The sequence below is a fragment of the Rhinolophus hipposideros genome, assembly GCF_964194185.1.
Source record: "Rhinolophus hipposideros genome assembly, chromosome: 23".
In the NCBI taxonomy this organism is placed as follows: Eukaryota; Metazoa; Chordata; class Mammalia; order Chiroptera; family Rhinolophidae; genus Rhinolophus; species Rhinolophus hipposideros.
In genome coordinates, this window is record NC_138069.1 from 30,286,808 (window position 1) to 30,347,755 (window position 60,948).

At 45.5% G+C, this 60,948-nt stretch overlaps 1 protein-coding gene across 1 annotated transcript; it reads left to right on the forward strand.

The window, feature by feature from the left end:
• The first annotated feature begins 12,163 nt into the window (after positions 1-12,163).
• ADRA1B (adrenoceptor alpha 1B) lies at positions 12,164-54,256 on the forward strand. Its single transcript, XM_081034872.1, has 2 exons — positions 12,164-13,481; positions 53,402-54,256. Exons 1-2 carry the CDS (start codon positions 12,533-12,535, stop codon positions 54,004-54,006), a joined length of 1,554 nt encoding a protein of 517 aa, XP_080890998.1. The 5' UTR covers positions 12,164-12,532; the 3' UTR covers positions 54,007-54,256.
• Positions 54,257-60,948: the final 6,692 nt, after the last annotated feature.

The following is a 60,948-nucleotide window of genomic DNA, read 5'->3' on the forward strand; positions in this document are numbered from 1 at the left end:
CTTTGGCTAAGAAAGTGATGGGTTTAGTTTAAATGAAAGGGGTGGAGGAGAGGCAAAGGATGATGTCATTATCCCTTGTTGGCAGAAAGCGGTCACTTTGAAGAGTTGTCCTAACACTCACAGGGCCTTCAGGAAACATTTGACTGGTGGATTTTGACCAGGAACAGGAGGTTAGAAAAGGTCAGATTTAGGGGTGGCTGGAGCCAACATGAGGGCATTGGGACCTTGGGAAGGGGCTAGAGAGGAAGAGAGGGTTGCATAGAAGAGAATGGACCCCCAACATATAATTCACTGCAAAATAGACTAAAGAAATAGAGTCAAACAGACAAACAGAAAAATCAAAGAGGCAGACCTCTTCCTACACAATTTTGCCTGCAGGAAGCTCTAGTTTCAGGAATGGAATGGGTAGTTGGGGTCAAATGGTCCGGGCCAAAAACAATATAATATTATATATTATATTATATATATATATATATATATATATATATATATATATATATATATATATATATATATATATAAAATATATGTTTATATATATAAAAAGAAATCTCAAATGTTGCACAAATTTTGCTTTATTTTGACTTTCATTTAAGGCTGAAATCAACTGCCCTTTTCATTCATTCATTTATTCACTTACTATCTAATAAATATTTGTTGAGCACCTACTGTCTATCCATCAGACACTGTGCTAGGCCCTTGGAAGAGCAAAAAGAAACGCTGCCCCTGCTCTCATTGACCCTGAAGTCTAGGGAGGGAAACATATACTGATCCAATAATCCCCTGGGAGTATGTACCTACAAACCAGGGTGAATGCTGTGAAGGAGAGGGGTGTGGTTTTCTGAGAGCAGAGTACACAGGAACTTCACCTATACCGGGGTGGGGAGGGACAAGATAGTCTTCCCTGAGGAAGTGACCCCTAATTTGAAGAACAGGTAGGCCCCTCGCAAAGAATAAGCCACAGCAAGCGAAGGCCAAAGTCATTTTTAGTGGGTCCAGCTGAGGCAAGACCACCAGGATTAGTTATCAGAAGACCCGGGTTTAAGACTTAGACCCCGCAAGGACCTTCTCTATGAGATACTCAGCCAGGTGGTTTGCACTTTCTGGCCTTCTGTAAAATGGGGATGGATGATGGACTAAAACAATGTGTCTCAGAATGTGGCCTGTTGGTTTTCTGCACAGAACCATTCGGGCGACTTGTGAAAACGATACATTCCTAGACCTCACTTCAGATACTGGATCAAAATATCGGGCTGGGACCCAGGAATCTTCATTTTAAGGCCCCCTGTAGGTGACTCAAGCCCAGAGAAGTTGGGGCATCTCTGGCTGTGTCGGCAAACCTTTGCCTGCTCAATATTTCCTCCTTAGGAAATTCCTAGGCTCCCAAGGAAGCAACACCAAGAAGGGGTATAGTGGGCAGTTCCCCAGATTGAGCGAAGGAATATTCTAAAGTTTTCAGGTGACACCCACTCTCACACCTGGAGCTGGTTCAGGTCTTTTCCGGACAAGTTCCCTGGCTGGACTTGAGAGAAAACACTTCCAGACTAAATACGTTTTTTCTTTTTACTTCTCCCCCCAGTCCCTGGAATTTAATTGACAATCGGTATATTCACTGGAGTCTGTTCCAGGCCCTCTTCCCTCCTTCTCAGCTTCCACTTCTCATGAATCTGGACCTCTCTGCAGCATCGGATTATCGGGGGCAGGCGGAGGTGCTCCTGTGCCCCCCTTCCTTCCCTGCCTTTCTAGGGCATGAATGGGTGGCCTCTGATGCCAAGGTTTATAGCCTGTGAGCTTCTCATTGGCCTGATTCACAAGGAAAATTCCTGGTGACACTAATTGCACCCGTGGCCAAGAATTATAGGCTGAGAGCCTGCCGCCTGCCTGCCTGCTGGACCAAGCTGTTTCCCTTTGTCTCTGCACAGCGAGCTCGCAGGGCCCACTGCCCACCACGCCCCACTCCCCAAGCCCACCAACACCCACTCTGGCTTAGTCTCCAACCTCACTAGGCATTCTCTGCGTGAATATTTCCAGCAAGCCCTGGACTCTCTGGGCGTAGTAGAGTCAGTTTCAGAAGTTGTATCTCAAAGGCCAGATATAATACTCCTTCTTGCCTGCATGATAGGATGCTTGCGTTAAAATAAGATGCTTGTGTTAAAATAAGACACTATCTCATTTGGAAAGCCCATAGCACAAGCCTAGCACCCAGTACACTCTCCACAAATGTTAGCTATTGTTTTTCGTATCGTTGTCATTTTTCCAGCCACTGTTTGTGTAGGGCTATTTATATCAGAAAAAAGAAAGGACTCAGTTACATCAATTGGCAAGTTAAGGGCTAGAAGATTCACTGAGATTCACTAGGAAAATCTGGACCTTAATACTCCAGATACTGAGAGATCTGTTATATGTTTCTGTGATTATACAAAATATCAACAACATATTTATTGAGAGCTTTCTAAGTGCCAAATTCCCATATAATCCTGACAACAACTCAATGGGGTAAATATTGTTAAAATATTCGTTTTGTAGATAAACAGACAGGAGCTTAAATAAATGAAGTGACTTGCGCAAGGTCACAAAGCTAGAAAGTGCCAAGACCTAGAATTGGATCTGATGTTTACCGAGCTGCTTCCTGCGGCTGACTGGCACCTCTCAGCTCTCTTTGGACTCTTTATCTGCTCTCTGCCTCTCCCTCTGTTTCTCTCTCTGAGATAGACAACAGTCGGTTACCATCGTGGGATCAATAACTTTTGCATCTTTTAGGACAATTATCAAATCAGGTTTCCCATTCTTCTTGGAAGGGTTGAGACTGAGGCTGAAGCCCCTGATCTCACTTGAGATTCCCAGGGAGGGGTTAGGAGGAGAGATGAAATCCTCTGACCCCACCCCAGAGAAGGGTCCATGTTTGCACTGTGCTCTAGCCCAGGGCCCAAAACAGCTTCTGCCTCTCCAGTCCTCTTCCCTGGCCTGCTGAGGTTTGCCAAGACATTCCTATAGTTTTCTTTAGCAGCAAGGTCAGCCTGCAGCCAAATGTGAGTTTGGGAGTTGAAAAGTATCAGTTTTGAGTCAAACTGCCTCTGCTCTAATCCCATCTCTGGGTAATCTTGGGCAAGTTAATTAATCTCTGTTATCCTCAGTTTTCTCATCTGCAAGTTGGAGCCAAGGATGTCCTCCACGAAAGTATTGTTTGGAGGATTAAGTGAGATTATGCCTGTGAATTAGTTTACCACAATACGTGGTGCCTCAGTCGTAGTTAATTAAATGGCACCATAGGAAAAGGGCAGTACCTATCTCTCAATGGATAGCACTTCAAAGGAGAGGGGAGATATTTGGAGGCCTCTCCAGGAACTTGTACTTCACACCATGCAGCTAACTGCCATTATACCAGGTTGCTCCTGTCTAGAAGTTTGCACAAAACCTTCTCCTTACCCCACCCCCAAGCACTTACCAGGACAGTCCCACAAGAGGCAGAAAAACCAAGGCTCCTCCTCCTTCTCCCTTCATCTCTTCAGGACTCCCAAAGCAACCTTCCAAATCCTCAGCTGAGATACGCTGGGCATTTCCCGTTCCAGCATTCCTCAGTCCACAGTGGAGATGGGCAAAGAAAACTACTTCCTTCTCTCCCTCCTCCCTCCTTTGTCATGCCCGTGGGCCCCAAAGTGATGCCACACACCATTTTCCAAGCATGCCCACCCCATCCCAGGGTCCTACCCTGTCACCTCTGCCAGAGAATGAGATGAAAGGCAGAAATCACCCTCTGACATCACTTCCTTGCCTTACTCCCCAGAGGCCTGGTCTGTCCTCTCCAAAGCTGGGCTCTAACACTTTATCCAGATATAATTTTTAGATGCCCCCAAGGGAAAGGGTTCCCACCACTTCCTTTAGACCTTTCTGAACTTGGTGGCCACCACCAGTGAAAATCCCCCCGAAAGGTCAACTGGTTTGGTTCAGAGAGCACAAGAGAGGAAGAAGAAGGATGGAGAAATTTGAGACCTATGTCATGGACTTATTTGTTTCCCTCTTTAACTCCTATCCCTGCTCATTGTCAGACACAATTCTCTGAGCATCCTCAGACGCACGTTCCCGTTATTCATCTTAGACCACAAACTCCAGGGGGACAGGAAAGACCAGTGTTCGTTCACTTTATTCTGTTCAAGTTCTGCTCCATGATGAATGGGGAAACACTGCAATTGTTGTTTATTTTTGTTTGATTGTTGCCCGAGACTGAAAGAATTTATATGAGATGGAGTTAGCAAGAGACAGGCCCAGCAAACAAAAACAAGAAGTAACGGAGTGAAGATCAACTCAAGGGGCCCTGCCAGGAACTTGGCACTGAGGAAGCCCCTGTAAGGAATTCAGGAAAAGGGTGGAGGAAAGCAACGCATCCACAGCTTTCAGTAGGTTCTCAACAAGTTCTAGGACTCAAAGAGTTAAAGAAAAACTGGTGAGGGGTGGCCCTTTCCCTGATGAAATTCGGAGTGGGAGAGAGAAGATTAATGCATGCAAAATTGCGGAGGACATCAATATAATAATAGTAGCTGTTTGGGGTTGTGTGTTTTATGAGCCAGGGTCCAGCCCAAGCAGTACAGCCAATATAGCTCCTTTAATTCTCACAACCACCTAGTATGTGCATTATCTCAAGAAACTAAAAGCATGATCCCCAGGTCTCAGAAGAAAAAAATGGAGTCTGAAAGAGTTTATGTAACTTGCCCAAGGTCACACATCTGGTCAACAAGAGCTGGGATTCAAACTCAGAGCCTGCACCAGGCTGCAAAAACAGATGACAGCAATGGCACACAAAAAAAAAAGTTATAGGGGTGGAATCACATCTCCAGGCTACCGACTCTGGCTGTGCCTTAGGCAAATCCCCTCCCTTTTCTGGCCCTTTGTGTCCCCATCTGTAAAATAAAAGGGATGGACTAAATCAAAAGTCAACAAAGGGTTTCTAGAAAGGATCAGAGATCAAATGTTTTAGGCTTTGCAGGGCACAGGTCTCTGTTGCAGCTACTCCACTCTGCCATTAAAGCATGAAAGCATCCATAGACAATGAGTAAGCAAATGGCTATGGCTGTGTTCCAATAAAACTTTATTTACAAAAATGAGCACAAGACTGGATTTATTCCATAGGCTATAGTTTGCTGACCCCTGGACTACATGCTCTCTAGGGTCTTTCTGATTCTAACATGTCATAAGGGCAAGATCCTAACTATAGCAGAGTAGCCTTGAAGTGTCAGCTGTAAGGAGCCTATGGCCATACGTTTTGTTTCATTATGTTTTGCTTTAACCTGTAATGGTTTCAAAAAATGTGATTAGAAAGTAAATTCTGGCAGTGGCAACACAAAGGCAGCTTGGGAGGGCTTTAGCGCCAGTAAAATCTCCATCAGCTCCCTGCCCCCAGTCTTTGATGGGGACAATGACATCTGTCTTGCAGAGAGCACAGTGCAAACACAGCTGCACACCCACCTCAAACCAGATCGCAGTCTAGAGACCCTTTCTAGATAAATTTTGGGGTCACCACAGTTTTCTGGGCAAAGCCCACAGACAGAAAGGGACAGCCAGAGTCATGCAAGAAAATGACATGTGCCCCACCCCCCAACTCCACAGCTCCAGTTGGTGTTGGCAACCTGTCTTCCTTGTCCCACCAGAGGAGCTGCTGGGGCCTAAAGGAGAATGGACCCATTCTCCAGCTCCAGAGTCAGTAGGTTTCTCCCCTTCCACATACCCATGTCCTGTGCCCATGCCTCTCACAGCCCAGCCCCCAATTCAGGACTCTTCCCAAACATGTGATATTGAATTCAGCTCCTGGATGACTTGGCAATTAATCTTCGCCAGCCTCCTGCAAAGGGCTGCTCCTGAGTTCTCTACCTCGCCGGGAAATGCTGTGCTCCAGGAATGTCTGGATTGGGGGAATCTGTGCTCAGCAAAGATTGATAAACTGTAATTAACAGAGAGAAAAGCAAGTTTGCCCAGAGGGAGCTGAAATCCCTCACTCCATGGAGCCTCCGACCCGCTGCCTTTGGAGGCAGAGGAAATGCCTCTGCTGAAGCTAGCTTCTGCTGCCCATAAGAAAGGGTACCTCTCATGGCCCCCATGAGCTACCACAGGGGCAAAACTCCTTTAAGTCCCCGGAAACCCCAGAGCAGGGCATGAAGTAGATGCCGCCTACCTCCAATTCTGTTTTTCATTTTTAGCCTCTCATCACGTGCTTTGTATTCCAGCTGTGCCAGCGGCTAGCTCTGTGGCCTTGGGCAACCACTCTGAGACTCGGTTTCCTCATCTAAAAAATGTCAGTAATAATAGCATCCACCTCATAATATTATTACCAGGATTAAATCAGATACTGTCCATCAGCCATTTGGGTCACAAGGCCCAACACCTAGTCAGCACTTCATCGCTAACTCTTAGCTGACTGTATTCCGATTACTCTGTGCTAGGTACTTTACACACACGATTGCATTTAGTCCTCACCTCAGCCCTGTGAGGCAGTGACTATTATTATGATCTTCATTTGACAGATGAGAAAACTGGGGCTCAGAGTGGTTAGGTGACTTGCCCAAGGACACACAGCTAATAAATTAGTGGAACTGGGGCATAAACCCAGGTCTGTTTGATGCCAGAGCTCAGGCTCTTAATCGCTTTACTGTTCTGTGCAAGGTCACATTAGTAGTAGCTATTAAATGAGGTAAGCGGGATTAGAATGCAAGTCGGCTCTCAAATCCTCAGCAGACAGGGTGCTGGCCTGGGAGGCCAGGAAGCCTGACCTGAGGAGATCCTCTGCAGGACCTCCTCGCCCAGAAAGCTCTGCCTTGCCGTGCCCTCCCTGACCTCTGCCTCGCTCAGGAACCTGATCACATTCTGTCTTCTGCTGTAATTTTGTAATTTCCTTCAGGGCGAACATTGAATCTTCTGCCACCTTTTTTTTTTTTTTTTTTTTTTTTTTTTGTTAAATCTCAGTCTGGTGTAGAGAGAAGGATGCAAGCTTTTGGAGCCAAACAACAATGCTTTGAATACCAATGTTACTTACTCACTGAATGGGCTTGGCCATGTCACAGAACCTCTCTGAGCCTCAGTTTCCTCATATGTAAAATGGGGATAATTCCTACCTTGCATTGTTGTGAAGACTTGCGTAAATGCACACAGAGTACTGAGCACACTGCCTGGCACATACTAAGTACTCTCTGAATGGTGCTCTCCCATCCTCATCCTGGCCCGCAGTGCCTAGCTCAGTGCTAAGTTATTGTTTGCTTGATTTAATTCATCTTTGATTCTCCCACAGCACCTAGCATGGTGCCTTACACAGAGTACCGTGTTTCCCCAAAAATAAGACCTAGCCGGACCATCAGCTCTAATGCGTCTTTTGGAGCAAACATTAATATAAGACCCAGTCTTATTTTACTATAATATAAGACCAGGTCTTATATAATAATATAATATAATATAATATAATATAATATAAATATAAATATAAATATAATATAATACTGGGTCTTCTATTAATTTTTGCTCCAAAAGACACATTAGAGCTGATTGTCCAGCTGAGTCTTATTTTGGGGGAAACAGGGTAGATGCTCCTCTATATGGCTGAATTGAAAACTGGAGAGAGCTAGAGAGGGAAAGCCACAGAAAGCTGCATGATCACAAGGGAGCGCTCTCCTCCCATCGGCCCTCCAAGCAGATCTCTGAATCTCCCATTGCCTCGGTCTCCCCAGAAGTCAAACTCAGTGGCAGCTCCAGCTAGATAACACACAGAAATGGGAGTTTGCAACATCAGAGGGTTTCTAATGTAATCAGGTGGATAATGAAAAGGTTCTTTTTCCCCCAGCCTTGAATGAGTCAGAGTTCTGTGCTTGGCTTTGCCCCAGGGAGCACCGAGAAAGTCAAATATCATCTGTATCCTCAGGACACCTAAACAAATGGTCAATTCCATGGGTCAAATATCAGCCAGCGGTGTTAAGAAGCATTTCCAGTGAAGGACAGAGAGGAACAGTAAGGAAAGGACCATTAGCAAAGGTTGCTTAGTGGGGTCCTGGAACATGGCTGCCATCAAGGCTAATACCTGTTGGCCTTATACTGGGGTGTTTGTTTTGTCTTCGTGAAAGACACCGGTAAATGACAACATGTCTAAAATCTACAAGGATTTTGAAACTTGTGACTCAATAATCCCTTCCACCTGAATCAAGACATAAGTTTTCATCAAGGTAACAAACTATTCTCTCATAACAAGTATAAACCAACTCTGAATCTCAGACTTGCTCTTTTTATTTTCCTGGCATTTTGCCACCATAGAAAAAATGTCTGATAGGCTGAGTTTTCACACTGCAGCTGGTTACTGTGATTATGTAGAAACCGACTCCATAAATTCAATGGTGTGTTGCTGGCTGTTCCATAGCTGGTGAGATTAGTGCCCAGGGAAGTGGGAAATGGGTCTCCACAATCAAAATGTGGGCTCAGAACTTACTCTTCATTCTGTCCCACTTTTTCTCTCCCACATCCCTGCCTTTGTGTTAATCACCAGCTTTCTGACAACTTACTGGCATTCTCTTTCTCCTCCCACTTCCCCTTGGGAATAAACCAGTTCAAGAGAAGCATCATCACCCTAGACTTGAAGATACATGAGAATGGTGGGAACTGAATGTGTGACACTCCACTCCCCCCACCATGTGGACAGTGTTTGGGAGGAGGGACAGCAAATTGGACTTCAGGGGCCACTTTATCCAGCCAGAGAAGCTGACCACCTGGAACTAGAAGTCTTCAAAAGACCATCTGCCCAGCCCCTATCTCCAGACAGATTAGTGCATAAGCCACCCAGGACCAAGGACAATCTCCCATTTTCATAAGGATCCTTGGCAGAGGGCTGTCCGAGTTGTTTCCATCTCACACCCCACTTGTGTAAGTCATGAGTAGCTGACAGATGGGGCAGAGGCAGGAGTGCTGCTCTGTGGTCCAGGGAAACTCTTTGACAACCAGCTCTGCACGTGACTAGCTATGGGAACTTACGGATTCCCTCTACCTCCTGGACCACCTCCAAAATGGGGAGATGAGCAAGCGAGGGTTCTAATAGCTCTGGAAGAGCTAAATCACTATAAACCTGTGAATCTCTTATTTTAAAATCTTCAAAAACCACTTCAGCCCATTTAATTGAAATAGAAAAAAATATATATTTCAGAGATGTCTCTACCACAGGTATCTCAATGCCAGGGGACCTCTTGAAATTGTGTATTTTGTGCATTTTGGGGAGTCTGCGCATTTTGATGGAAGATTAAAGTCTTAGGTAGGTATGTGATAACCAACTGCCCCCGTAAAAAAATAAAAATAAAAAGGTTCAGAACCTTCCTCTAGGCCAGGGGTGTCCAAACTTTTTTCAATGTTTTTTACCAAGGGCCATATGCGGTAAAATACACAAACAGCCAGGCCACTCACTCGAGGTGAAGTACATATTGCCTCACCTGGTTTATTTAAGTAAACTAAATATATTTTTGGAATTTGCTGCGGGCCAACTAAAAATGGATTGTGGGCCGCAGTTGGCCCGCAGGCCGCAGTTTGGACACCTCTGCTCTAGGCTGAGGAGCTTAAGTGTAAATCACCCTGAGTGACTTCCTGGTTCCCCAGCCCTGAATCATAGTGATTACCGAGGGAAGGGGTAGGAAGCTCTAGATGCAGGCCTCTGGACAAGACTAGAAGAAGGCATTAGGCTTTACTTTTCCATTTCCAGCTGTCACTACCCATTGCTCTGCCACACGTCTACTAGCCATATGACTTCAAGAATATACATACACTTTCTGAATCATGGTTTTCTCATCTGCCAATGGAGAATGGTTATGCCTCTCTCAAACGGTTGTTGTGAAGAATAAAGCAAAATGAGTAAACGCTTAGCTCTCGGTAAGGAGCTCAAGTTAGTAGCTCAGGGTTCCAAAATTTACTACCTGGAAGACAGCTCCCCATCTATAATAATCAATCCGCCCCTTCCTCAAATTTAAATTGGTACAGTCACTATGGAAAACAATATAGAGGGTCCGCAAAAAGTTAAAAGTAGAACTACTATATCATCCAGAAATCCCACTTCTGGATATGCATCCAAAGCAAATGAAAATAAGATCTCAAAGGCGTAATTGCATTCCATGTTAATTGCAGCATTATTCACAATAACCAAGATATGAAAACAACCTAAGTGTCTATCAACCAATGGATGGATGAAGAAGATATTTTATATATATACATATATGTAGATATATGTATATATAATTATATATAATAGAATGTATATATTCTATCATATATAATAGAATATATATAGAACACATAAAAATAGAATATTACTCAGCCATGAGAAAAAAAGGAAATCCTGCCATTTGCAACAACTCGGATGAAACTTGAGGGCATTATAAGTGAGATAAGTCAGACAGAGAAAGACAAATACTGTGTGATCTCACTTGTATGTGGAATCTGAAAAAGTTAAACTCATAGAAACAGAGAGTTGAGTGGTGGTCACCAGGGTTTGGGGGAGTGGAATGGGGGGATGTTGGTCAAAGGGTACAAAACTTCCAGTTATTAGATGAGGAAGTTCTGGGGATCTAGCGTACAGCATGGTGATTATGGTTAATAATACTGTATTATGCACTTGACAGTTGCTAAGACAGTAGCTCTTAAAAGTTCTCACCACAAAAAAGAAACGGCAATCATGTGATGTGACGTGATGTGATGGAGGGTATTTGCGAATATTATCATGGTAATCATTTTACAATATGTAAGTGTATCAAATCAGTATTTTATCTACCTTAAACTTACACAATGTTATATGTCAAGTATATCTCAATAAATTTGGGGGAAAGAAGTTCATCCCCTATCTTGCTTCCGGGGCACAGGTGTGACACAGCAGCTAAGCGCTCAACTTTGGGTAGACCCACAGTTGGGTTCAATTCCCAGCTCCTCTCCTTGACGGCGGTGTGGACTTGGGCAAAGAGTTAAACTTCGCTGTACTTTGATGTTTCATCTACAAAATGGAAAGGATGATGTGAATAGTCCTTTCATAGGGTCATGAGAAAGTGCAGAGTACTTACTTAGCACACTGTCTGGGACATACCAAGTGTTGGATAAACGTTAACAAGATAAAGCTCTCCCTCAGCGTCTTTTGGCCCATATCATCTCTCCTAGGTACCATTCACCCACCTTTGGGAGTGTGTCCCTATAGATGAACATCCAACATAGATATCAGTCATAAGGGGGAGGGGAGTCAACAAATAATCTAGATTCCCCAAGTCTCTTCCCCCGATGTCTGGAGATCTTTTACCCCCACACTCTCACCACTGCCACCCTCACCTCCAGATAGCCCACTGGCTTGTTCCTCATTTCTTTCAAGGTCTTGATGTCACCTCAGTGACATCTCAAGCACCCATTTGAAATTTCAAATGTCCCCCCCACACACACACACCCCATTTCCCTCTCCTCCTAGCTTTATATTTCTGTTACACCCATAGACATAGGCTACACCTCAGAATTTGCTTACTTATTGTCTGTCTCCTCCCACTAGAATGTAAGCTCCTGGAAGGCAGGGATCTTTGTCCACTTGGTTCAATTGCTATCCCCACAGTGCCTAGAACAGAACCCAGGGCAGTTAGTGGGAACTCCATTCACAATCTGTTGAATAAATATGAATGAGTGTCCAAGTAAGTGAGTGAGAGAGTGAGTGAGTGAGTAGTGAGTGAATGAGTGAGTGAAGAGAAGCCTTACTTTTATTTTCACAGGGCAGTAAAGGATGAGGGTTGGTTTCAGATCCGACTCAAATCCTCTCACCTGCCTAACCTTGGAATTCTTTTTCTTTTAGGTGCCGCACAAGTTGCACATGCCCCTAAATCTGGGTGCTGATTCCGAACGATCCCCGCCATTAGAGGTAAGCACCCCCACCCCACTTTTGAAAATGAAGAGTGAATATAGGAGGGGTGGGGGACAGGGGAATCCCCATGCTCGGCTTGCTTTTCCTGCTGCCCCCCCCCACACACACACACGCAGGGCTTGCCCTGGGGGCGGGGGCGCGGCCGGCCTGTGGCTGACCAGGGTGGCGGCGTCGGGGCTGGTGGCGCCTTCGCTGGACCCGCAATGCCCCCTAGTGCCGCGCGCAGTCAGGGCGCCGGGCTCCCCCGCCTGATGTCACCACCGTGCCGTCAGCCCAGAGGCGGCTCATTGAAAGCAGACCCTCCTCGGCGCCTGGGCAGAGGCGCGGCCGTCCGCAGAGCTGCTGCGGGACGGGCTGAGCCCCGCGCCCCGCGCCCCCGCGAGCCGGGCCGAGCGCCTGACGTGGCCCGTTCCCTTGGAGCTGCCGCCTCGTCCCCTCTCCCCTCCTCCCTCTGACAGGCGAGCGAGCGGCGGCGCGGGAGGAGACGTGCTGCCGGCCGGGCTGCCGGAGGAGATGCCTCCTCTCGCGGCGGGCGCCTCGGGGAAGACCACCGCGGGGGAGGCAAAGTTTCAGGGCAGCTGAGGAGCCCCCGCTGCAGCCCTTCTCGCCCTGTCAACCCCCTGGCTATGGAGGGCAGACTCTAAAATGAATCCCGACCTGGACACCGGCCACAACACATCAACACCTGGCTACTGGGCAGAGTTGAAAAATGCCAACTTCACTGGCCCCAACCAGACCTCGAGCAACTTCAGCCTGCCCCAGCTGGACATCACCAGGGCCATCTCCGTGGGCCTGGTACTGGGTGCCTTCATCCTCTTTGCCATCGTGGGCAACATCTTGGTCATCTTGTCTGTGGCCTGCAACCGTCACCTGCGGACGCCCACCAACTACTTCATCGTCAACCTGGCCATCGCTGACCTGCTGCTGAGCTTCACTGTGCTGCCCTTCTCAGCTACCCTGGAGGTACTCGGCTACTGGGTGCTGGGCCGCATCTTCTGCGATATCTGGGCCGCCGTGGACGTCCTGTGCTGCACCGCCTCCATCCTGAGCCTGTGCGCCATCTCCATCGACCGCTACATCGGGGTGCGCTACTCTCTGCAGTACCCCACGCTCGTCACGCGGAGGAAGGCCATCTTGGCGCTCCTCAGCGTCTGGGTCTTGTCCACGGTCATCTCCATCGGGCCTCTGCTTGGGTGGAAGGAGCCGGCGCCCAACGACGACAAGGAATGCGGCGTCACCGAAGAACCCTTCTACGCCCTCTTCTCTTCGCTGGGCTCCTTCTACATCCCTCTGGCGGTCATTCTGGTCATGTACTGCCGCGTGTACATCGTGGCCAAGAGGACCACCAAGAACCTGGAGGCTGGGGTCATGAAGGAGATGTCCAACTCCAAGGAGCTGACGCTCAGGATCCACTCCAAGAACTTTCACGAGGACACCCTCAGCAGCACCAAGGCCAAGGGCCACAACCCCAGGAGCTCCATAGCTGTCAAACTTTTTAAGTTCTCCAGGGAAAAGAAAGCAGCCAAGACCTTGGGCATAGTGGTCGGTATGTTCATCTTGTGCTGGCTCCCCTTCTTCATTGCTCTGCCTCTCGGTAAGTCGGCGATGGGGGGGCCGGGGAGGCTGGGCGTTTTCCCATCTTGGGTCTACGGTGAGCTTACTGTAAAGTTTTTTTTTTTTTTTTGGTGGGTTTGGTTCTTTTTTTATGCGCTCTGTGTGTGTTTAGAGATTGGAAAAGATTGTTTGTTCTGCAAAGGTTTTGCAGATTGGGTAGGTGGCTAAGAACCAACTCAGGTGTTAGTGGAACAGACTAAGGTACTAGTCACTCAAAATAGAAGCACGGGAGGAAAATCTGGTATGCAGAAATGACTCATGCAACAGCCTGGGTTTAATCATTTCAAAGGCCACTGGACTTGAACATCACACCAGCGTTATTTCGGTAGTAATGATGTACCAGCTAAGGCAGCGTCACGAATGCAGCATACAAAGTAGTTTGTAGTTACCGCAGACGCGCAGCACTGGGGAAGCAGGGAGGCAGCTCGCACGCAGAAAGGCAGCTTTCATTCAGCATTTCCAGGGCGCTTGCAGAGGCTGCGTGCTTCCCCTCCTCCCTTCACCGCTTACCGTCCCCTCAGTGCAATCCCTTCATTTTAAGTGAACAAGTGCATTTTACAGCCACATTGCCCCAAGTAGCCTTTAAGTTATCCAGAGCCTGAGATGGGAAAGAGAGGGAAGATGACCAGAGGGTTACACATTCTCAGTTTTCACCCCAAAATGTGCCTACCTCTGGTGATTTATGAAACGCTCAGAATTAAATTACAGTTATCCCTCACCTTCAGCTGCCAGACCCCAGATCCTGCTAGGATGACACTGAGTCCTTCCCCTCCTATGAAAACATGTTTATTTTCTGGTGTAAGGTGCTCCTACCGAGTTGTTCAAAAGTCGACCTGACTGATTTCTTCCAAGGAAGAAGGGGTCTGGGTAGGAGGCAAACCTCGCGGAGGGTACTGTGATTGTGATATGCTGTCCACATGGCCTGGAAACACTTGTCCCTCTCCTCTGAGGCAGTGCTCTGCTTTGATGTCGTCTCCCATCCCTGGGGGACACTCCAGAAAATGAATGGAGGGAGATGATCACAGCACTGTCATGGGCCGTGACAACGCGAGGGGTAACAGCTGCTATGTGCACGGCCCACACAGCCTGCCTTCCCCCCCGGGGCTTAGTTAGACCGCAACCCCACCAAATTCCTCAAGTAACTACAATTCGGAAGACACACTGCTTTCAAGAGAAAGAGGCAAATGGGAAAAAAAAGCAAACTGATGTCAGGAGTTTCCGTTTCAAAAAGATGAAGACAAAAAAGGCTCTTTAACCTACTCACCATGTTGTCGTTTCTAAGGCAGGCTAATGCCTGTCAGAAATATTTTTAATGTGTTAAGTGGAAAGGGTTCGAAGCTCTGCCCCCAGGAGTGATCACTTCCCGTGGCAGAGCAGCTTTCTTTTCTTTCCCAAGGTCTCAGGGGCCTTTTGCAGGCTTGTTGGGTTAAAGTGGATGACAGTTCACACTGCATTACTTCATACAAAGATCATGGTTGTACGTGGAACTGATTTGGCCACTTATTAGCTAAATGACCTTGGGACATGACCGCTCCTGTGAGCCTCAGTTTCTTCGTCTGTAAAATAGGGCTAATTACTATTTGCTCCATGGGGTCCGTACTAATGCATGGAAAGGGCTTAATACAATGTCTGGTGCACAGCAAATGCTCAAGGAAAGTTAGCTGTTAGTACTACAAACCAAAGCCCTCGGCTAGAACTGTGTTTCCTCCTTTACTCATTTGCCAAGCCCTCACCTGTTACTAAAGGCTCAGAAGAGAACTGAGCCTTTCTGCCTCCTGCTGCTGCCCACTGGCCTGCAGAGGCTGTATGACTAAAGTATCCTCAGGAAGGAGAAGGCCCCAGCAAGAGGCAGGGAAGGATCAGAGGTGCAGGCTTTCACTTTAGGGGGCACGAGACACCACTCCAAATAGGTGAAGAGGCTGCCAGCATGTTGAAATGGAAACAGCACTGCTCTGGGAGTCAGGAGCAATCCTGGGTGAGCTTTGCCACCAGTTAGCCCTGTACCCTCAGGCTTGTTGCTTTACCTCCCTGGGCTTCAGCTCTCACTTCCAAGGAACCAGAGGATTGGGCCAGATCAAGGGCTCTCAAACTTTAATAAGGATCAGAATCATCTGTGGAACCAGAGAAACATTCAACTTCTTGGGCCTACCCCACAGAGAACCTGACTCAGTAGACCAGATGGGTCCCAGGTGATTCTGAAGAGATGGTGTGCGGACCAGGCTTTCAGAGTTAATGGTCAGAGGACCTCCCAGCTCCCCTCAGGCTCCAGCCTCCTGGGTGCCAAGGTTTTAATGCTGCAAAGCTTAGCCTTTCCCCAGTCACGCAGTGGTGCAGGATGATGTGGCTTCTCGCTGGGTCCTGCTCGTCAGGCCCACCCTCCGTTTCTTCTCACTCACACTCTCTCCACTTTTCCCCCTTTCTGTTTATGCCTCCCTGAGACCTCATCTCCCTAACAGCTCAGGGCCATGGCCTCCATGCCATAGAAAAGCAGACTTTCTTGCCACCATGATGCTATCAGAGCTTGTTTCTCCTCTCCTTGCCGTGAAAACTTTCTGATCATCCATGCTGTTATCTCCTGGAGCTCTCCCACTGTGCTCTCCCTGAGCCAACTCCACCCCTACCCTTCTCCCCTGGAAACCCCTGCCTTGGCTTCCAGGCCTTGGGTTGGGGATGGACTCCGAGACGTACAGAAGAGCTTCCAACCAAGAAGGTGCTTCATTAATGTGTTCTTAATAGTTTAGCAAAAGCATCCAAGCAAAACCAAGGTGTGGGTTTCTACTTCCTCTGAGTTCAAATAACACCCAAATACAAATAGCATGATGTAGAACAATAACTCCTTTGGAATCTGAAGAACATTCCAAATTCTAAATTTTCCATGAAAGACTTTTTGCTCACAAGGGGAGAAAGCAGATATGGGGGAGACAGTGGTTGGCGAACAGAAGTGCAGGTAAGAACAACTTCCAATTGGCGATGGACTTCCAGGGGCCTGGATGGCTGGAGATTTCCATTGCCCTGTTTGTCTTCCCTGTGGGAGAGAAGGGTTGGGATTCCTCCTAGGAAAGGAGGGAAAATAGCCGTGCCCCCTGCAGGGTCCTGCCAGGGGCTCCATTTGTTTACCTTCCTCCCTTATTTTTATTTTTGGGAGCAAGGTTGGGCAGCCCGCAGTGGGGGCCTCCGGTCTCCTGTGGAGCCCTCCCCACCTGTCATACCCTCCCTACATCCTCCCCACCCTTTCCCTGTGGCCTCAGACCAAGTTGGGCCAGGGACTAGCTCTCACTTACTCGGGAGCAAGGATGGACTCCACCAAACAAGGACCTCTTTATTCGGCCCCTGGAAGGAGGCCATGGAGGGACAGGAAATAATTGGAATATAGTATAGTGGTACTCCTACTCGATGGGCCATGTGCAAGATGTCCAAGGGCTCTTCAGCGGCCTGGCATTGTAATGAAGGCCAGCTCCCACCCGCCTGGGGAAGGCCTGGTCAGGGTCTCAAGAAGTGGCTGCTGGGCTATTGAAAGGGGTGCATTGCATTGCGGGGAAAGATGAGGGGGGCAGGATAGCAGGAAGTCCCGGGAAGCCAACTGGTAGCTGGGCTTAGTACGCTGTTTAGAAAACACTGGAACCTTGCCTCGTTCCAAATCTTTCCTCCGTCTTTTAAAATGCTGAAAGGCACCAGGAAGCCATTATTGAACTAACTGCTTTCCCCTCCAAATAAATGAAGGTCAATTTCAAAGAAACAGTTGTACTCACCATAGTACTGGAACCCAATAGGAATTCCTCTCACCCTTGATTTGGCTCTCCAGTCCTCTCATTCAGAGTGGGGCTAATGAATCCCCACCTTGCACAAGAGCACCAGGGAGAGGAAGGGTCTCAGAGCTGACTCAGGACAGAGCCACCCCACAGACACACACTAATTAGAGGTGTCAAAGCATAGGGATTTGAGTTGCTACAAGGAAAGCAGTTCGTCTGAGTGAGGGGAAATTATTTACACACAGAGAAGCCTTCCTGGAAGAGAAAAACCCTACACAAGGAAAATATATTTGATTATTGATGAAATCATTAATAAAGACTACTACTAGGTGCTAAAGTGCCTACTACGTACTAAGCACTATTAATGACTGGGTTGTTGGGCCAAAAACAAATATAGCTCCTGCCTGCAGGAAGCTTACAGCCTAGTGAGACTCTATTAACATGGAACACATCCTATGTGCCAGACATTCTGCTAGGCCCTCTACGGACATTATCTCATTAATCTTCACAGCTACCCATGACCGGGAACAGTAATTGCTCCCTCTCTACAGATGAATATACTGGAGCTCAGAGAGGTTAGTGTTCTTCCTCAGGTCACACAGCAAGTAAATGATAGAGCCAAGAGTTGAATCCAGAACTGTCAGAACAGGCATGTACCTCTTCCACTGCGCACCCAGGAGAGTCTGGCCTTTTTGCTCTCTAGTCCCAACCTACTCTTACAGCACATGTCCTCCAGGAACCCAGAGCCATCTCATCAAAAGCTGATTATTGTACTTCCATGACAAAGCCTAGCCCTCTTTCCACTCCCCATTCACCCCCGAAAAGAGCCACCCAAAAACCGTCAGGGAAGTTCATCCACATTTTAGCTCAGGGCTACATTTTCTCCACACCTTCAGCACTGTGTAAGATTGGGTCTCTCAAGGTGGGACCTTTCATCACACCAGCCAGAAGGAAAAAGTAGGCCCTTACCCTTCATCTAAGGTGCTAGCTCTGCATCTTTAAGCATTCCTTCATTCACTCGTTCACTGAATAATATGTGTTTATTGCATGTCTATTATGTCCAGGCGTTGTGCTGAAGCTATAGTGGTGAGCAGAACAGCTATGCACCATGTTCTCATAGGATTGAGTTCTAGTGGGGAGCACAGATAATCTGAAAAACATATGCATGCAAAAACACATAAACACACATTATGATAAGCGACTTGAAGGAAGGTGATGCTATTAGATGCTATTAGAAGTCTATAACCCGAATCAGTATATCACTGAGGATCCTGAGTGACGTTTAGACAGAACCCTGAACAGTTTGGAGAAGCTAATTCAGTAAACGTGGCAGGTAGCAGAAGAGGGGTCTGGGCAGACCCTGAGGCAGGAACTGGTGAGAAACTAAAAGAGCCTGGAGAATAGAAAGGAGGCAGGTGCCAGTCGCGGCCGGAAGTGTGGGCAGAGGCCAGGCTATGCAGGAACTTACAGGCCACAGGAAGGACTCCAGATTTTATCTTCAGTTGCATTGGTCACTACTGGAGGGTTTGAAGCTGAAGAGAGATAGAAGAGAGATAGAATCTGGCTGCCGTGTGAAACACACACCAGAGACAGGGCAGTTAGAAGGCCACAATCCCGCTGAGAGCTGGTGGTGACCTACACTAAACTGGTAGCTGTGGAGATGGAGAGAAGTAGACAGGTCCAAGGACTTGCAGATGGGTTTGTGATGATGTAGGATGGTTAGTGAGAGCAGGAAATGTGTTTGCAATAACCCTGAGGTTTCTGGGTGATGCAGGCACCGTTTGTTGAGATGAGGAAGATGGGGGAAGGGGCTATGAAACACATGGCCGAGAGAATCCATCCCAGGATCTTCCTTGGACCCCATTCATCAGGGCCCAAAACACAGCATACTAGGAATGATCTGCCAGAAGTTGAATAGGCAGAATGTCCCAACCCAAAAGCCAGGAGCCACAACCAACCGCTGACCTAGCTGCTCATCAGAAACTTCAGGCAGGGCACTATCTTAAAAAGGATAGATTCCTGGCGCCCACCACAGACCTATTGTATCAGAATCTCTTACGATGAGGCTGACATCTCGACTTTTAACAGGTTCCCCCAGGTGATTCTTATGCAGCCAGCATAGGTAGCGTCAGTCCTCCCCCTGCTGCCTGGGAACCCCTTGTGTCAACACCCCGTGGAGAGCCCAGAAAGCTTGATTAAGCTTCCCCCAGAGCACCCCAATCCTGCATGGTCTGCATGGAGGAAGGCAGGAAGGCTGGCAGGAGGGAAGGTGAATTCTTTCAACTAGAGCCTCCTGGAGGAGAGGAAGAAAACGAGCCCTGTGGAAGCAGCATCTTCAGTGGAGTGTGTGCACTGCTCAACACTGAACGCTCTGTATCACTCGTAATTCTCACAGTCCCTCTGCACAGCAAGCTTCGTCATCCCTGTGTTTATAGGTGAGGGGACAAGAGTTCAGAGAGGTTTGGTAACTTGCCCAAGGTCACACAGCTAGTAAATGGTGAAATCTATCAGACTCCACATTTGGCATTCAATAAGCCTTTATTATGTCGTTCCTGCTGTTATTACAGTGCTTCCCGAACATTTGTCTGAGGTCTGGTGCCCATGGCTGATAAAAATTTTACTGGCTCATAACAAAATGAGGAGGAAAAAAAAACAGGAAAATTCTGTGTTTTTCCAAACGTATTCACTATAAATGACTGTCCTTTTATTCTAAAGACTATGTCCTTTCTATTTTGGGGCACTGAAATAGCATTTTCTTTTTTTATGGAACGATGGTAATAAGTGGCAGTGATAGTCAGTGTGTGTGTGTGTGTGTGTGTGTGTGTGTGTGTGTGTGTGTGTTTAATGTCTTACTTGGCAAAATAAAAAGTTGGTAGCTCTAAGTCCTTCCAAAAAAAATTGGTTTGGAAATTTCACTGTGCACTGTGAGCCTCCTAACATTTTGGAATCATGGGAGACCCAACGGTAGTTGGACACAATAAATATTTGTGGGAGAAAGCAAGGAGAGAGGGAGGGATGGGATGGAAAGCAGAAAAGAAAGGAGGGAGGGAATGGATAAATATTAGCCTCAGATTTACAGTGAGATTCAGAGGACTGGGGCAGACTGGGGAGACGGGGAAAGGTGAAGTGCGGGGGCTCATGCTTGCAGGTATGACAGGGCCATTGTTGGAGGCCCCCAGTCCTGCTGGGGCGAAACAGGTCCCAGCAATGCCAGCGGGTGGGTGTGTAGCTGCAGTTAAGATGGGTAATGCAGGAGATACCTTTACCTGAGTATATGCGTGGCTCAAAAAAACAACTGATGCCCGCTAGGCCACACTGGAAAATTGCTTTCTCCCATGTCTCCCTGACCACGTCTGATAATAGTAATACTAACAGCTGTCATTTATTAGGTCTGGCTGTGGGCTGAGCTCACTGTGCTACAGCAGCCTGCTGGTGCTTTCTATGCATTTTTCTCATTCACTCCTCTCCAGAGGCTTATGAAGGGGGCACTCTTCTTGTCCCCATTTTATAGATGAGGAAACCAATGCCCAGAGAGACTGAGTGATTTGCCTCAGGCCACACAGCTGATTAGTGAAAGAATCTGGATTCAAATCCAGGCAACCTGATAATGCTACACAGTTCATAGGTATGGGGACTGAGCCCAGGGTGATGGGAGCCCAGGGTGCTGGAAGCCCAAGAAGAAATTGGAGACACCAGCTACTATTCTTAGAAGGAGGAAAGGAACAACAAGGGGATATCGAACACTCAACACCAAGGAGCATCGTATCCGAGTGAGCACTCCTGCAGACATGGGAGAAAGTTTCCAGTGTGGCCTGGTGGCCATCAGTTATTTTTCTGAGCCACGCATATACTCAGGTAAAGGTATCTCCTGCATTACCCATCTTAACTGCAGCTACACACCCACCCGCTGGCATTGCTGGGACCTGTTTCGCCCCAGCAGGACTGGGGGCCTCCACCAATGGCCCTGTCATACCTGCAAGCATGAGCCCCCGCACTTCACCTTTCCCCATCTCCCCAGTCTGCCCCAGTCCTCTGAATCTCACTGCAAAGCTGAGGCTAATATTTATCCATTCCCTCCCTCCTTTCTTTTCTGCTTTCCATCCCATCCCTCCCTCTCTCATTGCTTCTTAGTGAGAACATATAGAATATGAAAATAATTAGGTCTTCCCCTAGCAAGAGCACTCAAAATTTCTCCTCTATTACGGGCACTCTGGACTTTATTCACCTTTACAATGTATTATTGGTAATGTCACGCACATTTTTAAGATTTTTATCAAATTTGGGAAAACAACAAATTTGAAAGACTTTTTCACTAAAAGTGTAATTTCAGGCTGCATACATTTCAGACCTTGATTTGCCTTCAGCACCTACATCCGCGTGGTCCCAGCACCACAGGTTGCTCTCCTGTCAGGAACCAGGCTCTGCTCTTACCTCTCAGTGTCGCAAGGTTGGGGGAGTGGGTATCATGGACAAGAGAGTATTTCTAGAAGCTGTTTCTCCACCTTGCACTAACTCTGGCTGATGGTAACCTAGTTATACAGGAAGAATAGACTGTAAACCACATACATATATCCAACAGGACCCAAATAAAATGTATCTTAACTCTTAGCTAGTTCCCCAAAATGCCCATGACCCTTACACTAACACCCCTGTGAGGGGAAATATGACAGAGGGGAGTCAGAACCGAAATAGACAGTGATCCCAAACAATTGCAGTTAATAGAGCTTACGTATGGAAACTTTGCAAGATCATACAACCATGAGGAAACAGTGCTGGGGTCCCTCCCAGGGCCTTGGGGGGCGTCCCATGAAGAGAGGGGCCCTGAGGCTAACAGCGCAGGGATGGATCTCTCCAGCAACCTTGTGATTGCTGGACTTCCCTCTCTCCTTTCCAAGCAGTGGATTTCTCCTGAGTAGTGATTACATCTTTCTTCTCTGCCTAACACCGGTGCTCACAAAACCTAAACAAATAATGAATGCACAGCACTGTGCGTTCAGCAGAAGAATTAGGAGTGTACTGTAACTCAAGTAGAATTATTTGCCATTTTCCAAGTACACCTTGCATTTTCCTTCCCCGACGCCTGTTCATACTGTTCCCTCTGCCAGGAGTGCTCTTCCTGTACCCGCTGACTAACCAAATCCTGCCCACCTATAAAGCTTCCTTCTGTGGACTCCTCTCTCATGGTCTTTCCTGGTTCCGACCCCCTTTCCTGGCAGAGTTCACTCCCTTTGTACCTGATGGCGCTTGTCACATTTGTCCGTGGAGATCAGGACTGATATGCACATTTGTCACCGCGACCTGGCTGCAAACCTGGAGGGCAGGGTCCAGGTTTGACTCCAAAGACGTGTCCTCCCTGCCCAGACACTATGTACCTAATAGACTCAGTAAATATAGAAACTGCAGCTGTGATTCAGTGTGTGCCTGAGTTCATCTACCCTTTGAACCTTGCAATAGCCCGTCAGGTAGGTATTACTGTTTCGCTCATTTCATAAATGAGGAAAGGCCTTAGAGGGGTTAAGTGACCTGTCACATTCCTTGAAACCCCCACAAGCATGTTGAAAGGAGACTGAGATGGAGAGGACAGAGAATCTGGCACCCACAGCCTCAGTAGCCCACGGAAAGCGTAGAGACAGAATGAAGTGACTATCAATTTAAAGAGGAAAGGCGCAACTTCAGATGTGTGGTTTTTTGTGGGAAACAAGAATTGTTGTAAGTGTTGGTTTGAAATGTTTTCATCTTCCGTTAATTTACCCTGGCTACACGAGGGAGTGAGCTGGGATCTCAATCCATGGCTGGCTGACCCTATATACTTAGCAAATGAGTGAGTAAGTGAAGGAATGGATCCGTTTCAGCACAAGACAAATGGTGTGATCAGAATGATGAGTGTTGAGGAATATAGAGGAGACAGAAAGAGGAGTGGACTGAAACAAGGTTTTAGGGGAGGAGAAAGAAGTGAGCTGTGTCTTAAGGACTTGTAAGGCTGGAATAACTGTAGGGGGAGGGGCATATGCCGCCCTTCCTCACCCCTCCTGGCATGACAGAGTGTGAGTCAGCCCGGGGTACAGTCCTCACTGGCAAGCTTGTGTTCTTCAGACTCTGTCAACAGCACACTCGTGACCACACCTACCGGCTGGCAGCACATCTGAACCCCCTTTGGACACTCTAGTGTCCCTCTCTGGTGTGAGCCCATGAATTGTGCTATAAAAGTTGTACCAATGACCAGTTCGGGCCAAAATGTTCAGAAACAGAATGTTCTAGCGCACGCAAGTGTACCATTTCTCACAGAGCCCCATTTCACTTTTCCCGTGGTATCAGCCCACAGTGTCTTGTTCCCCCGAAGCTGGGATGCATTTGGGGCTTGGCTTTGCACGCTTTTTGAAATTCTTCTTTAAGTTAGAGTTTCCTATCAGGCTAACATGCATCGGTTAGAGGCTGAGCTCAGCACCCTGTCGGGGCCCCAAAAGGAGGTTAAAATGGGACTGAGGGCAAGCCGAGCTCACTGTCATTCCCAGGCATGGGCCCCAGGCATCTTAGCACCAACACGGGCCGGCCAGAGATGCGGGAGGCAGCTGGTGGGACCGGAGGACACGCTACCAACTGGAATGACAACAACAAATTACACCTCCAAATTATATATTCAGGTCATAAATCACCCCCTGGCATCAAGAGAAGGTGATAGGGCTCCTCTCCCTGCTTCTGGTACACCCTCACTGCGTCCCCAGCCCTTCAGAATTCATCTTAACGCAAGGGTTGCGTGGGCCCCTTTGGCAATCTGGTGAAGCCCCTGCGCACAGCAGACACGTAAAATACAAGACATAAGATTTCAAAGAAAACCAATTACATTGAAATAGTTATTATAAAGTTGAAAAAGTACCTTTATGGTAGGGTAAAAAAAATGTATTTTATTACTAACATATTAAATAAACAAGATGTAGCAGCAAGCTATCATTTTGAAGTAGTGACAAGTGGAAATATTTCTTCAAGATATCTGCAACAAATGTAGTGTGATATCATAAATCTGAGTTCCGTTGGTGAAAATTTCTGCTAATTCAACTATGGTGTGTTGCCTACATTCCTATTGAACGAAATAGTAACTTTTAGCCAAAGTTACTAGTATTTTTTTCAATAGTAACTTTTAGCCAAAGTTACTTAGTATTTTTTTCAAAAAAGTCATTTTTCCCACCCAAGTTTACGGACTCCCAAACCCCAAAATATGAACCCGGCCTCCCAACATTATATAGATGTAATTCAGGATGTGAGGTTTTTCTCTATTTTTTTTCTTTGCAAAAATACAGTCTTGGGACCACAGGGAGCTTGGCTTTGTGAGTATTTTGTGAGAATTTTTTAATCAGCTAGTTTCTTTATTAAAAAATAATGCATAGGCTTTTATTTAAATCAGAAAGGAAAAAAATTCTTCTGTCCTCATTAGACCCCAGGTCCACTGCCTTCTCACACCCTCAGTGTTTTTTTTTTCCTCCAGAAGAAAACAGTTACCAGATTATTTGTGTACACCTCCAGAAATATTCATTTGTAAGAATACATATGCATATATTTGAGTATCTCTGTGTGTGGAATATGTATATTTTCTATTTATTTTTACAAATGGTATTTTATAAACACTACAGGGAAGGTTACATTTTACACTCAACAGCATATCATGGACATTGTTCTATGTCACAAGGTATAGAGTTACTGCTTTCCTTTTCCTAGCTGTATAGTAATCCATTTTATGGAGTATCCTGTTTTACCAGTTTCCCAATTGATTGGCATTTAGGCTGTTTTCAATTTTTTTACTACTACAATTTTTTTACTGCAGTCAATACTTTTGCATATATGTCTGTGCCCACATCTTCAGAATAACTTCCTAAAAGTGGAAGCACTGGGGCAAAGAATATTTGGTATTCTAGGTTTAACCTGATTATGTTCAATTTAACTAAATATGGAATTTAAAATACAGTAAAATGTAAAGGTTAAAACAAATAGGTGTTAAACAAGTGTTAAAGTGTTAAAATGTTAAAACAAATAGGCTAGATCTAAGTCTACTAAGTTATCATTTAGAAGGGTTATTCATGGTATTTAAGTTTTATAAAGTAAGATATAGAGTAATATGTAATCCATTCTTAAAAGCTATTAACTTAGTCACCTCAGGGGGTAAAAAGCAGTGAGCAGGAGTAGATTAACTTTTTTTATACACCTCTGCGTTATTTCCCATGTTACAATGAGCAAATATCCTATTTATTATTAAGAAAATGTGATAGACTATAAATTGTATTTCAATAGAAGGATAATGGCGATTATTACATTTTCATGATTTTAGGAGAAAAACAAAATCAATGGCCAAAAAAGAAAAGACTGCTGTCTTTAGTCATTTTTAATCTTGACATACATTTAATATAATTTTACTTAATTTAAACAATCCACATATCCTGCTATGTGATCACCAGCTCTAGAACACTTAAAAATTACTTTGACCTCTTCCTCTGCTAGGTACACCCCGTGTACTCCCCCAGTTCAAAAACATGTTATCAAGTTGTTTGTTGGTTTTTGTTTCTGTATTTTTTTAAGTGAGAAGAATTTTCTCTAGGTAGCAAAAAATAATTCACACACAACAGCAAGATATAAAAAAGAAAGGAAAAGTCACCCATAATCATAATCCTGCCCTCTCTATATCCATGTTTAATACATTCCTATGGAACTTTCCAGAATTCTCCGTGTGTGTTTGTGTGTATGTGTGTGTACACAAATCAAATCACCTTGTGCTTTTATCACTAGGCATCAAGCATGGACTTCATGACATTTCGATAAATCTGAATCTTTTCATTTTTAAATTTTTCACATTTGTTTAATGCTGCAGTGCATTCTGTAATAGAAGGTATCATACTCTTCTTAATCAATATACTTATGACAACCCATATATGTAAACAAGTGAGACATACACAAGGTATCACATCCACAGGCCCAAGTGTGGAGTGAAAAAAATGTCCCTCTCACTTTGCTGGCCCCAGCCATCCAATTCCCCTCACACAGAGACAACTACTACCATGTTTCCCCGAAAATAAGACCTACCCGGACAATCAGCGCTAATGCGTCTTTTGGAGCAAAAGTTAATACAAGACTCGGTATTATATTATAGTAAATTATATTATAGTAAAATAAGTATAAAATAAGTATAAGTATAAAATTATAGTATAGTATATTGTAGTAAAATAAGACAGGGTCTTCTATTAATTTTTTCTCCAAAAGACACATTAGAGCTGATTGTCCGGCTAGGTCTTATTTTCGGGGACACACGGTATTACCAGTTTCTTGCATATTCTTTCAGAGATATTCTATGTGTATAAAAGCTATGTCTATGTTCTTTTATAATAGAAATAACATATTATAAACAGTATTCTGCACCTTGCTTTTTTCACTGAATAACGTATCTTGGAGATCTTTCCACTTCAGTATATATAGAGCGACTTCATTCTTTTTGACAGCTGCATAGTATTCCATTGTGGGTTGTTTTGTTCTTTTTTCCAAATAGATGTTTCTTGAAGGATATTTATGTTATTTCAAATATTTTGCTATTACCAACAATACTGTAGTAAATATATTTGTACAGACATTATTTTCCATGTTATCTGTAAGATAAAATCCTAGAAGTGGACTATTCTAATTTTTTTTATTTTTATAAATATTGCCCCATCATCCTCCGTAGAGAATGTACCAGTTAACATTTCCATAACTAACATCTGAGAATACCCACACATTAGGATTGTGTGATCACACTTTTGGATCTTTGCCAAACTGATAGGTGAAATTTTTATGAATTAGGCTAAGTGTCTTTTCGTATGTAAGATAATCGTAAGATAGTCCATCTCCTCTTTTTTTAATGTCAATACTTTTATTTATTGAGGTCTTTAAAAAGATTCTTATTAAAATATAGCTAACATACAACATTATATTAATTTCAGGGGTATACCATAGTTATTCAAGATTTATATAACTACAGAAGTGACCACCACAATAAGTCCTGCAACCACCTGACACTGTACCACGCTATCACAGTATTATTGACTATATTCCCCATGTTGTACATTATATCCCCATGACTTATTGGTTTTACACCTGGTCATTTGAACTACTTATTCCCCTTCACCTTTCCTGTCCTTTTGTTAATTTTCCCATTACAGTTGACATTCAATATTATTTTATATTAGTTTCAGGTGTACAGTATGGTGGTTAGACATTTGTATAATTTATGCAGTGATCCCCGACTAGTCTAGAACCCACCCGGCACTATACATAGTTATTACCATTCCATTCCCCCTTGAGGTACATTTCTTTTGAATTTTCGGTGGTGACAAATATTCTTACCCACACATTTTCATTATCTTTTGTGTACCTGCCCTTTAGGATTTCCTGAGGAGAAAGTCCACTTTGAATAGTTAGATCAAAAGGTAGACTCATGTGAAAGGCCTCCGACACAATGTCAAATTCCCCTCTGGGAAGTGGGTAGCAATGCACACTCCCTACAAGTGTGTTTCAGCATAGCTGAAGAAACTGCGTTTTATACTGATCGCTCCTCCTTGCTCAGGGCCCCGGGAAATTTCAGGCCTCTGGGTCACAAATCAGCTTGTCCTCAGCGGTGATAAGATAGCTCGAAAGTTTCAAATCCTTCCAATTAATTTGGTGTCAGCTTCCCGAGTTCAGGGCCAGCCAGCTGCCCTCTTGGAATGCAACACCCCGTCCATCAGAGGAGCCAGAGCCAGCAGCGGCCTTGGAATGTATTTTACCCAGGATCTGAGAACAAAAAGCAGTCACCCATGGTGTGTAAACGGATTTGATCTTTCACGTGGCTGCCAGGACCACCACAGTCCACATTAGTGGTTCAAGGCAAGGGGCTGACTTCCCAATTTAAGACCATAACAAAATAAAATGCTGCCCCCCACTTCCCATCCAGGAAAACAATGGCGTTTGAGTCCTTCAGAGGATGAGTTCATAAGGAAGGATTCCTGTGGGCATCCAAGTTTGCCCCACCATCACGGGGGCCTCTGTGGATCCAGGGAACGCAGTGGACAGCCTATATTTAGACAAGCGCATGGCAAGTGCACTGCATTTTAGTTGCAAAATTCAAATTGTCTCTGGAAGATGCCAGCCTCCTAAATTAAAAACTGAACTGAGCGCCACTCAAGAAGCAAAGAGATGGCCCATTGAGCGGATTTTAAAAGGGAAGGAGGCTTTTCGAGTGGCAGTCCATGGCCCTGGTCAGTCGAGGGCATAATTTAATCCTGACCTTGAATGGCTGATCTGGAAAGAAAGGCAGAGTTATTTTCAGGCTATACTAAATCTAGAGGTGTTGGCATCAGCATCTAGGACAGGGCAGGGATAGGGTGAACCCTGACCCACTGCCATAGGGTCTGGAGATCAAGTTGATGCTAAGCCAGGACCTGGGATCAACCAGGGATTCTCAGAACCTGACCGGGAAAGCCTTTCCTGCCATCTGTCTCTGTCAGTGCCATCTCACTCCCTCATGCAGTAAAGAGGGCTGCCATGGCCCCTTCTCTGGGACATCCTTGTTAGCCCTTCATGACTCCTGTTTGAGTGGTCCCTTAGAGTCCTGGAAAGAACAGGGACATAGATATCAGATGAATCCAGGTCTGAAGTCCTGGCTCTGCAGCTCATCTCTCTAAGCCTCAGTTAATTCATCTGTAAAATGGGACCAAAATTATCTGCCCATAGGACTGTAGTGAGGAATAAATAAGAAAACGAATGAAAAGGAGTCAGCCAGGTGCCAAATACTAGTAAATATTTCATAAACATCAGCTGTTAATGTCTGTGAAACCTGTAATATACTATAACTTTGGAGGTGATATTTAATAAGTGTCTTAATATTGTCGTGATTATGACTAACTCTATGAATGAGCTATGTCTTTTGGGGAAACAAAATGGGACTAATTTCTTCTCATTGAAAAGTTGGGGGATCCCTCTGTTAAGGAAGATGAAAATAATAAAAAACTAAGTAAATAGAGTGCTGGGTGTGATGGTCACATGCTTGGAAAATATCAGAAGACTTTATATTTCTACTCATGTTTCTCTTTCTTAAAATTGTTTTGATATTTAATTATGAGATATCTCAGTCATTCCAAAACATAATAATAATTTAAGGGAGACACCCAAAATTCCTCCACCCAGATTTAACAAATGTTAACATGTTGCTGAATTTGCTCCACCTCTTCTTTCTTCGAAGAAATAAAATGTTACAAATACATCAAAAAGCCCCCCACCCCTTTTCCCATTCATCTCTCTCCTTCTCAGAGGTAACTACCAGAATGCATGAGATGGAATGGACTCTCTTCTCTACACCTTCTTAAACGTGTACTCTCAGGAGCAAGGAGAAGAGAGGTCAAGACTTAGGCTCTGGGTTCTGTCAGTCTGAGTTTAAATTCTACCCCACCCTCTTTTGTTAGCTGTGTGGTCTTTGGCAAATTGTTCAACCTCTCTTTTCTTCCTTTCCCCTCTCTCTAAAATGGGACAAATAACACCGACTTCAGTGAGTGATTGTGAGGATGAAATAAGATTACTCACTTAAAGCAGTGGTTCTCAACCAAGTGTGATTTCTCCCCGCTCCCCAGGGGACACTTGGCAATGTCAGGAGACATTTTTGATTGAAACAACTGGGGAGTGCTACTGGCATCTAGTGGAAGAATCCAGCGATATAGCTGAACATCCTGCAATGCACAGGATAGCCCCCACAGCAAAAAATTAATCAGTCCCAAAACGTCAATAGTACCAAAGTAGAGAAATCCTAAAATAAAGCATGCTGTCAGTATAAGGACTAAAAAAATTGTCTGATAAAAATAATAACAAATGATACATTTTTTAAAATTTATACGACATTATGCTAGCTGATTGACCTAGCCAGACAATCAGCTGTAATGTGTCTTTTGGAGTAAAAATTAATGTAAGACCAGTTTTTATATTATAGTAAAATAAGACCAGGTCTTATATTAATTTTTGCTCCAAAAGACACATTAGAGCTGATTGTCTGGCTAGCTCTTATTTTCGAGGAAACACGGTACACATTTTCACATAGATTATCTCACTGGTATCCAGTGAATTGCCCCTTTTTAGTTAAAAAAATAAAAAAGATAGAAAGTAAGCACCATTGCTTCTATATGTATGAGAATATCTATCTTATTCATTGAATCAGTGATAAACTTATTAAAAATATAATATCAGGCTAATTGATTAATTGGAAGTTGTTCCTCAGAGCCTAACCCCTCCTTGCTCTCAGTGAAAACCAAATTGTGTCAGCATTCTCAGCCACAAAATTGGTTCATTTAAACCACAAATATCCCTTCAACCTAAGCAGGCCCAGGGACTGGCATGTCAAAAAATAAATGAAGCATCAAAAATAAATGAACATTTTTGGCCCCTGTTTGCAAGGACTAGCTGCCCGTGGCTCAAGAAACCACAAAAGCAGGGTAGCAACTAAGGAAGAGGAGAGAGGTCAGGGTTCTGCTTCTCTGATACACTCTAGGCTCGGGTGGACTCAGAATATTCTGTCCATGGCCGCCCAAGGGCTCAGAGCCACTGTCAGTGTTGGCCAGAGAGCACCCACTGTAAGTGGCCTTGTCAGTGGGTCTCCATGTATACTCCCCAGCCCAGCAGCATCAATATTGCCCAGGAGCTTGGTAGAGGTGACAATTCTTGGGCACTACCCAGACCCATGGAATCGGAAACTGGGGGTGCAGCCCAGGTGACCAGGAGTCTCCCAAGCCCTACAGGTGATTCTGATACAAACTCAAGTTTAAGAACCACTAACCTAAAAATAAAATAAAATAAAATAAAATAAAATAAAATAAATAAAATAAATAAAAATAAAAAATAAAAAATAAATAAATAAATAAATAAATAAAAAGAACCACTAACCTACTAAGATCGGATCCCACTTTCCCTGGGAGGGGGGTCCATCCTCTGTTGCCCTTGGCCCCCCTGCTGTAGCCACACAGCTCACTAATGCCAGTTCAGGAGGGCAGGGCCCACTACTTACCAGCACTCTTCTTAGGCTGGGTGCTTGGCACATATCCTTTAACTCTGACAACAAGAATATGAGAGGGAGACCAGTATCCCTTTTCCCAGTGGAGAATATCGCAGCTGGGAGAGCTTCAACAGCTTGCGTAGGGTCGCACCTACAGAAAAGGGCTGGGACCAGGGTCTGAATCTGGGCCAGCCTGATGCCAATTCTGTCCTTGTAAGGATGACATCACACTGCCCACTGATGACAGAAACAGAACACAAAGAGATCAGCCCTGCTGGGACCAGAATATAAGCCCTACCCAGTTGGTCTTTAGTGCCCCTCAGTCTCCTGGGGTTCACCTGCCCACAGGGAGTCCCCCAGGGTGCTTAGTCCCCCAGTGCCCTGGTATTGCCCCCCTAAAGGCCAAGGCTCGCTGTGTTGGAACCCTCTCCTAGCCTTTGCCCGATGTCCTGGGACTTCAAATCACCACTCTCCCTCTTACTGGCTCTGTGACTTTGAAGCTGACTCCACCTCTGTGTGCTCCTGTTTCTCATCTGTAAATCAGTTCTAATAATGCATTTATATCAGGGTTGTTAAGACGATGCACTGGGATAATAAACATGAAAATATCTAGCCCAGTTCCTGGTGCAGCGTAGAAAATAGTTAACTCTTGGGGTTTTTTTCCCCATCCTCTTCTCCACACTGACTGTTAAAGCTACTCAGTCTGGGATTGATTATCTTAAAGTCTCATTTACTGGCCATAATATTAGCTAATATGATCAGCTAATCCTCACCAAGGTGTTAATTCATGATAATGGTTGTCTGTGTTTGCCTCTAAGATACCACCGGCATTTCAGCCAGGGGCTCTTAGTCCTCCAAATTGTGTGGATCGGGAGTGACTAATGGTGGGGATATTAGGGAATATGGAAGGCCAATGGGAGCCTTTCTCCATCCTTCATATCACTCCAAAATGACTCCAGTGGGCAGGAGTCCCAGAGAAATGGGAAATGAGATAAAAAAGAAAACATGCCTTCAAGGTTGCACATGGCTTTGAAGAGGAAAAAAAAAAAGAATTACAGGCATTTGAATATCAGGATAGTTGGGAACGATGCAAAAAAGAAGTGAAATCAAAGACTAATGATCGTTTGCCAACATTTAATACAATCGTTTGGGATCTGCGTACTTGAATGGAATAAAGCTTCATTAAAAAGTAGTTATAACAACTAATAAGACCCTAATTAAATTAGCTTTCACTGGGCCAGCTGCTTGTGAGGGCCTAATTAGGTTATTGGCTGCCGTTGGACTCTCCTGAAAATGAAAGAAGATTCTGTCACGTCTTTAGTGATGCCTAGAAAGCCAGCTCTCTGGCTTCCTGCAGGAAATGCTCAAAGGCTCTGCATTTGGGGGCAGCCAGTCCGTAGCTATCTTAGCTCCCCAAAATCGCGGTGTGCGGCCAGAGTGAAGTACCTTAAGTCCCACTGCAGTTAGGAGCCAGAAACGTTTTAAAGATGAAAACAACATGTAAAGATGAAATTTCCAAGAATTTCATTTTATTGAAGAAGAAACAGGCCAGGAGGAAGTGATTTATCCAAGACCCCCCAGCAAGGAACAATGTTCCCTTCCCCAATCTTCTCCACATGGTCTGGAATAAAGGGAAGTCAAGCTGCTAGTACGGATTTTCATTTGGGAAGGGAGAAGGAAACAAAAAGTGCTGGATTCCCAGAGGCTCTTATCTTTGAAGCCGTGCGTGTGTGTGTGTGTGTGTGTGTGTGTGTGTGCATATTGTGTGCTCATATGTGCATGCATATGTCTGTGTGTGTGTGTGCATGCATGTGTGTGTACATGTGTGCGTGTTTGCATGCTCATGCATGTGCGTGTGTGTGTGTGTGTTGAGAGTGGTTCCGTCCCAGTAAACTGCTGACCTGTTTACAATGTGGGTAGAGTTCTCTTTAAAACTCTGCGTTGCTGCCACGATGATCTCCCTAAGACACCGATGGGATCATGCAGGCGCCTGTTGAACTTCCCACGGGGTAACTTCGGAATTCCTGTACATGGCGGAAAAGTCTCTGCACAATTGAGCTTCAACCCACCTTATCCCTTAAGACTGAGCTTTATGCTCAACAAACCGGAATCCCAGCTCTGCCCTTCATTAGCTATGCAACCTGGGGCAAATTGTTTACTCTTTCTCAGTTTCCACTTTCTGCCCATCCGGTCGGTAGGAGAATGAAATGGCAATAAAGCAGAGAAGCCACACGTGACCAACACAGGCGCAGCCTCCCTTCCCTCAACACACCTGGCTCGTTCCTGTCTGAAGCCTTTGCACTCGCTGTCCATTCTGCCTGCAAAATCCCTCATCCTCTTCTCTGTATCCTGAATTCTCCCAATTCAATGTCCAGCCAACTCAAGTGCCAGCTCCCCTTTGCAGGCTTCCTCAATGCCCCCGGACATGACTGCTCTGCTCCTGGGCTTTCTCTACCCTCCCCCCATCCCCACCAGAAGCTTGTCATGCTGGGCTGGAATGGGTTTTTGATGGCCACCTCCCCCAGGAGACGGGGTCTCACCTAGCACAGGCTGGCACACAGTGAGAACTCAGTAAGTGAATAAAATCTTATCACAGGAACTATGAGGAGGAAGGAACAAGATTGGTTCCTGTGTCACTTCTGCTCCTGTCCTCAAAGCTGAAATATAAATAATATACTTTCTAATGAAGCTTTGTTCCTTTCAACTACACAGGTCCCAAACGATTGTATTAAATTTAAATGTTGACAAACGACCCACTAGCCTTCACTTCTCTTTTGCATCATTCCCAACTTTCCCGATATTCAAATGCCTGTAATTCACTTTGCGCGCGCGTGCGCGCGCACACACACACACACACACACACACACACCAACAAAGATATTGGAGCAGTTAGCTGTGGTCCCTTTGATTTTTCTCTTACACTTCTCTGTAGTGAATAGGTCTTATTCTTGTATAACAATAAGAAAGAAAACAATAAAGACAGTTCTTTAAACCGAGTGAGCTGAAAGCATCAAGGAGATACACGAAGTGTGAATTTTCCAAACACATCCCTGAAAATGTTGGGAGTTACCTGAATTTCTGTGTGGTGGACTTCTGAGTGAAGGCGTCGCCGTCCCTGAGTTTCTTTCTTGTGCAATCTGTCACGAGCGCTAGTTGGGAGCTGCGAGGTCCAGACCAGAAGGAGGGTCACTTGCCCAGGATCTTGAAAGTGACCTTCTGGGGACTGTGAGTTTTTATAGACAGGAGAGAACAAGTCCTATGCTGTCCAATACAGCAGCCACTGGCCACATGAGGTAAATCAAATTTAAATTCATTAAAATTACATCAGATTTAAAATTCAGTTCCTCCATCGTAGGAGTCCCATTTCAGGTGGCCAGTGGCCACCAGGGGCTACCTGTCTACTACTTGGATATTGGACAGTAGCTTTGCAACATTTTCATCCTCACAGAAAGTTCTGCTGGCCAGTGCTGAGGTCGTGTTTCTCAGATCGCTCCAAACATGGTTGATGATGTCTCAAGAGGACAATCACATCCATTTGCCCCATGAATATGTTCTTTCTTGTGTAAAAAAAATACGTTTGTGTCAACATATTTTTTGGATGCAGCCGCTTTGGAAAGCAGTGTGGCAGTTCCTCAAAAAGTTACACTGAGTTCGTTGCCTTATGACCCAGCAATCCGAGTCCTAGTAGACACCCAACAGAATGGAAAACATATCCTCACTCAAAGGCATAATTAACAATTCATTTTTAAAGCTCTTTATTAAAATAAAAGTATACATGGAGAGAGTTTCTGTGGGAGCTAAAGAGAACTATAATAAAGAGCAAGTTTTACAGAAAGAAACTACCTGGGTATAATCAGATACTTTGTTCATTGAGCTCTTATAGTCTCCCAAGGAAAACAAACTTACTGGGAAACTTTGCCTATCCCTAAACTCCCCGAGGGCTGAAAAATGCCCTCACAGGGCTATTTCCTTTGGCTTTCTGGCTACAAGAGCCCCAGACCTGAAGGTCCGTAATTCTAGCTCCTGCCTGATGAAAAGTTGTTAGTTGCATGACTTCCTCTCAGTGTCACCTGTCATCACCTCTCACTAACCAGACCTGTCTAGGTAATGCCTGGAAATTCATTTGTGCTTCCTAGAGCGCGTGCCTCTGCGGAGAGGACACACTGAGTGACCTACTTAGGGAAATTTTGTTCCCAGGCATTGTGGAAAAGAAGAGATTTGCTTTTCATTGGCTCTCTCCCCACTTTTTTTCAACCTTTTCTTCCCCAGATCACAAGGGAAAAAAAGATAAAATGAAAAGTAACACCATGGAACACTTTCTCATTTTGTAGCTAAAATTCTGTGACGATTTTCTTCCAATCATTATATTATTACCTAGGTGACTGGCTAACTACTGAAATTGGCTCTCATGTTCTCTCTCTCTCTCTCTCTCTCTCTCTCTCTCTCTCTCTCTCTCTCTTTCTAACTCTCGCTCCCCAATTTTATTTTTCTGGGTTCTCTCTTCCTTTCAAATCAGTAGCTCTTCATCATTCAATGAGGTTCTTTCCCCAAGATTTGCCCATTTCTGTACATGGCATCTTACAGAGACCACTTTTCCCTTTGTGAACTTCTGAAAGCAGACAGGTCCTGTTCCCTCTGAACCTTTTGAGCAGGGTTTTTTGGGGTTTTTAACAAGACACTTCTAAAGACAGCGGTTCACTCAGGATGCCCCAGGAACAAATGGCCCCATTTGTTACAGCAGAGAACCTTGGCAATCTGCTTTCTCACTGGCCACTGCCTCCTGGCCTGAGGATTCTGTTCCTGCGTTTTCAGTTCTTACATGCCTGACCGGTGCAGTGTCCTGCAGGCTGCCCATCCTTCTAGATAACAAATTCCATCTGCCCTGTCTTTTGAAGAAAGATCGAAATAGCGCAAGGTCTCTGCTAATCAGTCAATAATTATACAGCACACAGAGAATGGCTCATGCTTTGCCAAAGACACGTCAGAAGAATGTTGGGAAACCTGATCTCTTGACGTGCCAGATTACAATTTTGTCAAAGTGCCGCTAATAAAAGATGATTGTTTGCTCACGGTAAATGAATCAGACGCCTCTAGTAGGTATAAGATTAGCAAAGCCTTGCAATTAGCACCCAGGCAACACGGCCAACATTTGTACAATGTTCCAGATGCTGTGCAAATACCTCACATCTATTATCTACTGTAATCTTCACAACCCTGGGGATGGGGGTGGGGGAGAAACTCAGTATTAGTCTAATTTTACAGATCTTGAAATTGAAGTTCAGAGATTGACAGACTTATAAAGATTAAACTGCCCGATACCTATTAAGTAACTACTATGTGGTGGGCACTCTTTTAAGCAGTGCAGATGCAAGAGTAAACAAGACAGGCAAAGCCTCCACTTTCATGAAGCTTCCAGTCTAGGGGCAGGAGGCAGGGAAGGAGCGGGCAAGGAACAAATAGTCACTGTATAAATGGCCAATAGGATATCAGGTCATTCTAAGGACGGTAGAAGACATAAAACGTTATGGTGTGCTAGAGAGGGATGGGGTGGTGAAGATCATGGAAAAGCCTGAGAACGTCGGGAGGGAAAGGCTCCTTAAGGCCACGAGCTAAAATGTGGGTGGCTAGAAGGCACCAGCCTTCCAGGGATCTGGGGGAAAGCACTGCAGGCAGCAGAATAGCATGTGCAAAGGGCCCTGATGTAGGGATGTGCTTGGCATAGTTGAGCAGGGAAAATGGCAGCCAGCGTGCCGGAGAGAAGAGGGGAGGAGAAAGGTGACAGATGATGTCGGATAGAAACAGAGCGTGAACATTCTCTACGGCCTCGTAGGTCAGGATAAAGAGCTGAGATTTAACTAAGTGCAATAGAAAGACCCTGGAGGGCTTTGGAAACGGAAATGCTATCGTCTGATGTACACGTTTTAAAGACCTCTGTGGATAGATACAGCGTGGAATGTAGAGGCTCTAGAGTGGAGGCGGGACGCCACTCAGGAGGCTGTAGCAGGGGTCCAGAGGGCGGCGATGGTGGCTTGAGATTGCGTTCTGTTCTTCCATGTAAGAGTCTCGACCACCAAGGAAAAAGTTTGATCTAGGATTTATGGAGAATTCTTCACCTTCCTTAATAAGTTAACATGAGACATCTTCAGGCCTCATCCCATCTCATGCTGAACATGTGCAAAGTGTGTGCCACTTATGTTTTCTTTGCACTTTTTATTACAATGTAACATCCATACAGAAAAGTGCATCAATCGTAAGGCCAGGGCCCTGTCAGTTTTCCCAAAACGAACACATCCCTGTAAGCAGCGCCCAGAACAAGAAAGGAAAGGTTATCCACGCCGCCCCCAAAGCTCCCCTCATGTCCCTTTCCAGTCGGTCGCTAGCTTCCAAGTGTGCTTTGCCAGAATGACATTTTGTAAATCGTTTTGCTCGGTCTTGCTTAACCCATGACCCCTTCTTCTAAACTGAAAGTCACATGCCCTCTGCAATCCGACAGTATCTTACACCACCAGCCAAGAAGATCTGAGCTTTGTATTCCATGATGTGTATTATGAAAATCATAGGTTCTTCACATTAAAAATTATAGTATAATAGTCAGTATGCTTTTTTCAAACTTGAGATACATTTCCCCACCTCAGATTCTGTTATGACCCCTCTTAAGAATCATACAGTGCAAATTCTGGAAAGACTGCAAGTTACCTTTCCTGGGAGAACAGTCCGGAAATCCAATGGCGCAGACGGGAGGACTAAAAATACATGAGTTTCTAACACAACACGAAGCCATGGTTTCAATGCTTTATTCAGGAGACAAGACACTGGCAGAGAACTAATATTTACTGAGCACTTACTATGTCCTCGGCACTGAGCTAGGTGTTTCAGTATGTTTTCTTATTTAATCTTCACAACCTTTTGATGATGGTAGCATTCTCTCCGTTGTGCAAAGAAGAAACCCAAGGCTCAGAAAGGTGAAATAATTGGCTCAAGTTCTCAGGGTTCCTAAATGACAAGAACTGAGCTTGGAACCAGCTCTGTCTGCCCCCACATGCCCTGCTCCTCTCCCTCAGCGAAAGCAGCCTCTGTCGTGCTTTTTTCTTTTGATCTGTACTAAATAAACTGAAAATGTTGGTCTCAACATTTGGCTGCTGCAATAACCCCCATTTCTTCTAATGGTTTTCTCTTTTACACTCTTTTTCAATACACTGACTTTCCACTGACAGTAAAGCTATTATTCCTAAACAGAAAAGGGCACCTGGTTATAACTTTCCTTCTTTCCAGAAAGCAAGGGCTATGTAAGCCTGATGACATTTAATGCTTGCTGTAAATCCAGGGAAGAAATGAATGAGCACAATTGAAACCACCCAAGCCAGAGTCTGGCCACGTGAGGGACGCAAGAGCCTCACTGTGTTACCATGTTATCCGTTACTGAGAAAGGAGCCAACAATTAGCAGAACAATCTAGATTAACCATGTTAACATCTCTGAGTGGGGCGAGTCATGGTCTCCGGCTTTCTGGAAGCTCTTCCAAGCTCAAGCTGTCCCTGGATTCTTTGGCTTTGCGTCATGAAGGGAATTGATTTGATCAATTACGTTGCTGCTGCCTAATTAGTAAGCATGGCCACACTTGCCCATAGGTTTCACAGAGATTAAACTTGGGAGCCTGATTGCAGACCGATTTCCGTAGCTGAACGTTGCTGTTCCTTTCATCCTCAATCCATACCAAGTTCCCCAGAGTTAATCAGAACAGGACTTCAGCCCAGGGCTGGAGACAGGTTTTCATAGTCCAGATAGCTAGGTCTCCGGAGTCCACCTGCATTACAACACAGACCATTTCATGAAAGCTCCTCAGGTTAAGAAGCCCCACTTTTCTGCACCTGCCAGGTAACACCCTTCACAAAGCACTTCCACCATCACCCTTTCATTTGAGTTTCCCTGTATCTGAAGAAGGAAAGAAGGTACAACGTTCATTTTAGACATGAAAAAGGGAACCTTCACAAAAATGGTTACTCAAGGCTACAGTGTTTCTCAATGCCGATTCGTCATCCTTTTTTTAAAAAAAATATCTTTTGTTGCATTAGTTTTGTCTTATTGCAACAAGTTATACATGCTCATTGTAGAAAATTTAGAAGATACATAAAAACAAAAGGAAGATAACAAAAAGGCATCCCCCAAACATAACCACTGAAATACTTAATGCAAGTTTATTCAGATGTTTTTCTATTGGATGACATCATACATAATATTTTGCCACCTGCTCATTGTCTTTTGATATATTATGAACATTTTCCCAATCATATTAACTAATTTACTCTTTAATGGTTGCGTTGCATGGATCATTAAACCATTCACTTTTGTTGGATATTTGGGGTTGTTTCCAATTTTCAGTTATGGTAAGTCGTGCGGCAACAAAACCCTTCTATCTAAATCATAACTAATATTTATTGAGTGGGTATTGTGTCCCAGGTACTATACTAATTGTTTTACATGTATTATCTAGTTTAACCCTCCTATGGATAAATAATATTACCTCCATTTTACAGATAAGTTAACTGAGGCCTAGATTGGTTAAGTAACTTATCCACGGTGACAAAACGACTCCAGAGCCAGTACCCTTAACCACTAAGATAAACTGTTAGAGTTCTAATTTCAGGGTAACTAAATGCATGGTATTGTAAGGTCTCTATGTCATATTCTTCCAGAAAGTATGTCCCAATTTATACTCCCACCATCGAGGTCTGAGTGCCCATTCACTTAACATCATCACCAATACCAGGTACTATTTATTAATTGTTATTGTTCATTAGAGAAATGAAACCCAGACTTCCCATAGCTTACTCATACTCTTTAGAGCATGCATGCAACCCAGTTCCTGATAGAAACACTGATTTTCTTCCAATCAATGGTTCTTACCCTTTTTTTTTTTTTTTGTACGTGGGCCTCTTTGGTAATCTGATGGAAGCCAATGAAGCAGCTACACAGAAAATGCACATATGCACATCAAATGACCCTTTATTTTTCAGGGGTTTGCACACATCATTCAGCACTCCTGTGCTTGCTAGAGGATTGCTACATCAACAACACTGAAACTAAAAACAGGACTAATAAACCCAGTAAAGTGCTGGTTTGACCCGATTGTTCCTTTAAACAATCTTGTAGCATAAGGAACCAGCTCAGAAGAGGCTGGAAAAAAATGCCCAGGCACTGTAATGATGCATTTGCCATATGGGAAGGAGGTACCCAGGTCAAGACTCTCTCCTGAGGTCGCACTGTCCTCCGCCAGATCTGCAAGACCTCAGAGCAGATGGACCGGCCAGCACCAGCCTGCCTCCACTTATACACTTCAGCAGCCTCTAAAGAAGCAGTCTGGGATCCTCCTGCCAGAGGCATTTCTTCACACGCTGGTGTTTTTCATTATCTCCCCTTGCATCCTGTTTCTTTATGATTTGGAAAGCCTTATCCTGGATCAGTCAAGCCTCCACCCGCTCTACCCACCCCTCCTGTCACAAGCACAGGATTAGGACAGCGGGGGAAGGGAACATGAGACCCAGGTCTTTACCTGTCCGTCTGCTGTGAATGCTGCTATGCCAGGCAGATTTTTCTAGGAAACTTCCTTGGCATGAGCCCGTGCTACTGGGAGTAATGGGGCTGTTTTTCATAACGATCCATCGAGGCTCAGTGACATTTTCAGAATTGGGGGTGGAACATCTGGTGCCAGCCTGCAAGGAAGGAGGTGGACAGAGGAATTAGCACACTTGAGTGAACTGCCCTTTTGGGTGACCCAGTGGAGAATGTCACTCCATCTGGACAGACAGGCCGGAGGCCAGACCACCAGGAGACACACACACGAATGCAGACAGCTCCTCTGGCTGGAACCTGAGTTGCCCTGGCCTTGCCGTCTGTCCAGGACCAGCTTTAGGGTCTCATTTTGCATAAGGCTACCACGTCCTTTTCAGAAATAAGGGGAGGATTGGTGATGGGAAAGGGGGCTGTCCTGTCCTTTTACTGCCTGGCTTAAACCTATCTTTTGATCTCTGTTTTTCTCCATCCTATGAAAATTTACCCTTTGCCCTATCCTCTTGCTTTTGTTCTTGACATTGCCCATCCACAGATGGTGGAAGAATTTCTGGGTTAAACATCCCTTCTCCTCTCTCCTTCTTACATGCCCCAGACTCATTTTCATGAGGCCAGGAGATGGCAGAAGGATGACTTTTCAATTCTAAATAATTACAGTTCCTCCTGGAGTTGGCTGCGAAGATGAGTCCTTTGAAAACTATCTTCACACCCAAGCCTGGCTCTACTTTTCCCCCTGCACCCTGCAGTCCCCTGTGGAATCTGCACCACTTTTTCAAATGTCCTTTTAGTCCTTGGTTTCTTGGTGGTCCGCCACTCAGGTCAAAACAGCAGAAGATGGGAGAGCAGGAACTCGGGAGTTGTAATGAGACTGAATAGCTCTGTGACTCTAAGCAAATTGCTTCTCTCCTAAGCCTCCATTTCAGCTTCTGTAAAATGGGGACAGTAACTGCACCATTCACATAGAATTGTTCTGGGTACTGAGTGAGATCATGCATGGTATGGATTAGGTACAGCCCTTGCCACGTATAAGCTCTCAATAGATGGCAACTGCTACCGGTGTTATTGCTGCCGTTGTTAAAGCACTACCATCTTCCATAGGATTTTCTTTGAAAACACCATAAAGATTGAGTCCATTTCTAACTATTGTGAGCGTCAGCACACATTTCCTACCTTCCGTGTGATTAGGACACAGTGCAGGAAGTCAGGCCCCCCCTCTCAAGAACTAAATGACCTTAAGTTACCAGCTTTCTGCACCACACCTGCCCCATTGCCACGGCACCCTCACCCACCAAAGGGATGGGGTGCTATGCTCTGTCCTTCCAGCTCCTGTCTCCTCAAAATGCGTGAAGGTGGAATCATTTTTACAGGAAAGTTCTGTGAGAGTAGTAAAGTCAAATAACCCTTCCTAAACTATCTCCCATGCACATCTCTCCATCCCTATGTGTAACCAGTACCTCCTAGTTTTCTTCTAGGCGGCTGCACACCGAATATTCCAGGAAAATAACAAGTCTTCAGTCTATAAGAATCGGCATTGGGGCAGCAGAAACATCCCTTGCCCTGGGGTCAGGCCTGGAACTGAATCCTATTTCCTTAATGGCTCTAAGCCATAGTTTTTTCACCCATAGAATGGGCATAACAATTGTATTCACCCCATAGGTCTGTGGGGACTGTATAAAATAATCCTTACTCTCCTCAACCAAGGTTAATCTCCTGGGTTAAATGCTCAGACAATTCCACGTACCCGCTGTGAGCAAGAATCTAAAAAACCTATATCAAACTGACAATGGAGCATTTATTTACATGGAAGCAGGTGGAGAAAATTATAGTTTCTGAAAATCTAGATTTTCTTTGGGAAAATATCTTAATTAGAGCTGAAGGTGGAAAGGGAAAACCCATCTGTCCCCGTCACCGACCCCATCTCTCTCCTCCCCGCTGCCCTCACCAAGACTGATGCCAAAGCTACCAGAGAGAGAGAACAGAAATGCTCACCTTAAAAACAAAAAACCAATAAGAATTTGGAGCAATCTGGGGGGAGAGAAGCTGAGATGGGAGAGGGCAAGGAGGGGGATGGGAGCTGGCATTAAGTATTGCTCCAAATGCTTGGGATGAGTGAGTTTCCTTTTGTGAAATTATTGTCTCAAGGTGCTACAGGCAGAGCAGGCTGTCATGGGAGCGGAGCCCAAGAAGCAGGAATGACATTAACTGTTCCACTCTAGTGACTGCTCAGGGGGGCCTCCAGGATTACGGAAAAGGCACACTCAAGATAATCTAGCTTTTAAGGGGTGAGAGGGCCCCTAGCTGATGTGTGGGCTACAGCACAGGCAGTAACATGAGACACATTCTCCATGGCCGCAGCAAGCCCAGCCAGCTCTGTCCCAAGGACATTTCCAAGTTGAGCAGTGAATTGTCCTGCAGGCACTTTCACCTGGAAAGTTTCCTAGTGGGGGAGGAGCTATGAAAAAGGGCAGTCATTTCAGGGTCTTTTTATGGCACGCCTTTGGCCCTGCAATGAGAAGCAGGAGAAAGCCCTGCTTTGCTAAAACCTGGAGAGTGGCTCGTGTGCAGCAGCAAGGACTAATCATTTCATTATACAATATTCATGACACCAGCCAGCTACCTGGCTCTCGGGGTGCAGAAGGCAGGAGAGTGCTCTGATGAGAAACCATGACACCCTCGAGTCAGCAGGCTGGCATCTCTCCCCCTGCGGTCGAGAAACTCTGAGGCCTGCAATTGACAAGGAGGGCATGACCCCCAGCCGTGTCCCCTCAGGGAGGAGTGCGTCCCCAACCAGGCCCAACTAGCAGATATGAGACACAGAGCTGTCCAGGGTTCCCAGGCCAACCTGAACCCAGCCAATCAGTTTGGATGTAGGGAAACGTTTTGATTACCACCAGCCAAAGGACAGAACAGAGGGATGAGTCAGAAAGAGGAAGGCAGGGAAATCAGGGGACAACTTCTGAGAGAAGGGATGACAGGCATCGCACGGAGCCTAATGGCCTAAGTGGCCCAGTCTTGGTGTTTTACCATCTGATTCCCCAAGACCAGTAATTGTTCCTGTTCTCTGGAACCTTTGTTCTTGTTCCTGGAGCCTTTCATCCAAAGACACCAGGCCTCTCCGCCAACCAGCAGGTTCATGTGCTACCTCAGAAGGAAAGATCAAGAGATGCATGTATGTTTGTTCTAGGTCTAGGCTCAAAGACACTGGCTGCAGGTACATCTGTACCTTCTCCATAGTTTCTGTTCCGCCTCTAAAATGGGATGAATATAAAGCTTGGAATCTGAGTAGAAGAAGGCCCTGGTAGCTAATGCCCCCTTGGTTCAGACGTGAGCAAACTGGGGCCCAGAAATGTGATGACCTGGCCTAAAGGTCAGCCAGCTCCTAGCATATACTCGTTCTTTCCCCTGTATTTTCAACTTTTTTTCTCTCTCTCTCTCCCTCCGCCCCCAATAGTTTGGTGTATATTTACCCAGATTATTTTTCTATGAATACACACATGCAGGCATACAATGTTTTGTATGAAAATCAGATCAGACTATGCATTCTCTCCTGAAATTTGCTTTTTTCTACTTAATTCTACCATTGTCATCATTACATGTAGAATAACTTACCATTTTAACAGATGTATGATTTTTTCATTGCATGAATGCTACATGGTTTATTTCACAATCCCCTATGTTGGAATTTAGGTTATTTCCCATTGGGGGGGAACAATACTGCAGTTCCTTGTATTTTTATCTTTGCTCTTTTTTCAGAGTACTTCTGTGGGATAAATTCCTGGGTGTGCGTACTTAGATCAAAAGCTGGGCACATTTTTATTTTATTATGCAACACCAATTTTCTACCCAAAATTTACACCCCTACCCAGAATGTATAAAAATGTCTGTTTTCCCCACACCATTGCCAAATGGAGCATAAACAAATTTTTTTTTTTTTTTTTTTTTTTTTTTTGCTATTGTCTCCATGGCTCCCTTGCACTCTGGCCCCCTGACTTCCCTCATTCCCAGAAACACATCAAGCTCCTTCATGCATAGAGAGCTTTGCACATTCTGATCCCTCTGGGGGGATCAGGATATACTGCCCTCCCTTGCAACCTCTCTGCCTGGCCAGGTCCTTCTCAAATGTTCAGTCTCAGTCCTTCCCTAGCAAAACTAGGAGGGCCCAAACTCCGCCCCACTTCACTTTGGTCATGATTTCTTTTTTTTTTTCACCATACCATTAAATTAATAAACATTTATGCTACCTTTTAATTACAATATCTGGATATTCTCAAGTTCTGTTTCTTCGTATCTCAAGCAATTTTTTAAATACCTTCCAAACTAATAGATCTGTAATATTTTGCTGCTTTTTAATTTGCATTATTTATTTTCTAAAGGAATTTTATTGTTTTCATTAATTCATCAGCTGTTCCTTGTACTTATTTGCATATCCAAATGATTTGCTTTGTTTTCTATTGAGTTGTTTTTCTCTTCTTGATTTGAAAGAGAGCTTTGTGTATTAGAAATATTATTCCTTTTACTGACATTCTAATTATCCAATTCTTCTTTTAACTTTGTTTTTGAAGTTTGCAACCTGATAGAAATGTCTAGGCAAGCTAATCAATACTTTTCTTTACAGATCCTGAGCTTTTGTCGTGCTTTAAAAGGTCTTTTCATTTCAAAATTATAAAAATATTCACTTATATCTTCAAATATTTTAATAATTTTTATATTTAAAATCTTGGATTCATCTGGGTTTATTTGGATGTAAAAAATAAAATAGGGCTCCAGCTTTATTTGTTTCTAAATGGCTAGCCTGTTGTTCCAACACTGCTTATACAATAATATCTTTTTCCCCATAAACATTGAAATGGCATATAAAATTCTCATAGATATATGATTCTCTTTATAAACTATATAATTTAATTGATCTGTCTGCTTTTGCTTGCACTTTCTGCTCTAGTATTTTTTTAATTACTGTGATTTTATGACAGGTTTTAATATCTGTAGGGGTGGGTGCACCCATCTTCCCAATACCACTCACCATTCATCTTATGTATTTTAATTGACCTGACTATGTTTTCATGGTTATTCTTTTATATTCCATATATTTAATTTTTGATCACTTGAGTACCTCCCTCAAAGAAAAAAGAACATCTCCTGTTGGTACTTTTCATGAGGTTGTTTTGAATTTACAGATTAACTGGGGAGAACCGAAATTATCTTGGACAGACACTTCCTGTTCTAAAGCAAGCTGTGTCTCTCCATTTACTATACATGTCTTCTTTTTATTCCCCTTTATAAAGTTTTATAGCCTCCTTCACATAGATCCCACCAATGCTCAGTTTCTAAAAAGTGTTCTACAGGGAAATTGCTATTTCCAGTAAGGTCAAAGCATGGAACACACTCAGTTTGGCATCAAACATGGACCCTTAAGTGCTGTGAACACCACTCCATCCCATCTGCTCTTAACGCTGGGCCTAAGCCAGGAGGTAGCTTCCCTTCCGGAAGATGGAATGGCTCAGTCAATTGATCAGTGGGTAATTGATGGCACTGACCTCATGCTCAGCCCTGTGCTAGGAATATAGGACACAGACCCCCATCTTTAAGGAGCTTTGATGCTGCCTGCCTAAACAGTCAAGAGTCACATCCCTTAATAAGCTTCCATGTTATCCCATGTGCTATGGACTTTGTGTTGATGGGAAATAAAGGAGAAGAGGCCTGGAGCAGTCAGGAAAGTGTTCAGGAAGGAGGTGGGAACCGAACTGGGCATTGTCCTGTGGTTGCCATTTAAATAATAAAGAAGAGGAAGGAAGCGAAGTAGAGGCAAGGGATTATGCCACAACCATTTAGTCCACACCTGCTATGAAACTGATACTGGGCTAGGCACATGAAGAGGAAGTTATGTGCTCAGCAAATATTTTTACACGTTCACTATAAACCAAGGTCTGCCTCAGATGCTAGAAAAACCAAAATGAGTAATGTCTACCCTGGCCTCAAGGAGCTTGTATACAAGGGAAATAGACTCTTAAGTAAATAAGTCCAACAGCTGTTATGACAAAAATCTGTGGAGAGAATAGCAGAGACTCTTAATTTGGTAAGCGTGTACCTCGTGGGTACCATGGATGGGATTCAGTGAGCCTCTGAGTTCTAAAATTATATGATGCTGAATTATTTGCATAACCAGCATTATTAGGTTAAGAACCGCTGGGGTAGAGTGACACAAAATACTTGACTTCTAGATATTTGTGTTTTAAAGGCCAGATAAAACATAGGTAAAGACACCATTACAAATAGCAAGTAAACAATTCTAGCCTTCCCCCAACCCAGCAGTATTCTAAGAGTTCAGAGGCCATATTGTCTGTTGTGGAAACTGCCCAGCTTGGGACCAGGCAGATTTGGGTTTGAATCCCAGCTCTACCACTGAATAGCTGTGTGACACTGGGTGAGTTCTCCACATTCAGAGTCTCAATGTCCACATGTGGAACTTGAGAATGCAGAACCCACACGTCCCTCTTGCCTATTATGAGGGTGAAATTAGGTACGCTGTGTGGGTCTCCTGGATCTTGGCAGGTCTTTACAGCCTGGTCATTCCTGCCTCCTGCTTTCACACTTCAGAGGAAGCGTACTCGTGGGCTGTGGTTCTGAGAAGGAATTTAAGCCAGGTTTGGAAAGGGTGGAGAGGAAGAGAGGAAAGGAAAGGGCTTGTCACGCGAGTGGGCAATGTGAGTAAAGGGAAAGGAGCCAGAAAAGTCAGCTCATGTTGTGAAGAATCAGTCCATCACAGCCAAGTTAAGCAGGTCCATCCATCACAGCCAGCCGAAGCACTTTGAACTCTATCCTATAAACTATATGAGCTGCTGGAGGGTTTGGGGCAAAGAGGTCGATCCCATGGTGAGGTGGCTCTCAGCTCAGCCTTTGCTCATCCGTGAATCCCAAGAAACCCATAAAAACAACTTTTAAAATTCAAGTGTGAGCTAAGGTGATGCTTCTCACCTTGGGATCCCTTTAAACAGCAGATTCACTGGGTCACTGAGATTCTGCGTGTCTAATAAGTACCCAGGTGGTATCCATGCTGTTTCTCCAGAAACCTCACTTTGAGTAGCCAGGGGCTAATGTATTTCAGTTTTATTATTTTTATCACTATTATTACTCATACAGCGTATGTTGATTGAGGGCCTGTCACATGTCAGGCACCGTGGTAGGCCTTGGGGAGAGAGAGACAAATCAGACACGAACTCTCTTTTCTAGACGCTCACCGTCTAATCAGGGGGCATGAGGCATAGCCCTAAGCAACTGTAATTCAAGGTAGAAAGTGATAAATGCCATATATTAGGTTCAGATAAAGTGCTTTGACAATTCAGCAGAGAGAGATTGTTCCCAGTTGAGGGAGAAATTGCCTGGGTGCTTAAGGAAATAAATAGAAGCTTCTTTTTCTTAACATTAAACATTAAGAACCCAGACTTCTGAGCTGGATTTTTAATCCTAGCTCTACCACTTACTAGACATGTGACTTTGTTAATCTCTTAAACCTCGACTTCCTCATCAGTGAAATAAGACACCATAGAGCAGGGCTGCTGGAAGGATTGTGTGAGCGAAGATCTGTAAACATAGGACCTAATAGCTGGTTCCTAGTTCATTGTAAATGGTAGCTGTGGTGATTATTATTTTTTCAGCATTTGCTTTAAAACATAACATGGGACTTTTGGCCTCAAAGATATTGTATTTGTTGGACAATTTTATGATCTCATTCCAGTGTTAGTCTAGCATAGAGTAAGCTTGTTACATGGTGGCTGCTATTCCACAAACGTGCCCGTTGTTTTTAAGAGGTGGAGGTTCACAGACGGTTGCAACTTTGTGTTCACAGTTCAGATTTGTTGAATGGCCCCTTAAGGATGACCAGCTGAGACCAAGTCCAGCTGAGAAATTCTTCTCCCTTGAAGGATCCTACTCTGCCTTAGCTTTGATCCTTGCACTTCACAATCCCTCTAAATCGCCTTAGGGCAGGCAAGGCCCAAGGGAGGTGGTAGGCTCACTGTACCATCTGCTGCCCCTGTATCCCTCCCCCCACAAGCTCCACCTCTCCAGCAGAGAGCAGCCTATGCACCCCACCCAGGTATCCAGCTTTCAACCCCTCCAAGTCCTTGCAGAAGTACAGTCTCATTTGAGCTGCTTAAAAAGCCTCAGTAAGAGGCTATGAGTGGCATCAGAATGGAGCCATGGGGCCTCCCTTCCACCAGTGGTTTCCCAGGTCTGTGCCTACACTGCTGCTCACACTCGCTACAGAGTCGATGGTATGCGAGATAGCTTGAAAGGACGCCTGGAGATGGCACAGGAATCTTTGAATCACATGTTTGGTCGACCCGTTGGTCACTGAACAAATGTTTATTTAGTCTCTATTATGCCAGGGAGACAGTTGTGCCCTGTTCGCTTGTCTTTCAATCCTTTAGGTTCCTCAGAGAGGAAGTCCTCTCACTTTAGAGCCAGCAAGTCTTCAACACCCTTCCAGCCCGGCTAATGTCCCTTTTGAAAAAGACGGCAGGCCGCAGGCCCACCCGTCTGGAGTGATCCAGAGAACTAACACCGATTCGTTTCCATCATATTTTTCTCTCCCATGACACTCTATTTATATAGCAAATGACACAGGTTTTAAAATAATGATAAAAAGCTTCCTTGAAACGTTGTGGGTTTTTTTAGTTTAGATATGAAAAATGAGTTGATTTCACAAAAGGATTCGAAACGTGTCCAGATGGTACAGGGACTGATCCTGAGAAAGCCCTGGATTTGAGATGGGTGAGGCTTAACCGTTTAAGGGTTGCTGACCCCTTCAAGCCTGTGATGACAGCTGTGGATTCTCCCCCGGAAAAATGCGTCGATGTCACATAAAATTTCAGCTGGTTCGAGAACCCCTGAAGCCTACCTGTGGGCCTGTATTGAAAAGGGTGAGAGTTCTGACAGCTGGCCAGCACGGATCTCATCCTTCTCCCCACCACCCTCGTCTTTGAGGTTGGTGTTGCCAGTAACCGCCGCACTGGCAGTAGTAAGAGTAGTTGTATTTGAAGCCGTGAGAAGAGCTGCACTTGAGTGCTTTTAACATGCCAGGCATTTACCAAGCCTAAGGTCATCGCATGCATGCAGTAAAGAACTATCAGCATCCCCATTTTCCCAGAAACTGAGCCTCACCCAGCTCAGGGGGCTTCTCCAAGGCCACACAGCTGGGAAGCCAGGGTCAGCCTTTGAACAGTCTACCTACCTGTGATGTCTGAACAGGTCCTTAACCACTAACCCCCACTGCCTCAGTACATGTTTGTAGAATCAAATGAATGACAACTTGAACAGGTTCTGGTGGTCATTTTGCCATTCACCCACTGAGTGACCTTGAGCAAGTCACCACTCTCACTGACCTGCCATAATTCTAAACTGCAGGGCAGGGAGCATCAGGCCATTTCAAATGCAAGAGAAGTGGCGCCGGGCTCAGACATGCACAGTGAGTCAGTGGCCATGTCACAGAGCCCAGCACAGCTCTGACTTCCAGCAGAGAGCAGGCTTCCAGAAACCTTCATTTCCTGTTGATATTTGCTCCCCTCTCCTGGCAGCTTGCTTGGTCCCCAAAGGTCTGTTTGGGTGCGATCCTCCTTCATCCCTAATTAATTATGGTTTCTTGGATCCCACCAGGGCAGGCCAGTGGCCTGGCAAACAGGGTCCCTAATCCCAGTAGCTACTGTGCTGCTGGGGGGAGAGGCAGGAGGAAAAGGGCCGAAATATGCATGGAATTGCAGGTGGCCTGCCTTCCAGTCCCTCACCCACACTGCCCCTCTGTGGTGGGTCTAGAGAAGCTGGCACACCCCAGCCGGGAAGGGCAGGACTTCCATCACAGACTTCACAGACTGGAGAGGACCCAGATAAAACAGCTCCCCTAAAGGAGGGAAACTGAGGCCAGAGAGGGAAAGCAACTTACCCGAAATGATACAATGAGTTACCAAACATAGGTCCCACATGTAGTAGGTTTCCTGGAATTACATTTCCAGCCCAGTCAGTGATTTAGAGAAATAATAATTATTTGGTTAGTTAGTGTTAATGCAGAGCTGATGTGGGTGGCAGGCACCTGGTACTCATATACAGTCAATGGGAGGGTAAACGGCTGCCCCACTTCGGAAGGCAATTTGGCTCACTGTCAGCATTTGAATGTGGAACTCACGCCAGTGATTCCTCAATTTATTCTACAGAAATACTCAACATGCAAAATGAGGCTTTTCATTATTGCAGTTTGTAACAACCCCAAATTGGAAATCGCCTATGAGTACTTGACTATCATTAGGAAAGGGTTAAGTAAACTACTACCATGTTTCCCCGAAAATAAGCCCCAGTTAAGACTGTCAGCCGGACGGATGCCTTTACTACATTATGACGATGTTCCAGAAGAAGATGACATAACTATATTTGAATAAATGTAGATTGTTGTACATGAAAAATAAGACATCCCCTGAAAATATGTCCTAATGTGTCTTTTGGAGCAAACATAAATTAAAGACCCAGTCTTATTTTCAGGGAAACACGGTATATATCCAGACAGTAGGATGTAATGCAGCTGGGCAGATTGGGTAGAGTGGTATAGCACCATATGGCCTGAAATCCCTTACCTGCCTAAAAGCAAAGCCTCCCAAAAGAACGCAAAAGAACCCAATTGTCATAAATTCTCTCCCTGGAAACAACTAGGAGAAATTGACTCTCAGAGGTGAGACATCTCCACACCACCCCTGAACAGACATTGTCATAAAAACTCTATCTTCCATCTATGCTCCATTTAGCTTTCCAAAAAGTCACTTGTTTTCTCATACGTGCCTTTCTCTCCCTCTCCTGTCCCTATTAAGATGGTATATAAGCCCCAAATTCTAACAGACTCTTTTAGTCACATTTTTCTTTGAACCCCCCCATACATATATACACCCGAATAAAAATTTGTCTTTTCTCTTGCTAAAAAAAAAATTTAAAAAAAAAAATCACATTTTGGGGCAAGTCACCTAACCTCTCCAAGTTTCAGTTGCCTTGCATTTAAAATGGAAATTGTTTTTAATTTACCATTACCATAAAATGTTTTGTGCTTAGTTAAAAATTCTAAGGGATGAGTTAATCATGTTTCTCGATTCATAACACCTCGTCATCGAGGTCTGTGCCAGGCCTCTCTCTTATTTTATTGATTTACTTCCTTTTACCTCCAATCCCCATTCTCATTTCCCTCTGCCTCCACGTTTAGGCAACCATTTGTGTTCAAGATGTATTTTGTAATTTGAAAGTGTTTTTGCAGAATGTGTGCAGTTGTTTGGTGTGTTGCTTGAACAGTTTATGTTATAAATCTCATTGTTTCCTACTTTTTTTTTCCCAACGAAAGATGTGTTGAAGAGCTTCCCATGTTGCTACATGGTTTTGTCATCTAGAGCCTCTCAGTGCAGCGTAATCTTCATGCTATACATCTACCCATCTCCATGGTTGCTTAATTCTCAGGGAGGACACGGAGGTTTTCTCCAGTTCCCTGTCACCTCAAACAACACTGCCCTGAGCATGTTCAGACATGTCCCCTTATGTGAAAATTCTTTGAGATCTATGCCCAGGAGCAGAATTGCTAGGTTAGGAGGTGTGTGTATATTTAATGGGACCAAATGGGACCAGAGTCTTCTCCAGATCTTTACAACCTGTGTCCCACGTTAGCCCTGCCTACACGTGGCACTGTCCAACCTCCTAATTTTTGCCAGTCCAACAGGTATAAAGTGTACCTCTTTGTGGTTTTCATTTTAATCTATTTGACTGCCTAGTATTTTGAGCCTCTTGTCATGTGCTCTTTAGCCTTCCGGTTTCCTGTTTTGTAACTTGCCTCTTCCTTTTCCTTGCCCACCTTTCCGCTGGGAATGCTGTCTTTTTCTTGTTGATTTGCAGGAGTCCTTATATAGTCTAACTATCAATCCCTTGACTATCGTGGGCATTGTAAATATCTTCTCCCTCTCTTGTCTTGTAGTTTATCTTTCTGAAGTGTTAAGTCGTTTTTCTTTGCCTCAAAGGCCATCCTTTACCTTGTCTTCTTTTGCCTTTAAAGTTTTACCTTTCGCACTCAGATTTACAATACGTCTCATATTTGCCGTGGAGATAAATCAGCGTCTCCTCAGGGCATTTTGTGAAGTAGACGCTGTGTATTTAATACACATACGTAGACGCTGTGTATTTAATACACATAAAGTGCCGTTGCAGTGCCTCCCACCCAGAACAGGTGTGCAAGTGTGGTGATTATTATGGTTTGAGCAGAAAGTGGTAAGCGCTGCCCTAGGAAATCTGGAGATAGAGGCGCTTAGATGCTGTTTAGCGAGAGCAGGGACGCTGGCGTGGGCGAAGGGAAGTCATGGAAGTTGGCCCTAAGAGTGAATGTGAGAGTCATTCGTTCGGAGACCAAAAGGCGAGCGTTCCAGGCGGAGGCCGGGCCTGGCAGCACCCCGCCGGCGGGCCGCGTTTAGGCGGAGCGCAGAGGAGAGGCCTGAGGACTCACCAACCGCTGTCTGTTTCTCTGCCCGCGCCCCCCCTCCCCTCCCCCCTGCAGGCTCCCTGTTCTCCACCTTGAAGCCCCCGGACACCGTGTTCAAGGTGGTGTTCTGGCTGGGCTACTTCAACAGCTGCCTCAACCCCATCATCTACCCGTGCTCCAGCAAGGAGTTCAAGCGCGCCTTCGTGCGCATCCTCGGGTGCCAGTGCCGCGCCCGCCGCCGTCGCCGTCGCCGTCGCCGTCGCCTGGGCGGCTGCGCCTACACCTACCGGCCGTGGACGCGCGGCGGCTCGCTGGAGCGCTCGCAGTCGCGCAAGGACTCGCTGGACGACAGCGGCAGCTGCCTGAGTGGCAGCCAGCGGACCCTGCCCTCGGGCTCGCCCAGCCCCGGCTACCTGGGCCGCGGCGCGCAGCCGCCCGTCGAGCTGCGCTCCCTCCCGGAGTGGAAGGAGCCCGGGGCCCTCCTGCGCCTCCCCGAGGCCCCCGGCCGCCGCGGCCGCCAGGACTCGGGCCCGCTCTTCACCTTCAAGCTCCTGGCGGAGCCCGAGAGCCCCGGGACCGACGGGGGCTCCAGCAATGGGGGCTGCGAGGCCGCGCCCGACGTGGCCAACGGGCAGCCGGGCTTCAAAGCCAACATGCCCCTGGCGCCGGGGCCGTTGTAGGGCCCGCGCACAGCTCCCTTTCCCTGGGGAGGACATCACCGTGGGGGGAGGGGGCTGGGGGGGGTCGGCCCCTGCAGCCCGGGGCCCAAGGGGAAACGGGGGGCGGGGAGGGAGAGGGGCAGCTGCTTTTCTGGCAGGGGCATGGGTGCCAGGTGCAGCACCGAGAGCTGGGCCGAGCATGCTGAGAGCCTGGGGCCCCGACGCCAGCCGGATTATGTCTCTCTCTCTGGGTGTATATATATATATATATAAGAGCCCCTCTGTATATGTATTTAACCGTGGGTACACGTGCGTGTGTCTGTGCGGTGTGTGTGTGGTCTGCATGTGTGCGTGTGTGGGGCAGAGCGGTGTGCGCCCAGGAGGCCGCGGGGTGGGGGGGCCTGGTTTGTCTCGTGACTTCGTACCTCTCAAGCCCCCTCCTTGGACTACACTGAACGATGGCACTTTGGCGGGGTTGGAAACAAAGTCCCACATTAAAGGTCATTTCTCCTGTGTGGCTTTGAGTAGTTTGTGATCTGGGTGGCAGGCAGGGTCTGGAGTTTCCTTGTCGGTACACTTCAGCTTTGTCCCTGTCCCTTCCGCAGGATTTATGGACGATAGTTGTGCTGACCACCCCATCCCCCCCCCGACCCCCGCCCCATTTTTGCCTTTGCCATTACTGTCCCCAAGGACTAAACAAATTTGACCCTGTGGCTGAAAGTGACCCCCTGGACTTGTCCCATAAATCCTGCTTGCCTGCTTTTGACTCTTAGCAGTTTCTAAATCCCCCTGCTGTGGGTAGCACTGGGCAATGTCTGGCCTGGCCCTGACCCCTAGGACCCCAATTCTAGCTGCGTATCTGTGGCCAGGACCCTAGGTGACCCTGTCACCAGAATGGAGGTGGGACCCAGGCAGAGAGATGGGCTGATTCCCTTCATCTCCTCCCCACATCCCTAGACCAAACACTCCATTGTTTGTGCCCACAGAACCTGAGAGAGATCTAGACTGCACAATTTTCTGGCTAAGATATGGATCCACAGGGGGCACACAAGGGCTCAAGAGCCCTTCTAAGCGCTGCGAACTGACCAGCCCGCCTGGGAAAGAAGCACTGAGGAAAGTCATGCAGGGAGGTGGAGCCTACCTGGGAGAAGGTAACCCGGTAACCTTGGTTCCAGTCTCAGGCCCGCTATGGATTACTGTGTGACCTCGAGAAAGTCACATCCCCTCTCTGAATCTTGCTCTCACATCTGTGTAATTGATGGATTGATTCTAAGGTCTTTTCTGCCTCGAAAAGCCTCCAGTTTTCTTAAAAAAATATATAAAGCACAGGGAACAAAGCAGGGAGCGTTTTTCTTCCCTGAAATTCCAAAAAAAGCCTGAAAGGCACACCCCCACCTCAACCCCTTACTTTGCTTTTTCTAAGTTGAGCTTAATGATTTTTCAAAGGGCAAGAACGTCCTATACTAATATTAGGACATCAATCTTTTATTCTATAGGTGATTGAAATATTAATAGAAAATGCTTTAAGTGGGGGGGCAGTCATTCATGTGGCTGAAAAATCTAAGGGGTATCAGGCATGGCTGGAACTAGGGACTTCAACAAAACTGTTAGCTTGCTCGTGGGTTTACTGTTTTATCTAGCTCCCATCTTTTAGCTCTGCTTATCTTTATATGATGCCCTTGTTTCCTTTCTGCAAATAGCTTTCTCATACCATTCTTACAACTTGAACCCTCATCCCTCCAGAAAAGAAAAAATTTCCCAGCAGTTCTGCCAAAAAAGGAAAAAGAAAGAGTCATGGGAAGCTCGAGTTTCTGTATCGTAGATCCCTTTAAGACTCTGATGAAAGCTATAGATATTCCTACCAGAGAAATGCACATAGAAAAAAAATTTTACATTTGCATACAATTTCAGGTGACTCATCCTGTGTAAGATTAACCAGGCATGATAGCCCAGATCCATAGATTATTTGAGCTAAACTAGATTTTCAGAATTATCTAGGGCAATCCCCTCATCTTTACAGATGGGGAGACTAAGGTGAATAACTTGACCATGTCAGAATGAAGTAGACACAGGTCTGCTGCCACTCTGTCCCTTTACATTCTCTTGTGCTGCCATCCTGAGGATGAGTATATCCTCTAACAGAGAGCAGGTCTCTTTTGTACCCGGCAGGGAAAAATACCTAGAGAAAGAGGAAACTGAGCCCAATTCCCAGGGGAGAAGGAACAGTTGGGGGACAGTCCTCTGAAAACGTTTGTTAGCAACACAAATCTTTTTCAAACCAGCCTGATAGAGATGCAGCCCAGAGCCAAGTGGGGAAAGGAGGACAGAGCCTGGCCCCTCGGCCTCCTCATCCTGCTCCCCAGCCTCTGCCTCTGGCCTGCCCCAAGCACCCGAGGACTCACACAGTGAGGTTTGAAAACCACTGGTCTAGTGCAGGTGAATAGGACTGGGGGTCAGTGGAACCGAGGTTCCAATCTGGACTCTATGTGACCTTGAGCAATTCTCCTTGCCGCTTCTGGTCTGTTTCCCCATCTATCAAATGGACATGATATCACAATCCACCCAGAAGTGCAAAGGATTTAATGAGATCATTGTGGTCTAAACACTGAACTGTGAATCACTGGGCCGATGCAAGTTATAATTTGGACTTTGAATATCTGAAGCCACAGGCACTAAGGCATTTCCTGAGCCGCTCAATTCTGATGATCTCACGCATTACTGGAGTTTGGAGGCCACCCAGGCAGCACAGGGATGCAGTGGCAGCCTCCTGACTCTTTCCAGAAGAAAGGTAGGCCAGACGGTGAGTGGCTTACATCCCCAGAAAGTGCTGGGTTCCCTATCTACCTCCATCCAGAGCCTGCGTTATGCTGACCTCTGCAGGTCACCTCCCTGTGGTCAGACCCCGGGGAGGGCCTGGAGTTCATCAAGAGACCTTGGGGCAAACAGGTCCTTTCTACTCTCTGACCTCCAACTGGCAGCAATGTAGCCCTACTTTATTCTCTCCAGCCACCCAAACACTGCTGGGTCATTGGTCATCACGGAGGCGTGCACAGAGAGACACCTGCCAACCAAAGAGGTAAGTAGCTCGGCAGAGTGCGATAATAGTTAATCCTGCAGATCTGGGCTCAAATCCTACCTCTGCCATTTAGGAGCTGTGTGACCTTGGGCAACGCATGGCATGGGTGTAACTCAGTCTCCTTAACTATAAAATAAGGATAACAATAGTGCCTACTGCATAGGGACCTTAGGAGGATCAAATGAGATCCTGAGGGTAAAACAACACCATGCCAGTCACCTGGACAACATCCAAGAAACCGTAGCTATTAGCAGAGGTGTTCATTATTCAATTCTTCACTGTGATATAAATTCATTGTTATTCACCCGATTGCAGTGTTTTAGGACTCAGGGTCCATCTTGAAGGAGAAAGACACAAATTTATGACTGAATAAGAGAATTTTGTGTCCTACAGTGGGAAGAAACACGTTACGCGACGAAGTGATCAGCCCAAACTAAAAGTAAAAATGAAATTTAATAAACATTACAAGTTTGTTACACAGCAACAGGTAACTAGAAACGAGGGAAGACTTAAGACTTCTTCTTATACAGTCTGACCTTGAATTAACGTTCGTAACTGTTACCCTTATCACCTAACTAGTGCCCAACAAGTGTTCGTTCTTTCTTGACAGCGCTAATAAAATGCTGGGCAAGATCTGAGGTCTGGCACCGTCTAGCCTTGACTGGCAAAGTAGACAGAGGGCATGATAGGAAAGAATAGGAAATCGGGCCAGGAAAGGATGAGCTTTGTGGTTTGATTGTTTTTCCCCAGGTTTATTGAGGTATAATTGACAAATAAAAATTGTATATATTTAAGGTTACAACATGATATTTTGGCACACATAGACATTGTGAAATGGGATTACCACACTCAAGCTAATTAACATAGCCGTCAACTTACATAGTTACCTTTTTTTGTAGTGAGAACACTTAAGATCTACTCTCTTAGAGAATTTCAAATATACAATACAGTGCTGTTCACTGTAGTCCCCATACTGTACGCTAGGTCTCCAGAAATTACGCATCCTGCACAACTGAAACGTTGTATTCTGGCAACATCTCCCATTTCCCCTACCCCAGCCCTTGGCAACCACCATTGGATTTCTTTCCTTTCTAAGGCTCAATAATATTTAATTTTTTTTTATTTTTGTTTATTTGTTTTTTAATTAAAGTTTATTGGGGTGACAATGGTTAGTAAAGTTACATAGGTTTCAGGTGTACAATTCTGTAATACATCATCTATAAATCCCACTGTGTGTTCACCACTCAGAGTCAGTTCTCCTTCCATCACCATATAGTTGATCCCTTTTATCCTCGTCTACCACCCTCCTCCCTGCTTACCTTCTGGTAACCACGAACGTATTGTCTGTGTCTATGAGTTTTTATGTTTTCTATTCATTCAGACATTTATTTCTTCAATATGCTCAGTTTTTGACAGGAACAGACACTCATAAGGAATTTTAGTTTTTATATTTATGTGTTCTAATGCATTTAAGGCTCAATAATATTTTAAATGAGAGCGGGTAGCTTTGTGCTCCCCAACCTCAAGGACCTCCAAAGTTTATTTAGTATTATATTAGTTTGCTAGGGCTTCCATTACAAAGTACCACAGATTGATTGGCTTAAACAACAGACATTTATTTGTCACACTTCTGGAGGCTAAGAAGTCTGAGATTAAGGTGTCCATAGTGAGTTCTTCTGACACCTCTCTCCTTGGTTTATAGATGGCTGTCTTCTCCCTGTGGCCTCCCACATTCTTTCCTCTGGATGTGTCTCTGTCCAGATGTCCTCTTCTCATGAGGACACAGCCATTGGATTAGGGCCCATCCTAATGACCTCATGTTACATTACTTACCTTTTTAAACACCCTGTCTCCAAATACAAGCACATTCTGAAGTATTGGGGAAGGGCAGGACTTCAACATATGAATTGTGGGGTGGGGGGTGAGACAACTCAGCCCATAACAAGTATCAATATTCCAGAACCTCGGGACTAAAGTCATAATGTTAGGAGGACATCAGTGAGGTAGGCATTAGTATTGTCTCAAGTTTAGGCTTACGGAAGTTTAACCTTGTCCAAGACAATGTGACTTGCAGGTGGAAGAGGCAGGGCTTGAATCAAACAGCCCACTGACCTTGCTCTGCACACTCCCAGCCTGGAGAGCCTGCCTTTGTATGTGGGAGGAAGCACCTCTCACCTTCCTGCTTCTCCAAACTCCTTTCTCTCCCCTCCACCCCCCAACTTTGCGCTCTCTCTGGTCTTGGGCTTTTAGAAAACAAAAGCCCAGAAACCTTGCAAGCGTCTGCTTCCCTTCTATCCAGGCCTCACCTGCAGCCTTGAAGCACACAGCCTGCTGCCTATTTGAATGCAGGGAAAGGATTGGCTGAGGGCAGAAACATGAATGAATATCACAAAATATCATCCGTCTCACTACCTCAATGTCCCATCAATCCCCATCGGAAGGGCGCATCAGTACAGAGAAGCTCCATGTGGTGCTTGTGCACGTGAAAGATGAAGCGCGACTCAACCAGGTGTGCAGGCGGCCAGTGCACACAGCTAATGCAGCACCAGGCCCCGCTCACAAGCTCATGCACAGGAAGGGCTGGTGAGGAAGCATCTGTGCAGCACTCAGGGTTGAGGTAGTCTCCTTCCTTGCCTCCCCACCTGATTCCAGGATGAGCTCAGCAGGTTTCTCAGGAAGGGGTTCCCAGGGCAGAGGCTTTCCCAGCACAGCAGGGTCAGCAGTGTCTCCCCATCCCAACTAAACTGCCCTGCTGCCCAGCCCCGGGCTGTGACCTATCCATGCTGAGCAGGGCTTCCCTCTCTTCCCACCCCTCGGAAACACCTGCAGGGAGATGTCAGGGGGCATCGCATGTCCTGGTGACAAAATCTGATTCTGAGTTAGAAACAAGGGCATTCTGCATGGAACAAAGCATGTTTGTGTGCAGTGAGCCCTGAAGGGAAGATACTCCATCTGGCCCCTGAGGGTTTGCAGCTCTGAGAGGCCTGGGACATGTCCCGAAGGGAGGTGGTGAGTTCACAGGAAGCACCAGGAGGGTGAGCTGCAAGGGTTACACGTGTGGCTACTCTTTCATGCAACTTGCAGGAAGCAGTTATTAAAGTGGTGGTGGAAGAAAAGGAACTCACAGGGGCTCCCAGAAATATGTGGAGAGACTTTCTAAGAGGGCCCGAGGTTTGCTAGATGGGGGCTACTAGCCAGAAATACTAATTACTCACATGCACATGACCTAATTTGTACCCTCTGACTGGTGGGACCAGGGCTAGTCACATTGGGAAATGGATGCTCAGAGGCTGGCTCTTGCATCTGGACCAAGAGCTTTTGGTACCAAGAGTTGGGTCTGTGGTTCTCAACCTCAGAGAGTAGAAGCACCACTCCTGGGCTTATTAAAAATGCAGACCCACTCCACCACCTCTGGCCTCCTCCAGCTGATTTAGTAGGTGGAGAGAAAAACCCAGTAATCCACATTTTAGCAAATGATCCAGGTGGTCCACAGACCACATTTTAAGAAGCACTGGACTTCCTCATGCACCCCATCAGGAAAGGGACCAGGTTTTCCTCTCCGTCGAGATCCCCTACAGGGCCCACTTCTGGGATCCACTTGGCTAAACACCGAATTGCAGGAGCTGCTTTCTCTCTCCAGCTCCGCGGCCTGAGAGCACCCGGCGTGCCTTATGCCTACCCTCCGCCTTAAGCCCAGGATGGCTTCTGAGAATGCAGCCTTCTCATCGGACCCTTGTGTCCCAGATTGGTGACATCCCCACTCCAGCCTCCATCGAGGAAGGAGCCAGGCCCAAGGGCACAAGGACGATGCTGTAAGAAGCTCAGGGAGGCCCGTCTCCAGAAATCAAACAGCAGTTGTTCTCACGCCTCTTCAATCACGCCGGGAG

Coding starts and splice junctions, on each gene's coding strand:
- ADRA1B (XM_081034872.1), top strand. CDS start 12,533: ATGAATCCCGACCTGGACACCGGCCACAACACATCAACACCTGGCTAC. Junction 13,482..53,401: donor CTTCATTGCTCTGCCTCTCG/GTAAGTCGGCGA, acceptor TCCCCCCTGCAG/GCTCCCTGTTCTCCACCTTG.